This window comes from Capsicum annuum, chromosome 12 (genome assembly GCF_002878395.1).
Source record: "Capsicum annuum cultivar UCD-10X-F1 chromosome 12, UCD10Xv1.1, whole genome shotgun sequence".
NCBI classification, from domain to species: Eukaryota; Viridiplantae; Streptophyta; class Magnoliopsida; order Solanales; family Solanaceae; genus Capsicum; species Capsicum annuum.
In genome coordinates this window covers 208,220,852-208,292,940 of record NC_061122.1, presented here as the reverse complement: position 1 = coordinate 208,292,940, position 72,089 = coordinate 208,220,852, and the positions used below count along the sequence as shown (strand labels likewise).

Below are 72,089 nucleotides of genomic sequence, written 5' to 3'. Positions count from 1 at the left end.
GCGATTAATTATGCATTAAGTAAAGTATTTCTTAAGTAGAATATTTTATAATATTTCTCAAAAATTAATCATAAATTAGGCGGAATATTTTATAATTCCTTAATATTGGATTAAGTGAAACATGATGTAACTTTTTTTCCAACTCAAGTAGACTATTTCTTGTTTGAATAAACAAATGCCAATTTTAAACGTGTAAATAAATAATTTTAATATTTTAAAAATCAACATTTTCGTAAAGTTAGTCACCCTTATTTTAGTTAGTCAAAAAATGATCTATTGGTGAACCGTTTTAGAAAGACGCTCTTAAGTGCCTTAAAAACCTTCTTAGGGCGTTAATTGAATCCTTACTAAGTTTCTCTAATTTCAAAGATTTATTTCTGTTTTTGAATCTTTGAAATTTCTTTAAGTTTTTCTTCATATTTTCTATAAAAATCAAGTGGAGACTCTGTAATTTCTTTAAAATTATTTCGAAAGATTTTCTTGAATTTTTAAAATAGTTTTAAAAAAGGTCAAAATCATTTTCTTTTAAATGAATTCGAAAAGAGATAAAACAAAAATGAAGACTCTTCTGGGAATGTATCTAGGTTCTAACTAAAAGTAATTTTTCTAACTTGTGTGGCTAATTATTACTTGTTTATTTGTTTAAATTTCATACAAACTGTCATTTCATTCATTTTTCTTTCATTCGGAAAAATTGACACAGTCACACGTACACGTGAGGTGTGTTGTGCGCACACCGCAAACTTTTTTCAAATTCCAAATTCTAGGAGAGTTGGCATATGCACGGTGTGTCCGAATTTTTTTTTGTGTGACCGCGTAGCCTTCTCACTCGAGTTATCCACTCGAGAGCCGTGTGCATATCAAGCCAAATCTTAGAAGAACTTAAGATAGAGCTTCCTCGAATTAGGTCATGCATGGATAAGTCTTAGGTGGTTTGACCCGTGGTGTCATTCCACGAATTTAGGAAACGCCCTCATGTCAGAAGAGTTCACAACCCAATGATGATCCTCATATTATGTGCAGAGCTAATGATAAATTGATTCAAGTCGAAATTTGATAAAATGGAGTTTGAAAAATTCTAAACTCGAGTAATGTCATTAATTAAAGCTTGAATCCCTTTATCGGAATCTCATTCAATATTTGACGTTTAGGCTCACCCTTGGCTCAAAAAAGTCACCCAATTAGGACACGCTATTTACTCTTCTATTTGTTATGTGATGCAATTATCTTATGTGATATAATCGTTCCTGTGCTTATGTGCGTTGTTTGAATCAAATATAAGTTGATCTAATCTTCAGCAAAGTTTTAGAAACCTTCTAGGCAAAACTATACGCCTACTATCCAAAGTCCGTCCATAATATTTCAGGTCTCAAAGTCTCCCAAAAAGTCCTCGACCAATCTTCACTAGCTTTCCTTTCAAATGCATTTCTATTCGACCGGAAAAATCGATTAAAGACTCAAGAATTCTCGCTTATTTGAACAACATATGACCTGATTTCTCCTTTGTGAGATACTTAGGCAGCCTTTCGGCCCGGCCTTTATCCTTTAAAATCGTTTTATCTTGTTTTGTCAAAGAACGTCATATGAGTCCAAAATCAGAAAACTTGGCAAAAATCCTGTTAAGACCCATTTATCCAAAAATCGACCGACAAAGTCCTGGCCGTTAATTTGATAAGTTGATTAAATCGTTACCCATTTATGATAAGTTGATTAAATTGTTCTTGCCTCAAAATAAATTAATATTCATTATTTGGTGTTTTTGTTGATGATTCTCTCCAAAATCATTTACTAATCTTTCACCTTTATTTTCGCATGTGACACCCCAATGAATCCAAACGGACTTCCCTCTTGCATATCCATTGAGTCAAAACTCCCATTTTAAGGTCCAGAAAATGGACTAAAACCCGAGAAACCCGGCTGTATGCATCGATATACAGTGGTATATAGGGAGTACATAGTGGAGATGAGGAGATGAAATTGGTGTACAGGTGGAAGGCTAGAATATATGCATATATGACTGATATACTGTCGAATATACATCAGATATACAAGAACACTGGGGAAAAATATTTGCAGTATACAGATGATATACACTGAAATAATGGACTGAAATCCATGGGATTTAGGCCCAAAAGCTGGCCAGCCCATTCACGGGCCTAAAGGGCCATTTTAACCCTTTCTTTATTTCCTATTCTTATTTATTTGTATTTATTTGAACACTCTAACTAATTAATCTCGATAAATCCCCTAAGGCATTACCATTTTATTTTATCACGACTTTTAGTCAATTCACAATTTTCTCACTTAATTTATCTCTTCTAAATATATTAAGGCGATTCTCTCGATTGTTCTTCCTAAAACTAGTTTTAAAAGAAAATCGTTATGTCTTCTATTTTAAAATGACACTTGTCTTGTTCAGATGACTAATAGTTTATTTGGGTTAAAATAATTTTCTTCAAATTAAAAAAACTAATTTTTCTCGTAAATTTTAATTTTTTTTATAATTAATAAATTATTTTTAACATGACATTCCCCTAACATTTTTTAAAAAGGTGTCATCTATAACGAAATTGACCTTTTCTTATACGTATACAAAAAAGTAAAATAATTACGTAATTTTCCTTTTCCAAACTTATTTCCTTATTGAATTCAAGTGTGCAACCTAGTTTAAATGTATTTCTCCTTAATTAAAATATTTCGTAACTTTTCTTAAAATAATTATGAGTTAAGTAGTATTTCCTCAATTATAATATTCCTTGATTTTTTTTCTCAAATTCTAATTTGTGACGTTTAATTATTGTAGACACGTAATTTTGTCCCTTCACAACTTAGTTTTATCCTTTACCCATCTATCAACGTATCCTATCCACGTGGTAATTTTTCCACAAGAAAAACAAATAAATAACCACCTCATCATTTTATTTATTTATTTATTTATTTATTTTTGTCTTTATCCAAATAACAAATCCTAACAAATTTCGTCTTATTTTAAACATCCCAACAACCTCACCAATAAAATTAGGACACCTCACCCCTCACCTAGCTACTATACCCCAACCCCACCTCAACCCTACCCTACAGGACACCCCATCACGTTTCTTTTCCATTTCTTGAATAATATATACACACAAAGGAAATACAGAGAGAGTAAGAGAGAGCTACGAGAGAGTGAGCGAGATCTGCGAGAGAGATATCTTCAAGAGGGAAGAAGGAACGAGAGAGAAAAAAAATAAAAAGCATAGCCTCCATTGTTATTTTTGGGCTTTGTTTCTTCTGCTTCTTGGGAAAAATCGCACACACCCACACAATAAAGAGAAGATTGAGAGCGAGAATAAGGGAAAATGAATGAAACTCGATAGCGAATCCAGTGGGTTTGAGGTTTTCGGCAAAACCGTCGCCAGAACTATCCATTTTTGATCATTTTTAGGCGATTCCGACTCAGAAACATTCAAATTCATCGGAATCTGATCCTCCTTTTGTCAGTTTTTGCTTTTCGTAGATCACCGAAGCTTAGATTCATACTATTTTCTAGTTTGCATTTAGATTTTAGGATTTCATTTATTCGTGACTCGTTTCTAGTATCGTGATTCTAGGGGGTTTTTGATACCAGGATGGGTTCGTCTATTCTGAGATTTTCCATTGGTTCTTAATCTGTTCGGGTTGGATCTCTCTATACTGATTTTGGGTTCGTCCGTCTTCAGGATTCATTTTCGATATTGTGCTTTAGGGTTTTCGTGATTAAACTATTTCAGTATTCGGAGTTGGGATTTCATATTGAGGTTTTCTATTGATTCTCAAATTTGGTCGGGTTTGGAGTGCTCGTTGTTGGGGTTCTCGTTCGAGGATTTTAGTTTCGGACTTCTTTATTATCGACGAAATCTTTCTATCGAGGTCTATTTCTTTAAACCATTTTCTTTTCTCTATTGGTTGAATTTGGCCATGATTATATGTTGGTTGATTATGATGGTTTGATTTCGTTGATATTGTTTTGCTATTTAAATTCGTTACTAAAAATAAGTATGGATTGTTGAAATGGTGATTGCTAATTGTGGTGATTGATAAAAAAGATTTGGGGTGACAATTGAAAATTGACAAAAAGGATAGATTCGGTTTAATTTTGATTTATTGTTGATATAAATCGTGATAAATTTATGATATATTGAAACAGATAGGCAATATAGGTTTGGGTAGACAAATTTTAGAACTTGTTGTTTTGGTTGAATGTTGGAATGTGAGTGTGAATTGTTTTTTCTAGTTTATCGCATTTAATTCAAATGTATTCATTTAGCAGGGGAATGCCCTGAGACATATTATATTTATTCACCGGGAAATATTCCGACGTACTATGTTGACGGAAGACGTTCGTGATGAAGGCCTGAGGTATCGGGTAAAGTACGGGAGCTTAGTTAGGATTAGTATAGGTTAGATATGATTTATTTTTGCATTTTTTATTTATTTTGGACTGAATACTATATTTTGGATTTATTTTGTTTCGTGTGTTTGGATGCTTGTTTATGTGTTTTATGTGGTTTATACGTCTTAGTGCCAAAATTAGCCGATATGCTTCACCAAGCGACCATGGTCAAACCATGGAACCGAGGGGTGCCTAACACCTTCCCTTCGGTCAACAGAATTTCTTAGTCGGAATCTCTGTTTGCGGATCAATTTTACAGAGTCAAAATCGTTTTGAAAGGGATTTCCAAAGGTGACTTGACACACCAGATTATATCAAGTGGGGACTCTGAGTTTTGAATATAAAAGGTCCTTTTCGAAACAAATCTTCATTTTGTCACTTAATAAATAAAACCCTTTCAAACTTAAACATACTCTTTTTTTTTTTGGTTGAAAAAGTGGTGTGACAGCTCTGGCGACTCAGCTAGGGAATATTTTAGAATTCGAGCTTATTTTTTAGATGTATCGGCTTAGTTTGGAACCATGGGTGTATAGACATTTTGTTTGTATTATTTTGTGTTATATTTTACCATTGTTTAGTGCCTACATGCTCTGTGTTTACAATTCTTACCTTACGTGTTACTGCTTTATATCTGGCATCATGTGCATAACCCGAGTCATTCTTTCTGCAACAAGTCCGTAGTACACATGTGTACATGACCTATAGTTGAGTCACCCTTATTTTAGGAGGGGGAGTCGTTGGGTTGTATGGAGTAGGTGGAAAGTTGTCACAGTCACTATCGACCATACGCTCCCCCAAACAACCTTGTAAGTGAACCCTAACGTAGGTCAGCCTTTAGATCATGCTTATGTGCATCATATTGAGACCTAGCGAGGTCCACTTGGTCCTTCGTAGGAGACTCACCTCTAAAGAATTCCTACGTGTTAAATGTTGCATCTTTGAGGGTAACGTGGTCATTTGATGAACTGATTTGGGAAAAACATATGTTAGAAGTAAGGTGTGAAGGGAAAAAAATTGAAAAAAAAAAGCAGAAAAAAAATGATGAAAAGATTCAAAAAGTGTTTCGTAGTTTTTAGAGTTCTTTATGGCTTTTGATTGTTTTCACAATCTAAAATTCAAAAAGATTTTTACCTTTTACACTCATTTTCTCAAAAATGTCAAAAAGATTTTTATTTTGTTCTCTTTGGTAAGCATTCATAATTCGAAAATTTCAAAAAATAAAAAATGCATTCATAGGAGTTTTTATTAAAGGATAATTCAAAAAAAAAATGGTTGAAGTTTTGTACAACGAAAATACCAAAAAGATTTTCTTTTCATGGTTGTTGGTGTCGGTTTTATATGAAGTGTCAGATTAAAAACCCCAAAAAGATCTTTTTGACATTTTCCGTCTTTGTTTTTGGTCGTGTCTCTTCAGTTAGGGTCAATCTGCTAGTTAATCCTTATTTATCCAATCTGGACGAACTACGCACCCCTGATTCTCCTCTCTCAGGAGTGAGATACGTAGGCAGCCTATTGTTGGTTCGGAAATCTTATTTTGAAAAAAAAATTCTTCACTCTTCATTTAGAGTAGTGTTCCACATATATCTTTAAAAGAAACTACAAAAAGGTTTTCCTTTAATAGTTTCAAGTTTTATTTTTCGTATGAATTTCAAAATTGAAAATCCAAAAAAAGAATTTTTTTTCGGTAATCATAGATTTCATTTTGTATAGGAATCTGAAAATTCAAAAAGATTTTCTTCACTCTTCATTTAGATTCGGCGTCAGATACATCTTAAAAGAAAACCACAAAAAAGATTTTCCTTTAATAGGTTTGAGTTTCATTTTCGCATGAAATTTAAAACTGAAAACCCAAAAAGATTTTCTTTGGTAATCATACATTTCACTTTGTATAAGGATGTTAAAGCTGAAAAATTCAAAAAAATATTTTCGTCAATTCTTTTGACAAATTGTTATTTTCTTTTCTTCTTAAAGTTTCGAGAAAAAAAAAAAAGAAAACAAAGAGTTCAATTGGCCATTTTGACAAGACTTCACGAACTACGCACACCTGATACTCCTCTCTCGAGAGTGAGATACATAGGTGCGCTTCTTGGGTTCGGTGATCTTTTAAAAAAAAAAAAAGGAAAAAGAGGTTTTGAAAAAGTGTTGAACTCTAACACATTTGTTTTTTTTTTTGTTGAGTCAGATTGATATTTTGGCTGGTCCTCCACATCACACCAAATTCAAAGGGTTAGTTGTGTCCAACAAGGATATAGAGAGTGACATCATGGATCAAACAAAGAGTCGGGAAAATGAAAGTTTAAAGCAAGATATTAGGAGACTAAGACAACAAATGAATGAAATGCATCGAGCTTGGGGCAGTGGGTTGCCTCCTCCTCCATTTCTCGCTTTGATCCTAAAAATACCTCTAGTTTTTCACCAAAATCTCAAATTCATTGTCCTACTGTTGTTGATGCACCACAACATGACTCAGAATTCATTCCAAGCCAAAAGCATCACAATACTTCCATCACTTTTCCTCTAGCTCCTCAGTATAAGCCTGCTATATTCACAACACCACATATCGTCAGTGATCTTGTTGCTCAATCCCCTACTGAGGCTTCTACGTTGGCCAACCGCCCAACAGTTGTGCTTCCTCATACCGCTAATGGACCCTTGTTCAATACTTTTTGTGATCATCGCTATACTCCTGATCCTACTTTTAAGCTAACTGGACCACCAAAATTTCTTAACAAGAATCCTAGAGTGCCAGAAGAGCCAGAGAAAATAGTTGGAAAAATGAAGAGTGCAGGAAATGCTGTGAAAAGTTCCTTAAGACTTGCGAGTAAAGAAGATGTTTCATACCAAAACTGGGGCATGTCTTCAAGTGTTAAGCCTCCTCTAAGCCTTGAGATGTTGAAATTTGAGGAGCAGGATGGACAAGAGGAATCTGTGAAATATTTGGGATAATATTGCAATCAATTAAAGAAAACTGGAGGGAAGAAGAATGAAAAAGATATAGTTGCTATTGTAGTTGGAGAACGGGCACATCCAAGAAGACGACGTCGTCGTTGCCATCAATATCAGGCCCAAGTTCATATCCAAGCTCTCTATAATCCCTCCAACAGTCCATTATACTATATTTCCCCACCTTCATATCAGTATACTACGCACAACCATATGTTCAACTTCCTTCTTACTCATAATGGCGCGCACCAACTCCTCAGAGTTATCCTACGACTCCACAAATCTATCAAAGCCTTTCTAGGACCGGTTTTAGATCTAATCCAAATAATGAAATGAGGTAGAAATTGAGGGATACCTTCACACCAATTGGAGAGTCGTATGCCAGCTTATTTCAAAAATTAGTACAGCCCGACATGATCACTCCTCTCCTTGGGTATACTCTTGAACCGCATTTAAGAAGTTTTGACCCTAGTGTGCGATGTGTATATCATTCTGATGTTTAGGGTCACAGTATTAAAGATTATCTGGCTTTGAAAAGAGAAATTGAAAAGATGATTCAAGATAAATCAATTATGGTGCAGAACATTGACAGTGAGAAAAGCTCTAGTCATGCTGATATACAAACCAGTGGCTAAGATGTCAGGCTGAGCAATTAAGAAGTCACCCCTCTCTCTGTTAGGAAGAGGTCTGGTAGTTTGTTTTGTTTTATTTTCTGTTATTCGAATTATTTCAGGATTGTAGTTTGAGATCTATCTTGTTTTGTCCATTTGTCGTTATGTTCAAACCCTTCTATCTTTCATTTTAATTAAATAGAGTGTCCCTTTTTCTTTTGTGTTTTAAATGTGTTTTTTTGTTTTTTTTCCACAGTATATTTTATATTGACTCTAGTGATACGACATACTAACGGAATTTTCAGCTAGATTTTAAAATTCAGTTTAAGCATGAATATTGAATCAGAGAGTTAAAATTAGAAAAAGAGAGCATTTGAGAAAATAGGTAGAGTGATGAGGCATTTGGTGATCAAGTTAAAGCCTTCATTGAAACTTAAGACATTTATTTTGAGAATCACAAGGATAACTTGGTCATCAATCGAAAGGCATATCCTAATTAGGTCAAACAAGAAATGTGTGATCCTATATCAAAAGAAACGGGAAGAAAATCATCTCCACAAAATCATGAGTCATTCAATGTGAGGGATGTACAACAACGGTGGAGTTGTATGTTTGACAAGTGTAGAAGAAAGAAGTGGTACACATGCTCAGTTAAAGTTTGTGTTGTTAAAGTATCACACATGATCTTCATCTCTCACTTTCATATTGCATGATATGTACTTGCATTTTCAAGGATTGATATGATGAAGGTATTTCGTTCTGCTATCCAAACATTGTGTCATCCTTTGTTTACCTCATCTGAGCCTTAGTTCAATTTTTTTTCATACCCCTCTTTTGGAATCAAGATAGAGTCATCAAAGTAAAAAAAAAATTATCAAGTAAAAGATTAGAGTCAGAAAAGTTTTCAAAAAAACAAAAGAAGAAGAGAGAAAGAAGATGTGTCCAAAAAAAAAGAAGAGTGTCAAGATAAATAGAGTCAGAAAATTCCCAAAGACAAAAAGTCAATAAAAAAGATATAGAAGAAAAGAAGTTAGAATTGAGCAAAAGAACAAGCTGTCGGAACTACGTGTGACCTGATTCTCCTCTCTCGGGGGTGAGATACGTAGGCTGCCCTACTCTGAGCTTGGTCCAACCAAATAAATAATTTAGAATTGCCCAGTCAAAAGAAACTGGGGCATGAGTTAATCCTCATTGTTTGAGTCGATTCCAAAAGTTGTAAGTCCCACCCCACTTCAAGTGTCGTTTGGGCCCTATGCCATTCTTTATTTCTAACCCTATTCAAAAGCTAAGTTACAACCAAAGAAAGACCTTCAGACCAATCTTTGAGAATTTTAAGGCTAAGTATACAATGGATGTGATGACGCATTTTGGGAACTACTTGTCTTCCTCAGCGTAAGGAATTAGGAGAGAAATGAAAATGAGAGAGTCTTATCGGTGAAAACCCTCATGGGCACTGTAAGACGATGGTGAGTTGAGATAAATAAAAATGAGAGAGTTTTATCAGTGAAAATCCTCACGGGCACTATAAGACGAATGTGAGTTGAGAGAAATGAAAATTAGAGAATCTCATTGGTGAAAAAACCTCATGGATGCCATAAGGAAATGGTGAGCCGAGAGAAAGAAAATGAGAGAGGCTTGTTGGTGAAAACCCTTCAAGGTGTCACTAGCCAAATGAGGTCTCTGGTTGCAATTAACCCAAGGAAGTAACTCAATTTCAGGGTCATTAGCTCAACAACGATTGGTGAAAGTTTGGATGAAAAGATCAGGCAGCTTAATCCAAATGCATGGCATAATCATTAGAGTTGATTGTTATTTTAGATAAATTTTTCGTTTCTTTGTTTCAAATGGGGACATTCATTGTCTTTTCTTTCTTCTCTTTATTTTTATTTTTATTTTTATTTTTATTTTTATTTTCTTGAGTCAGTTATCCAAATAAAAAAAATCATTGTCATTTTTCTCGTGTCTTTGAGTCAAGTCCATGACAAAATAAGTGAGAAAATATTTCAAAACTGGCTACCAGCTTCTTCAATTACACAAAGCAAAACCAAGTCAGCATATGAAAGAGACATGATTGTGAGCCGAATAAGGCATGCAGAAAGTTTTGTCAACAGACAAGCTTGGGAACTCATGAAAATACCAAGGATTAAAGGGTTTATCTGAGAAGCATGACAAAGAAGAAATATTGTGTTTATTTTAGAGTCACACTTAATAATTTGAGTTTGGATCAATGACACGGCAAAGCAGGGGCAAGTTCCAGCAATCTGAAACAAAATAAAGGGAATAAACACTAGAGCAGGTGTCGGGACAGCCAAGTGCCGCAAGCCACCACTAAGTTTTTAACTGATAAATTTTCTTTATTAAAATAATGGCAAATTTGCTTCACTTAATTCAGCTACCATTGGAAATGCACATCCGTGAGAATTTTCTTTCTGCTCAGGACCCTCCTAGAAAATGGGAATTTACTTTATGTTCAGGACACTTCTGGAATATGGGATTCTACTTTCTGTTCAGGAACCTCCTGAAAAATGAGATTTTACTTTATGTTCAGGAACCTCCTGAAAAAAGGGAATTTACTTTCTGTTCAGGACCCTCCTGAAAAATGAGTATTTACTTTCTGTTCAGGACCCTCATGAAAAATGGGAATTTACTTTCTGTTCAGGACAATCCTCAAAAATAGAATTTTACTTTATATTTAGGACCCTCCTGGAAAATGGGAATTTACTTTCTGTTCAGGACCCTCTTGAAAAATAGAAATTTACTTTCTATTTAGGACCCTCCTGGAAAATGGGAATTTACTTTCTGTTCGGGACCCTCCTGGAAAATGATAATTTACATTATGTTCAGGAACCTCCTGGAAAATGCGATTTTACTTTCTTTTTTGAAAAATGGGATTTTACTTTCTATTTAGGACCCTCCTGAAAAATGAGATTTTACTTTTTGTTTAGGACCCTCCTGGAAAATAGGAATTTACTTTCTGTTCAGGACCCTCTTGGAAAATGGGAATTTACTTTCTGTTCAGGACCCTCCTAGAAAATGAGAATTTACTTTCTGTTCCGGACCCTCCTGGAAAATGGGATTTTACTTTCTGTTAAGGATCCTTTTGGAAAATGGAAATTTACTTTATGTTCAGGACCCTCCTGGAAAATGGGATTTTACTTTATGTTCAGGACCCTCCTGAAAAATGAGATTTTACTTTCTGTTCAGGATCCTCCTAAAAAATAGAAATTTACTTTCTGTTCAAGACCCTCCTGAAAAATGGAATTTTACTTTATGTTCAGGACTATCCTGGAAAATGGAATTTACTTTCTGTTCAGGACCATCCTGAAAAATGAGATTTTACTTTCTGATCAGGACCCTTCTGAAAAATGGAATTTTTACTTTATGTTCGGGTCCATCCTGAAAAATGGGATTTTACTTTATGTCCAGGGCCCTCCTGAAAAATGGGAATTTACTTTTTGTCTAGGACTCTCCTGAAAAATGGAATTTTACTTTATGTCCAGGGCCCTCCTGAAAAATGAGAATTTACTTTTTGTCTAGGACTCTCCTGAAAAATGGGATTTTACTTTCTGTTCAGGATCCTTCTGAAAAATGGGACATTACTTTCAAAAAAGAAATCTTTCTTTATCATAATCTTTGTTTGGGACAATTCTCATTCTAGTTTTTATTTTGATTTCAGGTGCCCGCCTGAAGAACAGGGTGACGAAGCTATAAGTCAGGTGCCCACCTAAAGAACAAGGTGATAAAGCTATAAGTCAGGTGCCCACCTGAAGAACAGGGTGATGAAATTGAAAGTTGGGAGGTCGCCCGGAGAACTGAATGAGGAAATTGCAAGTCAGGAGCCTACCTGAAGAATAGGGTGAAGAAGTCGAAGTCAAGCAACAAGATGGAGCAATTGAAATCTAAGCAACAAATTGAGAAATTGCAAGTCAGGAGCCCGCCTGAAGAATAGGGTGATGAAATAGCAAGTCAAGATTCAAGGAAAGAAGTTGCATAAATAGGTTTTTTGTAATTTCACTTATGTTTTAACTTGTAATTTTTATTTTTGATGTAATGACAGAGCCGCTGACCGGAATCTCGATGGAAGCTCACTCGACTCTCCAACTCGGTATAATCGTTCTTCTTCCTTTAGAGGTATCTGTGGCGGATTTCCTTTATAACTTGGGTAGGTAGGATATCCTAAGTCAAGATTTGGTTGCCCTTTTTCCTTCTATTTCCTCCTTCAAATAATGTTCGGGATAAAATTCTGTCTCGTTGTCTACCTCTTTGTCTGAAAACACCTTGTGTTTACACCCAAAGGGGGCATAATATAGACACATAATTTTGTCCCTTCACAACTTAGTTTTATCGTTTACCCCATCTTACCACGTATCCTATCCACGTGGTAATTTTTTCACAAGAAAAACAAATAAATAATCCCATTTTACTTATTTATTTATTTTTATCTTTATCCAAATAATAAATCCTAACAAATTTTGTTTTATTTTAAACATCCCAACAATCTCTCCAATAAAATTAGGACACCTCACCCCTTACCTAGCTACTATACCCCAACCCCACCTCACCCCTACCTCACATGACCCCTCATCATATTTATTTTCCATTTCTCGGATAATATATACACACAAAGGGAATACAAAGAGAGTAAGAGAGAGCTGTGAAAGAGTAAGAGAGATCTGCGAGAGACATATCTTCGAGAGGGAATAAGGAACGAGAGAGAAAAAAACAAAAAGCATAGCCTCCATTGTTATTTTTGGGTTTTGTTTCTTTTGCTTCTTGGGAAAAATTGCACACACCCACACAATAAAGAGAAGATTGAGAGCGAGAACAAAGGGAAAATGAATGAAACTCGATAGCGAATCTAGTGGGTTTGAGGTTTACGATGAACCCGTCACTGGAACTATCCATTTTTGATCGTTTTCAGGCGACTCCGGCTCAGAAACATTCAAATTCGCCAAAATCTGATCCTCCTTTTGTCAGTTTTTGCTCTTCGTAGCTCACTGAAGCTTAGATTTGTACTATTGTCTAGTTCGCATTTAGATTTTGGGATTTCGTTTGTTCGTGATTCGTTTCTAGTATCGTGCTTCTGGGAGGTTTTTGATATCGGGATGGGTTCGTCTATTCTGAGATTTTCCATTGGTTCTTAATCTGTTCAGGTTGGATCTCTCTATACTGATTTTAGGTTCGTCCATCTTCAGGATTCATTTTCGATATCGTGCTTTGGGATTTTCGTGATTAAACTATTTCAGTATTCGGAGTTGGGATTTCATATTGAGGTTTTCTATTAATTCTCAAATTTGGTCGGGTTTGGAGTGCTTGTTGTTGGGGTTCTCGTTCAAGGATTTTAGTTTCGAACTTCTTTATTATCGACGAAAACTTTCTATCGAGGTCTATTTCTTTAACCCGTTTCCTTTTCTCTATTTTGATTGGTTGAATTTGGCCATGATTATGTGTTGGTTGATTATGATGGTTTGATTTCATTGATATTGTTTTGTTGTTTAAATTCGTTACTAAAAATAAGTATGGATTGTTGAAATGATGATTCCTAATTGTGGTGATTGATAAAAGGGATTTGGGGGTGAGAATTGAAAATTGACAAAAAGGATAGATTCGGTTTAATTTTGATTTATTGTAGATATGAATCGTGATAAATTTATGATATGTTGAAACGGATAGGCAATATAGGTTCGGGTAGGCAAATTTTAGAACTTGTTGTTTTGGTTGAATGTTGGAATGTGTGTGTGAATGTTTCTTTCTAGTTTATCGCATTTAATTCAAATGTCTTCATTTAGCCAGGGAATGCCCCGAGACACATTGTATTTATTCACTGGGGAATGCCCCGACGTACTATATTGGCTGAAGACCTTCGTGATGAAGGCCCGAGGCATCGGGTAAAGCACGGGAGCGTAGTTAGTATTAGTGTAGGTTAGATAGGATTTATTTTTGCATTTTTATTTATTTTGGACTGTATAATTGGACTGAACACTATATTTTAGATTTATTTTGTTTCGTGTGTTTGGATGCTTGTTTATGTGTTTTATGTGGTTTATATGTTCTTAGTGCCAAAATTAGCCGATACGCTTCACCAAGCAACCGTGGTCAAACCACGGGACCAAGGGGTGGCTAACACCTTCTCCTCGGTTAACAGAATTCTTAGTCAGAATCTCTGTTTGCGGATCAGTTTTACAGAGTCAAAATCATTTTGAAAGGGATTTCCAAAGGTGACTTAGCACACCGGATTATGCCTAGTGGCGACTCTGAGTTTTGAATATAAAAGGTCCTTTTCGAAACAAATCTTCATTTTATCACTTAATAAATAAAATCCTTTCAAACTTAAACATAATCTTTTTTTGGGTTGAAAAAGGGGTGTGACAATTATGAATTAAGTAAAGTATTTCTCGAGTAGAATATTTTGTAATATTTCTGAAAAATTAACCATAAATTACGCGGAATATTTCATAATTCTATAATATTTGATTAAGTGAAACATAATTAACTTTTTTTCCAACTCAAGTAGACTATTTCTCATTTGAATAAACAAATGCCAATTTTAAACGTTAATTTTAATATTTTAAAAATCAACCTTTTCGTAAAGTTAGTCACCCTTATTTTAGTTAGTCAAAAAATGATCTTTTGGTGAACAGTTTTAGAAGGACGCTCTTAAGTGACCTTCTTAGGGCGTTAATTGAACCCTTACTTAGTTTCTCTAATTTTAAAGATTTATTTCTGTTTTTGAATCTTTGAAATTTCTTTAAGTTTTTCTTGATATTTTCTATAAAAATCAAGTGGCGACTCTGTAATTTTTTTAAAATTATTTCGAAAGATTTTTTTGAACTTTTAAAATAGTTTTTAAAAAAAGGTCAAAATCATTTTCTTTTAAATGAATCCGAAAAGGGATAAAACAGTAAGTAACAATAATTGATAAGTTACAATATGTAAAAAACATGAAAAGATCATGCTTGAAGAAAAAATCTTTTGATTCTTAAAGTTTGCAAAATGTCACGTAAATTGAGATTGAGAGAATAATAAGTTAAATTCTAAGAACCTTAAATTATTTAAACCACGGAGTTTAAAACTTTAAATCCTTAGTTCCATTGCAAATGAGGGTAAAAACTTGCAAATGAGGCTAAAACCTTGACTTTTGCACCGTACTTAACGTCAATTATCGCACAGTTACCAGTTGGAAAAAAAAGAACTTTATACATTTAGGGGTCGTTTGGTAGAGTGTATTGGAATGTTAATGCATGTATTAGTTTAATGTGTATTAATAGTACCTTATTTGGTATACCTTTTTACCCTATGTATAATTAATGCATACTCTATTGTGTATTGAGTTGTGTATTAATAATATCTCAAAATTCATAACATTAGTAATGCAATGGATTTAATGCATGCATTAACATACCCTATTACCCCCTCAAAAAATTTTCCGCATCCTTTCCAACATATATATTGAGGGTATTATGTAAAAAAAAATTATGTAATTCATATTTTTTTTAATGCATCGAACCAAATACTGCATAAAAAAAATACAAGCATAACTAATGTAAACATTACTAATACATCATATTTTACATTATTCTTATACACTCTACGAAACGACCCCTTAAAATGTTATCAGTCCACCTCAAAAAGAAAAAGAGAAAAAATAACGGTCTTATCACCTCACTAAGTGACTGCACATGTCTCTTATAGGTAGAATCAAATACTAGATGAGATGGATATTTACTTGTTCTTTTAGCATGTACTAGCTAAATAATATTTGTCGTTGAATTCTTATTTTGTTAGTCAACGGATGGAAAGGGCAAAAAGAAAAAGAAAGAGTAACAAAATCCATAGCTTATTGTAACACATGGAAATAATCAAGATCTCAAACAAATTAAAAATATTCTCAACAATGTCATCCCGTATATCTCGATTAAAGTCGAAAACCAAACCAAAAGATGAATATTCATCAACGTATCAACAATTAACACAAGAAGAAGAAACATTACCAAACACTAGAAACACCAACGATGAATATTCATCAACATATCAACAATTACGACAAGAAGAAGAAGAAACATTATCAAACACTAGAAAATCCAACGATGAAATCAACGGCAACGACGACGATTACGATATCGATGAACCTGTTTGGACATTTCGTGTGTTGTTACTTGGTTTGTTATCGTTCATTTTCTTGATTATTGTCACAAAATATTATCTTCGTGAGACATCAGAATGTGTTATGTCAATGGTATGGGTAACGATGTTTATGTACCCTATAGGTTTTATTATGGCCAAGAAATTACCAAAAAGGAAGATCTATTTACGTCCAATTGGATTGGAATTTGCTTTAAATCCAGGAGCTTTTAATAAGAAAGAATATGCAATGATCTCTATTATTGGTAATATTGGTGCTGTTTATGGTGGATTAACTTCTGATTTCATCTTCAATGCTTCATTCTAGGTGCATGTTTAAAGATATCTTTTCTTTTTTAGTTTTCCTTGGTGTTTGGTATCTGCATTGGAGTTTTGACTAATTTGAATCGCATATTGTAGTGCCAATTTTGGGGGTGGCGCTCTCAACGAGATTTTCTCCATATTCAGGACTAAACCTGAGACATCTAATTAAAGTTGGAGCAGTCCCGTTACTTCATCAAAATCCATCTTGGTCATTATTTCAGAGATCTAAGACATCAGTTAACGTTGTTTACATTATATTGTGAAGCTTAGTATTTTCTTTCTTTCTTTTTTTCTTTTATGGGAGGCGAAATTGGTTATGAAATTCACTATAAAAATACGAATCTATGGAATTTGTTAGCAATTGGCTTGTGGGTAATGTTTCTGATGGACTTTTTGTCAAAAATTATCTCATATTTTCGATAGAGTTCCGATGGGAGCGTTGTGGAAAATTTATGCTTTTTGTTAATCATAATTCGGGCAGAGATAATCATTGTTGAGTGTGATATGGCAAATTGCCTATCAATGATTATCAAGAGATTGAGTTGTTCTCTTATTATATCTATGATTTTTCTGGTTCTCTAAAACAAAAATATCTCCACCCTTTTTCATTTGCAACAATTCGGTTAATTTATTGTGTTTAGTTATCATTGTTGAATTTAAAATGTTGAACAGACTGTCAATGATAAACAAGTGAAAAGTGAGGATGATATCAAGTTATCACAACCCGTATGCCCTACGCAACACATGTGCTACAGTGGCATGAGACAAAGGGCGGCCGCGATCCCATGAGGCTAAGATAACCCCAAAAATGTGTCCCATGTTTGAGTTTTAGGCTACAACTTGCTTGCATTAGTAGGTATCGCAAGTAATTGTCGTTCAGTTATACGGTAGTGAAATTTGTTCCTAGGCCTCGTATGCACTACTCATCACACTGTGGGTACTGGAGATTTGGCCTGAAAATGAAACCAAAGAGAGACCTTCTAAATACCCTAGTCCCTAGTAGACTGCAACGAATTATATTATCAGTTTAGTTATGAAAATTATTCACTGTTTTTTATTCTTTTATTATCATAGTTGGAGTTGTTTGGAATTTGAAAAACACCAAGAACCCTATTTCACTTTTTTCACTTTCAGTTAAGGTTGGCAACGGAACTGGAATTTTCTGTTCCGGTCCGTTTACTTCATTTCCGGTGACGTTCCGGTATCGGTAACACAACGGTACCGATTGGTACCGTGGTCCGAAATACGGTATCGGTGCGAACCATCCAAAAATTCCAGTAATTCCGATTTCGATTGACTGGTTCTGATCCGGTGACGTGAAGACCGTTACAATTTTTTTTTTTTTAATTTTTGTCATTTGGAAAATTGGAATTGGACTGGTTGGCAGCACTTGGCAGCAACAGCTCTTTTGGCCGTTGCAATTGAGCCGTTGCACCCCCCCCACCCCACTCCCAATTACCCTACACCATCCCCTTAAATTTTTCACTATAAATATCCTTTATTTCTATTCTTTTTCCACACAAATATTCTCAATTCTCACTCTCTCTTAATATTCACACACTCTCTCTAAATATTTATAACTATTGTATTAGTTGGAGTTGAAGATTTTTTGAAGATATTACAAGCTTCAATTATCATTTTTTAATTCCGACATTTGGTATACGTCTGCATTTACGCAGACGTTCAGTATATTCGTTCCAACTTTAATCTCTTTTTATTTACTTTAATATCTATAATTTTTTTAGTATCCACATTTGTTTACTTACATTAATTTTTTAATTTATAATATTTGTATTCCTTGTTTTAATATTTTAATTTTATTTAATTTTAATTATGGATTCGAAAAAAATAGTAGTGGCAAAAAATCAATCTTTAGTAAGTTTTTTCGTAGAAATAAAAAAAGTAAGGCTACTACTAGTTCATTACCGCCTAGACTTAGTGAAACTTCTTTATCACTGGCCTAATGGTTTTGATGTTGGTATCAGTATGAAATTAGATCATGAGACCCTAAGTAGGCGTTATGATGATTTTGAGGAAGACTTACCGGAAGAAGATGATATAGAAGAACAAGAGTTAGGTGATACCCCTACCCCTACTAGTTCGATTACGGAATTACCGGAACATGGTGAAGAACTTCTCCCTTTACCGGAATTTACTAGGGCCAAAGATACTAAACGTACTAAAAGGTCTTTAGTTTGGAAATTTATGGAGCATGATAGGGTAAAAAGTACTGCTACTTGCAATAAATGCAAGAATATTTTTAAACATTTGACCGGGAGAAAAAATGGTGGGATAGGGTTGCTAACTTCGTATTTGCTAAAATGTAATAAAGAATTTATTCGTCTAAAAAATGATGCTAAGGCTAAAAAAGATGGTACACCATTTTGCGCAAGATTCTGTAGGAGGTAATATAGTTCAACCACGTTTAGACATGTTTAACCCGGTTGGCCCAAGTTCATCATCGACATATAGTGAAGATGTAGATAGAGAAGAACTAGCGAAATTGATTGTTATTATGGGTTTGTATTTTAGTTTTCCTTTGCATCCCGATTTTATTCATTATATTCAACGAGTATATAATCCTTCTTTTAAAGGTTTTTCACGAAATACAATTAAAAATAATGTTTTTAAATTTTAAGCTGAACATTGCCATTTTCTTCGTTGTTTATTTGATAAATTTGATGGTAGAATATCTATTACTTCTGATATGGGTCATAGTGTTGTCGGTAATGATTATTTTACTCTCACGGTTCATTGAATTGATCACGATTGAAACATGCAAAAAAGAATTATTGCTTTATAAATATGTTGACGAGTCTAAAACCGGTATCTATATAGCTAATACAATAACAGAGAGTATGAAATATTTTAGATTTGTTGGTAAACCTATGTCATGCACATTAGATAATGCTTCTAATAATTTGAAAGCTATTGAAGATTTAAAAACTAGATTATGTCCTATGAAGAAAGATCATTTTCATGTTAGATGTACTACACATATTTTAAATTTGATAGTACATTATGGTGTTCATTTGTTTGGAAATGGTTGTTGTAAAGTTCGAATTGCTTGTAGTTATATTTTTTTAAAAAAAGAAAGAATATAATGGATGATTTTAAATATAAATGTAGACAATGTGACCTTCCATATAGAAAAGTTCCAAAAGAAGTTCCTACTAGATGGAATTCTTTGTTTCAAATGCTTGAAGTTGCTTTTATATATCGTAAAACCTATACAATTAGTTTATAATGCTTATAATTCAGATGTTAATTTAATTCTAGATGAGGATGATTGGATTGAAGTAGAAGAACTTTGTAAATTTTTTAAAACTTTTTATCAAGCTACGAATACAGTATCTGCTCAATAAACTCTAACTATTTCTTCTGTTTTAGTAACTATTACTGCTATTTCTAAAGTACTTGCTGAATATAAAAAAATATGCCCTTACAAAGAGGCAATTGAAGTTATGGTTGATAAATTTAAAAAATATTATTTTTCTATTCCACAAATTTATTTGACAGCTACTTTATTCAACCCATTTTATAAAAAATATGGTGCAGTGATGTTGGTTCAAAAATTATACAACAATTTAGAAACTAGACCTTATGAAAAGCCATCAGTTGACACTTGTTGTGCTAGCATAACACCTAAAGCTAGGAGTTTATATAACTTGTATCAAGTTATGGAACAAAATATTGGGCCGGTCGTACCTCCTACTTCTAGACGTAGATATGATGATTTAGATGACGAGATGGGTGAAGAACTTGGTCTTTAATGTTGTACAAGTAATGATTTCGATTCGTATCTTTCGCAGGATCGAAAAAATCTTAGAGATGAAACTAGAAAACAACAACTTTTATCATGGTGGAAGACCCATATCAGATAATTTCCAAAACTTTCAAGGATGGTTCGAGATGTGCTATCAACTCAAGCTTCTTCAGTTGCTTCGGAGTAAGCTTTTAACGCAGGAAGATTTGTAATTGGAGATCATCGATATTCGTTAGCAAGGGATAGTTTGGAGATTTCGGTATTATTTAGAGATTGAATCAATGCCGAACAAAGAAATTTTGGGCTCCCAAAATTACCGCCCCATGTTGAAGACGAAATAGATGAATTTTTTGAGAAAAATAGTGATGACGAAAAATTTATCCGCCGAAGGAATAGAAAAGTTACTCCAAGAATATTATAGATAATTTAGATATTAATAAGATTCTACAATAGAGATTTAATTCAAATAGAACCCTTCCTAGAAGGTAGGGGTGTGCATCGGTCGGTTCGGTTTAGTTTTATATATTATCGGTTTGGTTTATCAGGTTTCGGTTTTTAAATATGCTAAACCAATAACCAAACCAATAAGATATTTTTTTATCAATTTTCGATTTATCGATTTTTAGTCCTTAATAGTTTGATTTTCGATTTAACCAATAAGAAAATACTCGTAAAATAGAAATAGTAGTAACTAACATAAAAAAAATTGAATCTTAGTTGCCACCAAAAATCCTACATGATGTGTTTTAATTTACAAGAACCTTGTTGTTAGGAGAAATTAAGAGTTTGTATAATTGAAATAATAGGTTTGTTAATTTGTAGAAATTAAACAGAAATATATAATAAGTCATATATATATATATATGTACATATATATATATATATGTATGTATATATATATATGTATGTATGTATATATATATATGTATGTATGTATATATATATATGTATGTATGTATTCTTATTGGGTTATCGGTTTACCCAATAACCCAATAAGAAAAAATTAAACCGAATCAATAACCCAATAATTTATTTTATAAGCCCACTTAAAAATCATTAACCCAATAACAATAAACCAATAATATTTTTATCGGTTCGGTTCTTGCACACCCCTACTAGAAGGTGATTGCGTAGATTAGATTTTCTTTTAATATCTTTGTAATAAATGTACAACGTATGAAATTTGAATAAATATAATGGCTATTCGCCTAATTTTATTTTAAAATTTGTCTTTTGTTTGATGCAATTATCTTAGCTGAAATTACAAACTTTATATTTATAACTTTAAAGTTATGGAAAAAAAAGTTTAATACTTTCAACTTTATAAAGTTAGGGAAATTTTTAACTTTACAACTTAAAATTATATAAATATAATTTAACTTCTTAAACTTATTAAAAATATTATATTAACTTAAACTTAAGGATATATTTTTAAGTTTAAGATATATTAAAACATGTTATATTTATTAACTTAAACTTAAAATATATTTATTAACTTAAAATTTTAACTTTTTAAGATATATTAAACTTAAACTTATTAAAAAAAGTTAATAAAAATGTTATATTAATATATTATATTAATAAAATATAGGTTATATAAATTATATAAGTTAATATATATATAATTTAAATTAAAAAAAAATATGTCAAGAACTGTACATAACGTTTGTACGTTACCAACTCCGGCTTCTCTTTCGGTATAGCTCCGATGTCGTTCCGGTCTGACCCGGTTCCACACCAGTAGCCAACGGACCGGTGTGTACCAGGCAAAAATTTCGGTATTTCAGTTTCGGTAATATCGATTCCGGCAATAAATTTGGTAAGGCAGTTTCGGTTCTGATTCTGATCAAATCGGCCCGGCGGTATCGGTTTCGGTCCATTTCCAGCCTTACTTTTAGTATTTTTTTTTCCTTCAAATTCTACCCTACTTTTTTATTTTTATATAAGTGGTCCCATTTTTTATTTTACCAAAATATTACTATTTACAAAAACTCTAGTCAAACGCATGCAATTCCATCTTCAACTCCAATTTCATAATTCTAAATGAAAAAATATTCGTAATAGTATATAGAAGCTCATATATGAAATCTAAAAACCATGGGATGATAGAGTAAGGTGGGCAGTAAGCCATTTCAATGGGACACGGGTAAGCCTGTCAAGTGGGCCGGATCACCCAGCCACTTAAAGGACCCAGCCCGGTAAGCCCTAAGGCTTTAGGGTTTTGGGTCCCGGGCCGATTATTTTTTTAATTTGGGCCTAGTTAACCCGGCCTGGACCAAGCCCGGTTCAGGCCCGCCGATTAATCGGCCCAGCCCGACTCGAAATCTATTTTTTTTTTTTAATTTTTGGGTTTTGGTCCAAACTAGCTGTTGTTCCAACAACTATATAGTCGTTTTTAGGTCCAAATGGCTAGTTTGAGCCCATTTCTTAAAAAAAAAAAATCTACTTTAAAAATTATTTTTTATTTTTTAATCCCAAAAAAAATCTATAAATACCCTACACCTTCAAATCATTTTTCACACAATTTTTCACTCTCTCAAATCTCATTCTCTCTCAAATATCAATTCTCAATTCTCAAATATTCAATATATTTAATTTCTTAAAGTGTTCACTTTAATTTTTTAATTTGTGTTTACAAAGTACAAGCAGAAGTTCCTAAAGTCGCAGCCTTCGGATACTTTCAAAATTTGGTATTGTCGTTACATCTCTTAAGTTTAATTTTTATTTATTGTATTAATTGTTTAATATTTAATTTTATTATATTTTTGTATTTTGAATTTTTTTAGTTTAATTTAATTTATACTATGGATAAATTAAGAAACCTCGCTACTAAAGGTGTTAAAATTTTTATCCCAGAAGCGGTAGTGGTAGTAGAAAATGAATTACTAGCGGTAGAGGTAGTTCAAGTAGTAGATATATCCATGTGCCTTCGCCGCCTGTACCTCTTGGTACACCTTTTGAGGAAGAAATAGGTGTAGGTGCTCACGATATGGATTATGTAGAAGCTCAGGAAAATTACGGTATAGAAGAAGAAAATGAAGTTGATGCGGTTAATTTGGACGAAAATAATGAAAATATTGGTGAGACACCCGTAGTAGAAAATGCTAACATTAGATCTGAATCGGTTAATCTCCCTCCCCGTCCTCCCCATGCCGCAAGACCTCGTAAAACAACTAGTGTTGCATGATAATTTTTTGAACGTATATCAGATACTGAGGTGCAATGCAATATTTATCAACAAATATATAAGCATAGAAGCGGAGGCAAGCAAGGGAGTACGGGTACGTTAATGAGACATATAGGTGAAGCTCATGAAAGAGAGTTAAATATTGCACGAGGTGGTGGGGATATTGGTGGGCCAACGCAAACTAGAATGGACCCAGCAACTGGTCAGGTAACGAAGAAGTATAATAAATTAAGGGACCGAAAAGAATAGCTAAAATGGTAGCTGTGTGTTGTTTGCCTTTTAGTTTTCCTTCTTATGATGCCTTTATTCATTATATACAAGAAATTTATACTCCTATGTTTAATGGTATTCCTAGAAGTACTTATCGGTCTGATATTTTTTGACTTCATTCACAATATTGTTTTTATTTATTAATATTGTTAAAAAAACATTCAATGTAGATTGTCCTTAACTTCGGATCTTGGCCGTGCTGTAAATAAAAATGATTATTTAATCGTTACTTGCCACTGGATGGATAGTAATTTTGTGATGCAAAAATGTATTCTTGCATTTTTATATGATGAAGATCGTAAACATACTGGAGATTTTATTGCTGATTCTATTGTTAAAGTTGCCGGATATAATGGTATCAAAAATAAAATTTTATGTGTTGCTTTTGATAATGCTTCTAACAATAATACTGCTATAGAAAAATTAAAATCTACCCTATCTCCGTCATTGCCTAAAATTTTTCATATTAAGTGTGCATGTCATATATATAATTTAATTGTAAAAAATGGTCTTGAATTTTTTGAGCTTTATATTGAAAAAATTCATCTTGTTGTTGGTTTTATTCAAGAAAATAATCGTAGATCAAGAATTAGAGAATTTAAAGTTAAATTTCAAGAAAATGGACTTGCACCAATATTGATGCCTGAGGAAATTGATATTAGATGGAGTTCTACGTATGATTTCTTAAAAACTTGATATTAATATAGAATTCCTATTACACTAACTTTTAACCAACATTCCGGTTTATTTGTTGATTCTGCTGATTGCATGCTACATGATTCTGATTGGGTTGTGATTAAGGATCTTGTTAAGTTTTTAGAAAAAATTTATGTTGCTACGGTTGAATTTTTCAGTGCTTATTATCCTACTGTTTGTAATATTTTGGCATATATAGCCGATATTTCTGGTTTGCTCAAAAAAATATAAAAATAAAGAAGGTTATAAAGAAGTTATTGGTGCCATGTTTACTAAATTTAAAAAATATTTTTTTTCGATTTCCCCTATTTACTTGGTTGGTGCTATGTTAAATCCGTGCATGAAATATAATAATATGTGCCAATTTAGTACTATTATTTATACTAACTTAGAAATAAATATTAACCATGATTCTGAACAAGTACAACCTGATTTGTGGACGGCTATGAATAATGCAAAGGATTACATAGAAAAATTATATAGTCACTATGCTGATTTATTTGATTTAGCCGTACCTACAAATATCACTCCAACTGTCGCTCCTAATCCTCTCGAGGAGCCATCATCTTCTAAAAGGCCAGTACATAGTGGTTTTCCTGATTCCTTTTATGATTTAACTTGTTGGAACAGTGTTGATAAGAGAGCTTACACATCAACTTATCGGGAAGAGCTGAAATATTATCTTCGGTCGGCGCCAGCGGATCGCAGATGACGGATCAAAACGTTGGATTGGTGGAGGAGTAATGAAACATAATATCCTGTGCTTTCAAGATTAGCTAGAGATATCTTAAATATCCCAATGTCAACCGTTGCATCAGAGAGCGCCTTTAGTCAGGGACGACAGCAGCTTGGAGACAACCGACACTCATTGGGAAGCAATGAAATGAATGTTCTAGTTTGCCTCAAAGATTGGATTAGAGCGGAAAGAAGAAATCAAGGAATGGAACCGGAGCCGAGCGATGAGCTGAAACTTGAAGAAATTATGTCTTCACGGGATAACTCAGCAGAATCAAGTCCAATGCATGGTTTTTCCCCCGTTGACTTCGACTATCCTATGCAAGTTCCCCTTAATATTAAAATGCATGAGTTGGAAAAAATGATGCATAATTTGTAGATTTTTCATTCATGTAAATTATAAATTTTGGATCATTTTGCAATCAATAAAATTCACCAAATTCATTCATTCCTTAGTCCTTACTTTTTATATTTTTTCATTTAATGATTTAAAATTTTAAATTGAATTTCCAGTTTTCTACTTTAAATTTAAAAATTACTTCTAATATATTATTAATTTACTACCAAGTATTATTAATTTATTATATTAAGTAGCATATGTTTTGTATATTTATGTATATATCTTCTATAGATGTGTATATTTAACATATACATGTGTATATGTTTTATAAATTAGTGTATATATATATATATATTGTAATGTATATATATTGTAGTATATTTTATTAGTAGCAGTATTGAATGGTGCATATACATGTGTATATATCTTCTATAGACGTGTATATTTAATGTATACATGTGTATATGTTTTATAAATTAGTATACAACTATATCTATATATATTGTAATATATATAAATTGTAGTATATTTAATTTAAAGTATTACATAAACATAGAATAGAGTATATATATGTGAATATATCTTCTATAGACGTGTATATTTAACGTATACATGTGTATATATTTTATAAATTAGTATATAACTATATCTATATATATTGTAATGTATATATATTGTAGTATATTTTATTAGTAGTAGTATATATACATTGAATGGTGCGTATACATGTGTATATGTTTTATAAATATAACTATATATATATATATATATATATATATTGTAATGTATAGATATTGTGGTATATTTAATTTAAAGTATTACATATACATAGAATAGAGTGTATATATGTGAATATATCTTCTATAGACGTGTATATTTAACGTATACATATGTATATGTTTTATAAATTAGTATATAACTATTTCTATACATATTGTAATGTATATATATTTTAGTGTATCTTATTAGTAGTAGTATATATACATTGAATGGTGCGTATACATGTGTATATATCTTCTATAGATGTGTATATTTAACCTATACATGTGTATATATTTTATAAATTTTTATATATTAGTATATAACTATATATATATATATATATTGTAATGTTTATATATTGTAGTATATTTTTATTTAAACTTTAAAGTAGTACATATATATTGGATGGTGCGTATATATGTGTAATTGTGTATGTGTATATATTTTTTAAATTCTAATGTAGTATATACTATATATATAGTGTATATATATTGTTTAACGTATTTATAATGTGTATAGGTGGGTATATATAATTTATATTGAATTTTTTTTTTACCAGGTTTGATCGGGTTTAGGTGGGTTTGACCGGGTTCGGTTAATTGACCGGGTTCGGTTAAGTGAGCCGGGTTAGGATTGTTTTTAATTTTTTTACTGTTGAGCCCGGACCGGCCCGACCCACTTAGATCCCAACCCGGACCCGGTCCGACCCACAAACCGGTTAAATGACACGGGCCGGTTCCGGGTTGGCCCGGCCCACATGACAACCCTAGACACAGGTCTCCAAGCCAAGATCCTTAGAATGGCACTAGCTGCAGCGGTTTACCATGTTTGGCACAATACGCCAAAAAAATTGTTAGCTACAATTAGTAAATGACAGTAGCTTAATTCTCTTAAATTATGATTTTGAGAAGCAATTATTAGTGACATAATTAACATTTAGCATTCCTTGTAAATGATCCTAAAGCCTATCGCGATATTAAATCCAATGACAATTAACTGTTACCGATCGATAAGCTTTAACACACTTTTTATTAAAGTACATATTTATTACCGTTATAAGCCTTTTCATGCAGTACTAGGAGAGAACTAACCAGAGTTTTCCGGAAGGAGAAGTCAAAACCAATAGCATCGTCGGTGAAGTTGTTCAAGAACTCTATCTCAGAGAAGCCAAGCAACCTCCGCTAGCAAAACATTTGCTACCCCTTAACTTTGTTTGGATGGTTGTGGCCATGGTATTGTATTGTATCATCACTATTAGTATCATATTTGTTTTGATTGTTATTTTAAAACATATTGTATGATATTGTTTAATTTCATGGTTAGGTAATCATGAAAAGCTTCATTTTATGTAACCATCGATTTGGTGGGATCGCCTAGTTACCTTACTTTTTTCCTTCTCATCTATCTTTACTTATTAGTATTTAGTCTGTAATCTTATTTTTTCCTTTATCCTACCTCTTTTATAGTAGCCCTACCTTGTATCTTGTTTTTTTCAAGTAGGTTATTCTTCAAATATTGATGCGTGAGATTATGTAACGACGAAAAATGAATAATTTATTTAAATATTGTATTTATTAAAATAATACAATATAATATAGTACAATATAATATAATATAATATAATATAATACAATACAATACTATATAATACGACACGCTAGGAAACAACCATCCAATTAGAGTATTAATTTCTACCCTGTTGATCCTAATTCTCCAAGACTCTAGTGGAAATCCCATCACCGATCAGGAGCAAATTTGTGATCACATCCTTGACCTTTACTCCAACCTTTACACAACTGGCCATACCTCTTCTAAAATGTTTTCTATTCAGGGCACCATTGCAGGCCTGTCCCAAGAAGAGACTGACCTCCTCAACGCTCCTCTTAGTTATGGTGAAATCCATAGAGCCATCAAGACTTTCAACCCCACCAAAGCCTCGGGTTCTAATGGGATCCACCTCATTTTATACCAAAAATACTGGAACATAGTGAATAGTGATACAAGTATGATCATGATCATGACATTTTTGAGTATTTTTGAAGACTAGTCACTAAAAGGCTCTTTTATCATTTCTCTATTATTTGTACTGTTGTATAAATAGAAACTTGTAGGGTTTATTTTCTTAGTTTATGCTTGATATTGAAGACACTACTCTTGTGAGAGAGAGTTCTCAAAACTAAAATTATGGCATAGCATAAGGGTGGATTCTCTTGTGTGTTGCAAAGCTTGAAACTTTGGTGCTTTGAGAGGTGAATGCCCCTCTTGTGTCATTGTAAGAGTTAGGTGTTTATTGTATGAAGTTTTAAAGGTCCAAGAGTAATATTCTCTTGGGTATTTAAGACTACATCAATACTTGTCTAACTATCTATCTTCGTTTCTTGTCCTAATCTTGTAGTTTGTGTTGTTGTTGTTCAAGCCATTTGGTTATTGTGGTTGTAACATTGTTGTTCTTCATTTTTATTTTCATAATATATTTTAGTTTTCTGCTGAAAATTAGGTGTTAAACACCTCATTACATGGTGTTCTTGTTGTGTTCTTGAATCCGAGAGGGATCACCAAAAGAGGTCCATAGTTCCTTGAACTAGTGGACTGTTTTGGTGTTTGTTTTCTTGTGTTCTTGGGCTGTCTTGTATCATTTGGTATCAGAGCAAGGTTTGATTTTGTTCCAACAAAATCAATCTTAGGATTGTTATCTTGAAAATTAAAAAAAAAAAAGTGAAAAGAAAGAAAAAGAAAAAAAGTTATTGTTCACGTTTTTAGGGTTTTTCAAAAAAACTTGATTTTTGTGTGTTTTTGTGTGTTTCTAGTGTTAGATCCTTGTTTCCTAACACTATTAGAGTCTAGAAATTGAAAATTCCAACAAAAAAGAAGTATCAAAATCGAAAATCCCCCCAAAGAAAAACTAAACCCGTTTTTTACCCTAGGTCAAATTTTGAGTTTTTGATTTTGTATTTTTCTTGTATTTTTAGTGTTAGATTTGTGTTCTTAACACTATAGGAGTATAGGGTTAGAATTTGAGCTATATTGGAGGTTATTTGAGCCATCCACCATTGTTAAGCTTGAGTTTGAAGAAACTTGAAGGTGGGATCTCATTGTGGGAGGTTGTTTTGAACTCACGTGTGTTTTGTTTTGTAGAATTTGTATTGTATTGTTGTGTGTGGCATTGTGGACTGATTGGGTGTCTTGTTGTACCATAACTTGAAGGGTTATTTTTGTTATAACCACAATGGAACCCGAGGCTTCAAATGCTCAAACAATGGATAATAATGCCATCAATCTCATTTTGGCTCGCCTTAAAACTATGTCCCGAGATGTGGCTAGGTTGAATATGGGTCTTGAGAAATTAGATACGGATGTGGCATCAATAAGTGAGAGATTAGAACGTGTGGAAAGCCAAAGGAGTCGACCTTCCACACCTTAAAACAATTCCTCAACTAATACTCCTGGCAAATGCTATATCCACCATTTGCCACAAATTCAACCAATCTCTACTCCGAAGCCAAGAACAAGATAGAAAAAACCATCCTCCACTTTACCAAATCCAACAAGAAGGGCTTATAACCCAAATACCACCACCAAATCCGAACCCTTTCATCCAAACTCCACTTGACCAAAGACCTCAATATCCAAATCTAATCCCGCCACTACAAGCTCCACTTAGCCCAAATAGACCCATCCATGTTGAAGGCTATGGTAGGGGAGAACAACATGGTGGTTATGGGCCGTATGATGATGTTTACTTGAGGAAAGAAAGAATGAAGGGTAGACATGGGGAGTTAGACCGAGAGGTGAGATATGACCATCCAAACTAAGATGTAGGTCTCAATTCCATTAAAGTGAGCCTTCTTGTTTTCAAAGGTAAGAGTGATCCTGAAGCCTACCTTGCATGGGAGTCTTCTTGTGACAAGATCTTCCAACTTAATAATCTCACTGAAGAAAAGAAAAGTTGCTATGTTATAGCTCACTTCGAAGGGTATGCTAATACATGGTGGGAGTATGTTAAACGGTTTGGGAATGAGATTATTGAGGGACAACCTCCACCTTGGTTTCGGTTGAAGAACCTTATACGATAATGGTACTTTCCCGAGACTTATAGGCATGATCTTCTTGCCAAATTGTATAATTTGAGGCAAGGGAGCAAGAGTGTCATGGCTTACTACGATGAATTTCAACAATTGATGTTGAAACTTGACCACCGAGGGGAGCAAGTAAGTCATGACCCTGTGCGCTTCAAGGTTGGGTTAAACAAGGACATCTTCACTCGCATGATGCTTCACAAATTCGACACCGTAGATGGCATCTTCCATGTGGCTTTAGAGGTTGAGAGGAAGCTCAAAGAGAACTCATTCATGGCTACCCAACCCGAGGCCACTAAGGGTTTCCAAAAACATCATCCAAGGTATGAAGGTAAATTGAATTCTACTTCCATTCCCAAGGGGTTTCAATGCTTGAAGTGTCAAGGGTGGGGGAACAAGGCTAGTGAGTTACTAAACCGGTGGAATATGATCCTAAAGGGGGGAGGGGGTAGATTGTACTATCTTGGAGAAGAGGTGGACATTGAATCGATTAAGAATGATGACAAACTGTAAGATGGAGAGCAAAAAGAAGCCGAAGTGCAAAATGAAGAGTATGGAGAAGATGTGTGGCCGGAAGAAGGAGATTGTGAAGTGCCTTTGTAAAAGAGCTGAGCCCGTGAATTTGTGGTCAAATTCCTCCCAAGATGGAGAGGATGATATAAGTATGATCATGATCATGACACTTTTGAGTATTTTTTAAGACTAGTCACTAAAGGATTTTTTTATCATTTCTCTATTATTTGTACTGTTGTATAAATAGAAACTTGTAGGATTTATTTTCTTAGTTTATGATTGATATTGAAGACGCTACTCTTGTGATAGGGAGTTCTCAAAACTGAAATTAGGGCATAACATAAGGGTGGATTCTCTTGTGAGTTGCAAAGCTTGAGACTTTGGTGCTTTGAGAGGTGGATGCCCCTCTTGTGTCATTGTAAGAGTTAGGTGTTTATTATATGAAGTGTTAAAGGTCCAAGAGTAATATGCTCTTGGGTATTTAAGACTACATCAACACTTGTCTAACTATCTATCTTTGTTTCTTGTCCTAATCTTGTAGTTTATGTTGTTGTTGTTCAAGCCGTTTGGTTATTGTGGTTGTAACATTGTTGTTCTTCATTTTTATTGTCATAATATAGTTTGGTTTGCTGCAAGAAATCAGGTGTTAAACACCTCATTACATGGTGTTCTTGTTATGTTCTTGAATCCGAGAGGGGTCACCAAAAGAGGTCCATAGTTCCTTGAACTAGTGGACTGTTTTAGTGTTTGTTTTCTTATGTTCTTGGGCTGTCTTGTATCAAATGGGAAAGTCATTTACTTTTGTTCCAACTGCTTCAATACTGGTACCATAGACCCTAACATAAATGAGACTCTGATTTGTCTCATTCCACAATCCCAAAATGCAACCTCTATAAAAAATTTCAGACCCATTGGGTTGTGCAATACCTCCTATAAGTTGGTAGCCAAGCTCATTGTCAATAGAATCAAGCCTGTCTTACCCTCTATCATTGTTCCTTGTTAGGTAAGTTTTCTTTCCAATAGAAGGGCCTCAGAAAATGCTATCATAGTTCAGGAGTTTCGTACTCATTTCAGGAAAATGAAAGGAAGAAAAGCTAACATGATTCTGAAAATTGATTTAGAAAAAACCTTTGATAGATTAGAATGGTATTTCATTAGAGATACTCTTGTCTACTTTGGTTTCCCTGCCAATCTTGTCAAGATTATTATGTCTTGTCTCTACCTCCTCCATTTTCATTCCGATTAACGGAAAAAAAAACCACTGCCTTTAACCCCACTAGAGGCATTAGGCAGGGGGACCCATCTCCCCTTACCTTTTTATCCTTTGTATGGAAAGGTTGTCCAGAACCATTGAAACTATGGTCTAGGAAAAGAAGTGGAACCGCATCTCTGTGACCTTTCGAGTTCCAGCCTTCTCCCACTTATTTTTTGCTAATGACCTGACCCTTTTCTCTAGAGTTACTCTTGAATATTGCACTACTATCACCAATGCTCTTAGAAATTTTTGTGAATGTTTTGGCTAAAAGCTCAACCTCCAGAAATCCAAAATCATCTTCTCTTATAGCTGCAACATTGATTTGGCTAGCCAGTGCTCTGCATCCCTCAACATTCCTTTTAACACCACTTTTGGCAAATACTTAGGTTTTTTCATGTTCCACTGTAAACCTACCCATAATGATTTTTAATACATTATGGATAGAATGCAAACCAAGCTTGCAGGATGGAAAACTAAAATGCTTAACATGGCTGGCAGGACCATCTTAGCAAAAACCACCTTAAGTAACATTTTATCCCACTCAATGCAATTCATCAGCCTCCCTTACAAAATCACTAAGGCTATCAACAGAATCCAAAGGAATTTTCTTTGGGGCACCACGGCTGAGAAAAAAAAACTTCATTTAGTGGGTTAGAAACCCTCACCCTCCCAAAGGAAAAATGTGGGCTAGGCATTCAAAGAAGTGAGCTCCAAAATAAAGCCCAACATGCTAGCTTTGCTAGGAGAATGTACCACAAAAATCAATCTCCCTGGGTTAAGCTGCTCTTCAACAAATACTGCAAACCCCACAACAACAACCAGATAAGGAGAATCTCCTTTAATATCTAGAAATGTATCAAGCAGGGTTGGGGTATCTATCAAAATAACATTAGATGGACCATCAATAAGGGGAACATATTTGATTTTTTAAGGATAACTGGATTCCTAACCTTAAAACCATCAGATCCAAAATCCATGGTCCCCTCAATAAAGATGAAGACCAATTTAGAGTCAGCTCTATCTTCTCCAGTGGTAAGTGTAACCTTGACCTCATCTCCTTCAAATTTCCTATTGACCTCTCTTGCATAAACCAAAACTGCTTCATCCCTAATCATACCAATAGGGAAGACATTCTCTTCTGGAACACTATTAAAAATGACACTTTCTCTATGAAGCCGGCCTACCACTCCATGAATAACTTTGCCAGTCATCATACCATCATACCCCTCTAAGGAAAGAGTTCAAATAGATTTGGTATCTCAACATCATCAACAAAGTGAAAACCTTTATATGGCTATTCCACCATAAAAGGTTTTCCACTAGAAGCTACCTCCATAACATTGGCTTAAATGTTAACAACCAATGCACTCAATGCTTTAATCAAGAAGAAGACATCAATCACATTTTCTTTAACTGTATTAGAGCCACTACTTTTTGGAATGAGATGGCCAAAATTAGTAACTCCATCCAAAGCTTCGATTCTAGCACCTTAAGTGATGCTAACTGGCTCCATACTTGGAAGGCTATTAAGAACAAATAATTTAATAGATGACTCACTTGGGACTACATAATTCCCTTTCGTCTGTGGAATATTTGGCTGAATAGGAATGACAACCTGTTTAACAATAAAATTTTCAGCCAGTCACACTATAGCCCTTGCCACTGAATTTCACCTCCTTGTGGACAATCCTGCTCTAAGTAGGAATTACACCACCATGAGCCATCACATAAAATGGGAACCCCCTAACCCTAGAATCTTTAAGCTAAACACTGATGGAGCTGTTAGGAAACAACCGAACAAGGGTGGAATAGGGGAGTGATTAGAAACTCAAGAGGAGACTGGGTAATAGGCTTCACTAGAGCCTTCAGTCACATCTCATCCCTTCAGGCCGAAGTCCTGACCATTCTTGAGGGACTAAAACTCGCTCTAGAAAAGAATCTAACCCCGCTTGTAGTTGATACTGACTCCATGCAATCCATAATGGGTATTACTCAGCTCCACATACCATATGCTATCATCATTTTGGAGTGCAGGTCACTGATGCAGGTGCTGGGGCTCTGGAGCTTAGACACACTTGCAGAGAACAAAATAGAATTGCAGATGTTCTAGCAAATGAGGGGGCCAAGAGTGTAATTTTTGACAGGCCACAAATTTTGTTAGTTCCTCCTGTATATGTAGACAGAGAATTGAATGCAGACATACTTGGAACTACTTTCCTTAGAAAAGTTGTGGCATGTAACTTTAATAGTGCAATTTCTGTAACTAACTCTTCGAACACAAGGGCCACCAGGACTCCTTCTATTTTTGTAAACTCTTAATTTATTTTAATGAATTCTTGCTTAACCAAAAAAAAAATAAAAAAATTCTACCCTGTTTGTTAGGATTGAAGGCATGTAAATGTGAGCAGTTGTCACATGGGACCTTGGTCAAGTGAACTTTGGCTATTCCTGTACTCAGTTTCCATTTTGGCAAATAAAATTTGTAGTTACCAAAAAAAGGTATAAATCTAAAAACTGTCAGAATAAAAATAAAATTTGAAGAAAACAATCACAAAATTATGAGTGAGAGAGAAATAAAAGAGCAAGTGCAATAAAATGCATTGATGAAAATAAATTTCTTAATTGATGAAATGAGTTACAATTGTTAAAGGGAGTTTATTATTGCATTTCATTTTTTCTTAAAATTTTATATATGTTATAAAATGTGCTATATTGGTTACTTTCAAAATGATATGTTATGTTGTGTATATAACTGATTTAGCATATCTCTCTTAGCTTTTTTTCATTGTTTTTTAGATTTTCTTTTTTATAATTTGAAGGAAAAATTTGAAAAGACCATGACATTATTATTCAACTAAATGGAAAATTAACGTGTTAATGTCTATTGACAATATGTCCTTAAATTAACTAACATTATTATTTCATATCAGTTACATAACTTTTACCTCCTACTTGTTTTCATACTAGTTTAACTACACGTGCCTCGCACGTGTAATGTTTAATTATTTAAAATTAAATTATTTTTTACCTATGCAAATACTCTGATTTGTAGAAAGCTCGCACGTGTAATGTTTAATTATTTAAAATTAAATTATTTTTTACCTATACAAATACTCTGATTTGTAGAAAGCTCGCACGTATAATGTTTAATTATTTAAAATTAAATTATTTTTTACCTATACAAATACTCTGATTTGTAGAAAGCTGCGACGATGTATTTTCGGAAGATCAATGGTAACAAAGAACATAACCTGCATGTGAACCAACCAACCATATATGAAGTTATCTAAATATAAATAACTAAATTAACATTTGTCAACCTTAAAGAACTTGAAATGCACGTAAACCCAAGATTAGTGTAAATACTCTTATCAGAAAATAATTTTGTGAAAGACGAAAATTGTGACCATGTATTTTCGGAAGATCAATGGCGAAAAAGAACATAACCTGCTTGGGAACCAATATCTTCCTTTCTATTTGCTATGTGAAAACTCCTTATCTATAGCATGAACAAAAATTAGAAACTCAATTGTCTGCCAGATTATAAAAAAAAAGGCAGCCGATTCACTAAACTAAGATACAAATTTAAAAAGGAAAAAAGAGTGAAGGAAACAAACCTCTAACCAAAATCAAAGTTGTTGATTTGAGCCACTAACACAAACAAAAGCAAAAATCTGAAGAAAGTATTGATATTTGCATTATTGTTGACAAGAACATACTCAAAGTGAAACCCGTATGTCTCTTGATCATAAGAGATAATAATTAAAAAGGGAGTTTACGAAATAAAAAATCTTTGCAATATCAAACTTCAATAAACATGAAGAATCAGAAACATCCAGCAGTTGTACTGGATTTGGTGGCGATGATTTTTCTTGATTATTTTCTGAGGCGAAACTAAAACCTTACTATTAATAAAACCTTGCATGTAAATTCTTTTATAGTGTGATTTTCTAATTAAAAAAGGAAAGGTGCCGTAGATCTTTTTTTGGGGGGCTGTTGGTCGAGTAAAAATCACCAAAAAAATAATATTTTTTTAAATATATTTATTATTAATAATAGAAAAATAGTGAAAAGACTATTAGAAAAATATTTTACCTTAAAAAAGACTCCTATATGTAACCAAATTAAGGAATCCTGCCATAATTTTTGACTTTTACAAAAATAAGGACTCGAACCACAATCTTTCGAATTTTTTCCCCAAAACTTGTTAGGAGATTCATAAACAAAAAAGGATTCAAAAAAATAAAAATAAAAATTAAATGACAATAATTTAGAAAAATAGTAAAAAGACCATTTTATCTAAAACAGAAACTTTTAATGAAAGGTAAAAAGTGTGAAGGACCTTATAAATATTATTTGAACTTTTTGTCCTTCATTAAAAGACTTCACAATAGACAAAATCGTCTTTTCACCTTTTTTCCTTTAATTATTATATCATTATATTTATAATATCTAATTAATGTCCTTTTTTAATTTTGCTTTTCCCCAAAAAAATATTTATTAGTGACCTATTTTAACATGAATTCTAATTTTATGGTAAAGTTAATTCTTTAAATTTGTTTTAAAAAAACGTTGGCTTTGACTCCCCCCCCCCCCCCCCCCCCAAAAAAAAAAAATTATTTATTTTGTGAAGGTCCTTAGACACAATTTAAAATTTTCGTTATATAAATTAGTTAATTTAATTATGGTTCACGTTTTCTTAAATATATAATTCAACGTTTTAAGTTAACTAAACTAATGATTTGACTTTAACTTAACTAGTATACGTACCCGCGCGATGCATGGATAATATTAAAATATTATTTATAATTATTTTATATTAAAATATCTTGTTCGATCATGTGAAATCATATTACTTATATTACTTTAAAAAAAAGTTCAAAAAACTTCATTCAAATTTGAATTTTATTTAAATTTAAATCATATTGACTGGAATAAATATAAATTTTAAAAAATAGAGAAGCAAAAGTCTTATAGTTGCTATATAAAAGGAGAATTCACAACCAACAACTGATTTTAACTTAAATTTAATAATAATATTTATAAGTGGGATAATTGGAGGAATTTTTATTTATTTTTAATTGTAAATTATTAAATTATAATATTATTTATAAGACTTTTCTCCTCTATTTTTTTAAAATTTATATTTATCCCAATCAATACCCTACTACTACTACAATTATTACTATTTATTTAATTAATTATTATTATTATTACACATACTACGCACCACACACTACTACTTTTACTGTTTATTATTTATAATTTGAATTATTAATATATTTTTATCTTTTTTTATATTTAAATAAATTTTATTTAGATAGTTTTATATATATATATATATATATATATATATATATATTATATATATATATATATATATATATATATTATTTACTATAACGAAATATGTCATATGTGATTTGATTTTAAATTATTCTTTCAATTTAAATATAATATTTTAAGATAAATATGAATTGTGTTTGAAAAAAATAATGATAATGAAGAACTTATCTTCTTTCAATAAATTGATATGTTATTTGAGTTTGAATGATAGTTGAAATCGAATGAAATTCTACCTTTTTAATCTCTCTTATATATATTATTATAAAAATAAAAAAATAATTTAATATTAAAAATACTGAAGGAACGCAAAATATTACTCATTGATACAATATAAATGACGCGCAAAACCAATAAAGAAAAATTACACATAAATATAAATTTGCAAATAAAATCATGAAAATTATAAATCAATTGAAATACGTAAATGCGTACAAATGTAATCCTCTTAGAAGTGTGTAAATATGTAAATGTGTTGTAATACTATTCTAGAATCATCTTCAATGCTTAAGAGAAATTTATAAAGATAAAAAAATAATATATAATAACACTGTACACATACACTCATATTCATATTCATATTTGCATTAGAAAGCATAACTTGACTAAAATTTGTAATGAAATATCATCACCTATTGGTTCAAGAGATGACCTGGAGTATAGTGAGTCTCAAGAGGGGTCTAAAGCCCTCATATCACCTTTATCTCCAACTTAATAAGAATAGATGAAATGTAGAGCAAAAATAAACAAAGTTGACCAGTAATTTCTTAGTGCCCAGATGAAGGATCTTTACATGACAGACATGCTAATGCGTAATGAAAAGCCTAACAACATTTTTACTAAGGAGAAAAGGGTCATCCAACCATCGTAGCCATGTCACAGACCCCATATGTTTGTCCCTCGCCACACCTCCAAAATCCTACTATCCAACAATGGTTTGGGTATTCATGCTTCATATGGGTTTGCACAAGAGCCCCATTAAAAGCAAACGTATTTATTTTTATTAAAGCAAACGAATAATATCAAAATGAAAATATTACTTCCTTGAATTCATGTATGAACATATTAGGAAGAATAGCTTATAATAAGATCATCTCTTATCTACATACAAAAAACAAAAATGTTAAAACACAATTTTTTTTTTAAAAATGAAGAACATAAAAAAATGAGTAAATAAAACTAATGAAAGATATCTTGCATTACATGTTATTTTTAGGAGTATATATAAGAGAGGTCAAGAAGCTAGAACTTCACTTCAATTCAAATTTCAAATTTCTTTTAAATTGAAATTTGAATTCAAAATCATATCAATTTGTTACAACAAGATTAAGTTGTTACTCTTTCTTATCCTATTTACTCTTTATCTTATTTTTCATATTTGAATTGAGAAAAATATTTAAATCTGCAATTTTTCAAAAATAAAGAATAATATATTTTAATGTTCAAATAATTCAAAATATTTGAATTATTTAGATATAGATAACTTTGTAGAGGTATTATAGGATTTTCAATATTAATTAATTTGAATTTAAAAATATTTTAATTTTAAAATTTATTTATTTATCTATTATATACAAATAACTGCAGATAGATTTAAATATTATTATCACTACTACTACTACATGTTACTCTATACGTATGTACACCTAATGTTATTTTTTAAATTATTATTATTATTATTATTATTATTATTATTATTATTATTATTTTATTTAACAATTAAATATATCTTAAAGGATAAATTTATGAAATTGTTAGAGTTTATATAAGACTCTTCAATTATGATTCCTAGATTTAAGCTAATCATTTTTTTTCTTTTAAAAGCTTAATTTTAAATTTCAAGTATATCCAATCCTTTATTTAAAATATATTATTACAATACTATCATTAATAATAATATTACTATTACAATTATATTTTTATCTTTCATTTAATATTTAATACATGAAATTCGTATATGTTTTTTTTGTAACATTTAAATTTTAAAAGAAATAAGTTTAGGAAAGAATAAAAATCTATGTAGAAATCACGGGTTTATATTTTTAAGTTAATAAAAGTCTTTTTGTTTTATAATAAAGATAACATTTTTTTCAATAATCTATATATAAATAATACCACCACTCCTACGTTTTTTTAATAACACAAAATAATTAACACTGCTACTACTACTTGAATTTCAATGTAAATTCAAATGGAGTATTATATATAGAGATTCTTCTTCTTCTTATTTCATATTTAAATATATTTTACAATATAAAAGAGATAAGTTATGAATAGTTAGAGTTCACGTAGGACTCTTTCAAGTTAGTGATAATATTTTTATAAAATTTAATACTTTTAAATTAAATACTTCTAATTTTTTAAAAGGATGATGTATTTTAAAAATTAAAATATTATATATAGAGATTATTTTTATTCCTCTTCTTATCATTTAATATTTAAATATATTTTATAATATTGAAAGGGATAAGTTATGAATAGTTAGAGTTCATCTAGAACTCTTTCAATTAAGTCATAAATTTTTTTCTAAAACCTAATATTTTTAAATTTAAATATCTCTAATTTCTTAATTAAAATTTTTTATTACAATAATTTTAATCTTTGTCCTAAAAACTGCCACGTGGCTTCTTATCTTGTCTTTAATTTTGCTTTTATATATATTGTTGTTGTTGTTGTTGTTGTTGTTACATACTATACAATTGCCAACACTACTACAACTAATTATTATTATAGATATAAATTTCCTAATATGTAAATAAATTATATTTAAATATATTTTATAATATTTAAATTTTATATGAGATAAGTTTGAAATAGTATATATCTATTAGAACTCTTTAATTATTAGTTTCTATTTTTAAGATAATTAAAATCTTTTTTTGTGAAAGGTTAATTTATTCAAATTCAAATACTTAATTTTTTAATTTAAAATTGTTATTACAGTATTTTTAACTATGTATTAAAATATATTTTAATATTGTCTTAAAAATTGCCACATGGCTATTTTAATAACTTGACACATGGCATCTTGTCTAGCTTATCTTTTGCTTATATATATATATATATATATGTATATATATATATATATATATATATATATATATATATATATATACATAAATATAGGCTTTTCCTTGTATAAGTTATTTACTTTGATAATATTTAACATATAGTAATAAAAATCTATCGTTATTTATCAGTTTAAGTCGCACATATTTTATACTATTTGGCAAAGTCGTACTACACAAGAGCCTAATATTAATCCTTGAAAATTCTACGTTATGTATAATTTTATCATTTAATTAAAACTTTCATTTGTTTGGTTGATAAATTCTTAGTTAGGCATATATTATTATATTTAGATTAATGAAATTTGTATAAAAATATTTTAAGTTGTTAAATGACACCCATATAATTTCAAGAGGTAATTAATTTTTTTATATATATATTTTTAAAATATTTACAGTTGTTAATTATTGTGATTTATATTATTTTTCAAATAGTACTTATCAAATATATAATAAATATTTTAAGTTAGTTAAATTTTGTAATTTAGAATACCTTTTATGTAATTTTCAAATAATACATGTTACTGTCCTTGTCCAAAATTTTGAGGCGTTGATAGTCAATTATATTTTAAAAATATTCAAATTTTTAATTATTGAGATTTATAATTTCTTTTTTATTCTAATTTAAGAGACACTGATTTAATTTCGAGAGTCAATCAAGTATTCTATATCTTTTAAATTTTTTAAGTTGATTATTATTGTGATTAATATATTTTAAAAAATATATAACAAATTAATTATTTTTTAGTTATATTAAGTTGTTAACTATTACTATAGGTTACTCTCCTTGCCCAAACTTTTATGACATTGATAGTGTATGATATTTTTTTAAAATAATTTTAATTATTATGATTTATAATATTCTTTTACCTATTTTAATTTAAGTGACACAATGCTTAGATGGTTATAATAATTAATTAATGGTGATGTAATAAATTCATGATTGAAATAGCAAAGCAAACATGTCTTAAATGTCTTATAATAATTAATTAGAAGTTATATAGAAAAATTTTACTATATAAGTGCTTGTGTAAAAAAATTAAGTGAGCCTCATATAAGACGTCAAGTTAATTTAACATTAAATATTATTAATTTTTTTAATACTTAGATGACTTATAATAATTAATTAAGAGTGATCTAATAAAATTACGGTTGAAGTAGCTGAAGCAGACATGTCATAAATGTCTATTTTATTTTTTAATTAAATATTTTAAATTTTTTAATACATAAACGATATATAATAGTTAACTAGAGGTGATATAGTAAAATCACGAAACAAACAGATGAAATGACGGCAAGCAGACATGACGACGGAGTGGAGTCTGCTTGAGCAGCTCCACTCCCACTTATTATATAGGAGAATTATAATTTCTATATCTAAATTTAGTCCAATAAATTAAATATTACTAAATAAAGATATGTACACTAAGTAATTAAGTCATTACTTAATATCCGTATTATAATTTTGTCATTATAATCACGAGATAACTTGTTTTCGTGTCAAACCTATTGGAATATCATTGTATCCGTTTATTGAACTGAGTTGATTCACTTATTTCATCCAACTGTATATTCATTTGTTGCAGTACATAGCTTAGACCAATCTTGATTTCAGTCACCTCAACATGTTGTCTAAATTTAGAAAATTCTTATATTTATTTTATTCGTTTTGTGGTAAATCTTTAGTATATATCTCTAATATATCCTACCTTATTTAAGAGTGATCCTACCTTATTTAGGAGTGTATCTCTTCACTATTTTATTCCTTTATTATACTTCTACTTTGAAGTTGGTTTAGACTTTAGTGTTACCTTTAGTTTGAAGTTGGTTTAGACTTTAGTGTTACCTTTAGTTTAGGCTAATTTCATTCTTTTACTTATATAAATAGGGGATTGTACCTTACCTTTATTTTAAATTGAATACATTCAATACAATCAATTCAAGTTCAATTATTCAAGTATTCAATTCAATCATTCATTCAAATTCAATCATTCATTCAATTCTCGTTCAATTTTTCGTAATCTCTTTTCAAAACATCTTTTAAATTTTAATATGGTATTAGAGCAAGGTTAATTTCAATCTCGTATCAATTTTTTGTGTTTTCTTTAACATGAAGAAATACTATTCGACTTTCTGATTCACTATGTTTGGAACATGTCAACTAACATGGTCCATTCATGACAACTGCACTCTTCACTCTCTCTCATCATTATCATCAATCATCAACCATCATTAATACCTTTGTTGCTTTAATTTTTTTTAAATTTGGGGATTAATTCATTGTGGTTGTATTTTCTCTTTTTACCATCTTATCTTTCATAACTTTTGGGGGGGTTTTCTTTATTGGATTATACTTTGAATCATTGTGTTTTTTGCATCTAAAGTTTTGTTAAGGGTCCTGGTAAGTAGGGGCTTTGAGCTATAGGTGACAAAAAAGTTTGAAAATGAGGTGTAGGTGACATAAATCTTAATAATTGAGTGTAGATGACAATTACTTTACTAAGGATTAAGAAAGTTTGGTAGTTTGAGAATAGCCCACAAGTTTTTAAATTTATACTTTGATCCAAATATTTACCCAATATAACGAAAAATGGAGGGAAAAAAGACGCGTTTCTCTCTCTTCTCATCCATTGTTGTTTTCTCTCTCTTAGCAATTTTTTGTTGTTCATTATTGTTGCTGCTTTATTCATCATCTTTTGCTTCATTATAATCATCTTCTACTTCATTATCATCTTCATCTTTTTTCTTGTTGACCATTGTTGTTGTTGTTGTTGTTACCGCTACTGTTACTATTTGACCAATTTTTTAGGTCAAATTTTATTTCGTACATCACTTTCCACTTTGGCATTACTTCATAGGAGACTTTGATAAGTCAAATTATGATTTTTAATTGAATTTGTCATCTGGGTAACTTCTATTGTGCTATTTTTTTTAACAATAGATAGCACACAAACATGAATGCAACATAAGAGCCATCTGTTTCAACGAAAGACTCATATGTTGGATTCATATTTATGGTTCTATAGTGTTGTAATATGAATCGAACAGATGGTTCATCTGTTGCAACATATGACTCATCTGTTGCAACAAATTAGTTATCTGGTGCAACATGATGAATATCTATTGCAATAGATTAGTAACCTGTTGAAACAAAATCTGAACTCGATTCTAACAGATGTGTTGTCTGTTGCAACAGGATAAATATTTATTGCAACAGATTAGTAACCTATTATAACAGAACCTGAACTTGATTCCAATAGACGGTAAATATCTGTTGCAACATATTAGTAACCTGTTGTGATAGAACCTGGCCTCGATTCCAATAGACGCGTCATCTGTTGTAACAAGTAAGTTATCTGTCACAACGGATTAATTATCTGTTGCAACATGTCACTCATCTATTGGAATCAACTTCAAAGGTGTCTTAGTACTGTAACATCTATCCCAATAGGCGCTTCATCTGTTGCAACAGATATATAGTTTGTTGCAATAAATGATTCACCTGTTACAACAGATGACTCGTCTGTTGAAATTATCTTTAAGAGTGTTACATGAATCCCAAAAGGTAAGTAATCTGTTGTAACTGATCATTAACCTGTTTCAACAGATTACACATCTGTTGGGATTCATGTACGGCACTATGAAATCACTATTAACTTTTTTAAACAAATGACTTTATTTAAGTACCACTAATAAAGGGATCAATTACAATAGGGGTGAATTGTCGTGGTCAATGGATCGAGAAGAGCAATCAATATATATGGCATTGGAAGGAGGGTGAAATACTGGAGACGATAGCTATAAAAGTCTAAAGTGATATTTTCTATGATAATTTTGTAAACTTAATCATCAGCTATTGTGGACTAAATTATTAATCGGAAGAACTCGTCATCAGCTACATACACAACTCTTTTGAAAATCAGAGGGTACTACCTTTCAAGATAACCGATCAAGTTCGGTTGTATGCTTATCTCAGTGATTCATCTAGGCCGGTGTTAAGGGTGTACGTGGTTGAAAAGACGAGTCAGAATGAGAACCAGAACATAGAAGAAGAACAACAACAAAACATCTTTGATGATAGGTTGGGTGATCTAGACATGAATATTCTAGATGAAGATCAAACACCTACGTCCGTTGATGCGACCAATACAGTGGATAGTTCTTCTCGATCGACATAGTCTGGCAATCTTCAAGATGATGGGACTGTCTTTTTCAATGAAATATCATTCAAGGACAATAAAGAACTATCTACCACTTTGTTTATTTCTTGCTTGAAAAAAGATTTCATAATAAAAAAGATGATTAATTCGAGCAATGTCTTTTCCTACAAATGTGCTAATCCAAACTGCAAGTGGTGGTTGAGAGCGGTGAAGTACATAAGTTCTAATAGATTCATTATTCATAAACATGAAAAGTATCACACATGTGGTTCGAAGAATATCTCGGGCCAAAATCCTCATGCCATGGTAAAAGTCCTTGGTGAATATTTCAAGAATAGTTTCCCTGATGGCAAAGGCCCTTCTACAAGGGTTATGGCTAATCAACTCCTTACAAAATTGGGTGTCCTAGTCAGTTATTGGAAGATATATACTGCCATGTGAATTGCTAAGGACTTGGTTAGGGGGACATACGAGCATGGGTATGCAGTCCTAAATGCCTACCATTACATGATTGAGTCCACAAATTCCAAAAGTAATTCGACATTGCATGTTGATGAAAATGGAAGGTTCAAGTACTTTTTGTATCCTATAGTGCTTGGATTCAAGGTTTTCGACATTTGAGAAAAGGCATAGACGTCGCGGTACCTTCTTGAGGAGCAGGTATAATGGAGTTTTGCTAGCGGTGGTGGCACGGGACGCAGAGAATCACATCTTTTCTGTCGCTTTTTGTGTAGCGAACAAGAAATGTGATGCCTCTTATGGATTTTTTGAACAATTGTGAAGCTGCATTGAATATACCGAAGAGTTGTGTTTTAATTCGGATAGGCAACCAAGTATTCCAAAGATGAGTTCAATTTTCTTCACTTCAGCTTACTTTGGTTGTTGCATAAGGCATCTTAGAGAAAATATTCGAACCAACTATCACAACGAAATGGTCGTGACCCTTTTTTATAGAGCAACAAAAATATATAGTAGAGAGGAGTTTTTAGACCATTTCAATAAAATAACGGATGTGCATCCCAAGGTAGCAGAACATCTTGTACGTGTCAGTTTTGAGAGATGGAGACAGACATTCTGTCCAGCAGATAGGTACATTCTTATGAATTTAATGTCTTGTTTGAGTTACAAGTTTAGTATGATGTCGTACTAAGTGATTCTCTTGTATAGGTACAATATTATGACATTAAACATAGCTGAATTGGTAAATTCATTATTTGGCGATGAAAGAGAATTTCCCATCAAGGACCTGTTTGAAATAATAAATAAGAAGTAAGGCCAAATTTTTAACGAAAGGCGTGTCCAGTTCGAGGGCCCAAGAAAAACCCCATTTGTTCTAGAAATCGAAAAAATAATATCAATGAACATTAGTTTGGGGAACAATTTATTATTTCATCAAATAGTAGATTATAAATTCAGTATCACCGGTCATGGTGATGTTGCCACGATCGATCTTCAAAAAAGATCTTGTAAGTGCAGAGTTTTTAACTTGGACAAAATACCCTGTCTACATGCTATGGCAGTGCTTCGAGCTCAATACAGTGCAAAATATGGACCTAAAATTTCAGAACACTCCTCTCTATGTTATTTGGTGGAAAAATATAAAATGGCATATAGTGGGCCTATTACTCTGGTGCCTCCCAAAGAATCTTACGTTGTTCCAGCAGAGCTTTTGGGGAGATTAATATCTCCTCCATATATTGACCCAAGCACTATCAAACTGGAAAGAAAGCCATATAAGAGGAGCCGTGGAGTCAGAGAATCATTTTCATCAAGAAGAAATAAGTGCTCCGTATGTAAGCGCATTGGCCATAAAAAAACTACATGCCCGGATCGTAATCCACCATGATCGTTGTAATTGCAAAAACTTGTGTTGTTGTTTGTTGTGAACTTTTATATATTTAACTCAGTGTTGTGAACATAATGTGATCATTTATTATATATAAAATATCTTTTTTAATAACTTGGGCATTAATAAAAAGAGGCAAAATATGAACTAAATACAACAGACCATAATTATTTTCAACAGATTATCCATTTGTTGCAACAGATAGAAATTAGCTGGAAGAACACAATACAGTTCATCAAACTGGAATGTTTTTCTCCAACAGATGATAAATCTGTCGCAACAGATGGATAATCTGTTGACAGAAACCCAAACGATGTCCAATCTATTCCAACACATAGTCCATATGTTGAAAGAACTTTTTTTTTCAACCACCATTTGTTGAAAGAACTGAAAAGCCAAAATTGCTATTGTTACTGCATTCAAAATTGCTCCTTACCCCCAACCGTCAACATGTTAACATGTATATTTAGAAGAAATAGACAGAATGAAGATTGAATAAGAATTAAAAAGCTAAAGTCGACTAAAAATAAATTTTTCATTAAATGAAAAATAAAATACATTAGGTATAGATCCGATATAAAAAAATTAAAATACATACGTAAAAGAAAAACACATTCTAATTATTACTATCATTATCATTAATGCCAGCCGACCAATCAACTCACAGCAGCAGGGCCCTCATCAGCCTCTGCATCTTTCTGATCATCCTTGCTCTCACGACAACCAACTCCCCTACATGTCATTAACTTGCCTTTGAAGTTACTGCATTGTGTTGTGCAGAATAGAAATGTCTCAAATAGGATCAGACATATCTAGAACACACATGAATTGATAAAAAATGTAGAGTAAAGAAAAGAGTTCAAATGTAATACAACGTATACTATCAATTGGTAGATTTACACAAGAAAAAAACTTACCTCAACGAGAAAGGAATATGTTCTTTGAAGAAAAGTGGTTGAAGATGTCATACGAAAATAAAAAATGCAAGAAATAAATAAAGTGGAGTACAATGAAGATTAAAGAGGGACCTATTTATAGAGGATTGAATCTGAATGTGTTAGGTCAAAAGACACGACTGTTCAGATCCATTGTATTGATTACATTCAAACTGGTGACATTTTGTTTTATGTGAAAAGTCTTGAATTTTTCTTTTACATTAATACTTCTCACCTTTTCAAAATGGTTTGAGACTTGATAACAACCGTTATTATTGAGCTGTTGCAACAGATCGTCTATCTGTCACAATAGATTTACCATTTATTGCAATAGATGGTCTGTATATGCAACAAATGGTCTGTTAAAATAGATTTATCATCTGTTGCAACAGATGGTTTGTATGTGCAACAGATGAGACATATGTTGCAGTATATGTATTATCTGTTGCGATACATGAACCATCTATTGGAGGAGATGTTCTAATTTCTTCTAACAGCTGATTCATCAGTTGTAACAGATGGAGAATTTGATTCATCACCTATTTTGAATGTTTAGATAAAAAGTCATGACTCTTCACCTCTTTTTTAATAGTCATCACATACGTGCAGATGAATAAACACTGTCTAACATGTCTTGATGGGATAGGAAGAATAAGATGTGTGCAGATGAATGGATCCACTTTCATGCATGAGAGTTATGTATTATTGATCAGGCTACCGTGACAGACACACATAAAGTACAATGATTTTGTGAATATAATTTTTTACCGATTAGACATTGATCCTTAAAATAAGATCCTATATTGTAAAGTTTAGTTTGATAGGTGCGAACTAATAAGGCCGAAGGATTTCAAGATGGTGGTGTCGATACCCTATTGCAATTTAATGACAATTTATGCTCATGTTTTTGTGTTAAGTTTTGGGAAGAGTTCAAGTTTTTAACGGCAGTGTAAATATTCAATAGTGATTGGCTCGATTTTAATGGTGCAATGGACTTCTTGAAAGGCCTCCGAAGCCTCGCACTGCAGCAAACAATGATGGAACCAATAAAAATTCTCCTATTCCAAATTTATATAAATGGGTTGCTCGAGGAGAATATTATATATCAGAAGGTGCTTGGAGAATACCTGTGCGGGAAAGGGGAGGTGGAGAAGACCATATATCATCTCAGACCCTGTTTAAGAGAAAACACATGAAAGTAAGTAAGGAACTTCTAGCGAATATGACCAATGAAATTGACATGAGAAATGAATAAACTGAATGAGCTTCAAATGTGAAAGTGTATCCAAATATAAAAATCTGTCAGTCATTGAAGAAAAAGAAGAATGGTCAAGAGGACTGGAGCTGGTCACTTTACTAGAGACTGCAACTAGAGAGCGTTGCCTCAATGAAGACTCACAAAGTATAGGACCAGAACTTTAAGGAAGCAGCTTCACGAGTACAGGAGATTGGTAAGATTTTCAGTCAAGAATAAAACCTGAACCAACAACTCCAGAAGTAAAAATAAGGGAAGCCAAGACGTCAATTTCTAAAGTCTAACTTGCATGCCATGCCTTCTATTTATGGCTATGATTAGGTCAATGGCAATAGAAATAAAAAGGTCTGAAGTTGGGCAGAAATCCCATGCCTTGTTGTTTCCACTGCCTTTGACCTGACCAGAGCCATAAACAGGAGGCTTGGGATGCAAGTTTAACTTGAGAAATTGCCACCTTGGCTTGATCCCTTATTTTTAATTCAGGAGTAGTTGGTTCAGGTTTTAATTCTGACCAAAAATCTTACCACCTTCCGTGCTCGCGAAGCTGATTTCTTAGAGTTCTAGTACTGCATTTTGTGGGTCTTCATTCAGGCCATGCTAGCTAGTTGCAGTCCCCAAATAAAGTGCACAGCTTCAGTCCACTTGAACATTTTTCTTTTTCAAGAACGACTGATGGATTTTCATTTTTGGATACACTTTTAGATTCGCAACTCATTAAGTTTTTTTATTTTTCATGTCAATTTCATCAGCCAGTTTCGCTACACTTTCCTTCCTACCCTTTGTTTCTTCTTTAATAAGGTTTGAGTTGATATATGGTATTCTCCACCTCCCCCTTCCCGCACAGGTATTCTTATAATTACCTTCTGCTGTATAATAGTCTTCTCGAGCAACCCATCCATATAAATTTGGACCAGAGCAATAACTATATTCATTTTCATTCTTGTTTACAGTAGTGCGAGGCTTCGGAGGCCTTTCAAGAGTCCATTGAACCCTTAAAGTCAGTGCAATCACTATTTGAATGTTTACACTGCCACTAAAAACCTTAACCCTTCTCCAAACTTGACACATAAACATTAGCAAAATCTTCATTAAATCGTAATAGGGTATCGATGCCACCTACTTGGTCCCTCAGCCTTACCAGTTTAAACCTACCAATCTTAACTATAAAATGCCATATCTTGTTTGAAGGATTAACGCCTAATAGGTAAAGAACCAACATTCATAAAATCATTGTACTGGATGTGTGTTTTTATGATAGGTTGATCAGTTATACATACCTCCTACATATGAAGTGGTTCCATCTGTAAGCAGCTTATTCCTCCGAACCCATCTTTACTCTAGCCTTTAATGCTGGTTGAGCAAAAGTTGATCTAATTTCACTTCCTTTTATCTGCAAACAAGAGAAACACATTTGATGACAAACAAGAGAAGAACAAAAAGAACATTACAAAAGGATAACACAAAATTGAATGAATCAACAGATGACTAATCTGTTGCAACAGATTCCCCATCTGTTCAACTTAGAGAAATAAAGAGTATCTCAAAAAACAATATTTCTCATTGATTAGAAAAGTTTTATTTGCTTATTTATTTTGTAACAAATCACTGTTTATTGTGCTTATAAAAGCTAGTAAATAGAAAAAGACCCGCATGTGAGAAATGAACCTAAAAGCAAAAGAGATGATAGAATAATCAACCTGCAATGTATATAAGGTACTAGTTTAGAGTACGGGCTCTGCTCGTGTATCTCACTTCAATGAATTCAATTTTATAATATTATAAAAGAAAATATGTCTTGATTAAAAATAAATTGATGATTTTATTAAATATGAAAAATACTTAAATAGAAAATTAATATATTCATACAAAATTATTAAAAATATTTTAACCTAAATTAAGAAAAACTAAAATGACTATAGAACGACAAAAAATGCTTAAAAAAATTTCTCGATACGACATATGGAGCAATTCATATGTCTTTAGAAGTGTTAGAGGGCAACAAATTAATATCTTTACTATTATAAGAAAAACTAATATGCTATGGAAAGAATTTAAACAAAGAAACACCAAAGTCTATCAACAAAATATTTCAACATGAACTATATGATACAACAAACAAACAGTGCATAAAATACCTGTCGAAAAGGAGAAAAATAATAACTGAATCAATTGAAATTACTATAATAATAGTGCTATATGATATTACTTTAAAAAATTTAGCACTACACATTATCGAAATATATAACAAATATATTTATACACTATCAAATACATGTGAAAGGAATAAAATTTGCAGTAGTTGGAAAGAGAAATACAACTCCTGTAAAAAGTAGATGAAAAGGAAAAGAGAGAAACCTTCGATTTTTCCTGCTACTTCATTCGGTAGCAACATGCGTGTTTCATATATTATTCAACTGAAAGAGAAACATGAGAAATTATCAAAAGAAAAAATTCCTTGTCAATTATGTATAATACATATATAATATTTAAATTTTATTAACTAAATGGAATGAAGAAGAAAAAAAGATGATAATAAGAGATGCAAGAAGAAAACTTTAATAAATCATCAATCAAAATATCAAATATCAAAATAAGAAGAAAGATAGAAGCACAACAATTTATAGACATATCAAAATAAGAAGAAAACGTAAAAGCATAATAATTTATAGACATTCTTTATTTATATAAGGTAAAATTTTAATTAATTTCAAAATATTAAATTTTATAATTTCTTACCTACCTCATTTTAATTAATTTGAAAGTCCTAAATATTAGGATAATTATTATACTTTCTCATATTTGCTTCTTAATTTTTTTTTATTTCCATTTATAACTTTTTTCTTATTTTGGTTATTAAATTTATTCCTTTCCTTGTATAGCTTTTTACGTAAATAGCTGTTAGGACTCTTTTTTCCCACTAAAAATTTAGCAAATTTAATTCTCTTAGGTACATGACCCCCCCCCCCCCCCCCCAAACCTACGGATTCCTCTAATTTTGGCACTTTTAGTTTTTCTTTGTTCTATAAATATTATTTTAATAAAATAATAGGAATCCTTTATTATATAAGGTAAATTTTAACTGATTTAAAAATATTAAATAATGTGATTTCTTACCATGATAAAAAAGAACTCTAATTAACTTTAAAATACTAAATATTAGAATAACAATTTAATATTTTAATAATTTAAGAAAAAAGGTAAAAAGACGATTTTATCTAAAGTAAAGACATTTAATGAAGGGTAAAAAGTTCAAATCACTTTTTTTAAGGGTCTTCGTACTTTTAATATATTATATATATATATATATATATATATATAGATTATAAATTATAGATATAGATATAAATATTTAGTGCTTTGTTACAATACCAACTGAATTTTTGTGATGAGTACCAATTTTATATTTTTCACTTCATGTATTTGATCCCCATTTAGGCATCTTTTTGAGGATGTCTCAATTTTGGTGAGAATTCCTTTCACAATTTTCACACATTATTTTTGTTGTATTTACTGTTTTTTTTAAAGAATGTTTTGACATATTTTCTATAGTATCTTGTCATGATTCTTCACTTTATATTATTTTTTTCAATATGTTCGGAAGATCTATCGAAAATTCTCTAACTACCTCCAAAAATAGGAGTAAGGAACACCCTACCATCCCCACATTATTTCATGTCCATGAGCAAATCATTGTAATCTCCAAATAAAGTGAATAATTAGTGCATATCAATGTTCATTTTTTTTTTAACCTTCTATAGTAGTTGTATCTCCTTAAATTTTTTATTCATTTACCAATATAATGTGTCAGTACTCGTGCAGTTTTCATTTTATGCCCAAAAATCTCAGTTTTTTAACTTTTTGTTTTTTGGGTTTCAAATCTCATGTCTTTCTGTAATTCTTTTTCTAGAATTGGGTCCACCCATGATGATGAGGAAGTCTAGTGTCCCATCTTGCGCTTTAATTAAGTACTTTTTCCTTTTTGTTTCTTTGTTTGGTTTAATTCTTTCAAACTTCTCCATAGTCACACATTTAGATCGAAATTCCACTTTTGTCAACTTAAAATTTTGTTAAACCAAATAAAATGTCTATATTAAAACAGGTAGCAGTAGAGGACATAGCATATAATCAATAGAGTTAACTGTTCCCCTTCCCCATAATATCAACACAAAGTATAGATATGTTTCTAAAATTATTTTACAAAAATAATTAATTTGTACATTTATTTCAAATGTGTAATAGGTATGCCCTTAAAAATTCAAACAGAAGATAAATTTTAAATCCGTGTCTTCTTAATAATGGCCTATCCATTAGAAATTATAAATTGTTGTCCTTGTATCTAGCCAGTAATTTCAATAATCTACATATATATATTGTGCTTGTTTTCATTTGTCTCTGGCCATTAAATTCAATAATATACATAAATTGTGCATGTTTTCATTTGTCTCTAGCCACTAGTTTCAATGGTATACATAAATTGAGCCTGTTTTTATTTGTTTATATAGGTTGTATTTGACCATGAACTTTTTTAATCTCAAATTCCCAATAATTTTTTCCTATTTTTTCTCTCTTTCATGTACATGAACCATGATTTTCGTTTAAAATAATGGTTTGTCTTTCCGTTTATTCTACCTATATAACGGACAATCACAATTAAATTCACGTGAAAACTGATCAATGTTTCCCCCCCTCGCCTCCCTGGCCCCTCACGAAGGGAACACTTACAAAGAAAAAGAATAAAAACATTGCAACGAAAAAAGAAGAAGAACGTTGTAGAGGATTCAAAATCTTTGTAAAAAGTTGCTTTTGTGACGAAAAAATCACTCAGCTTTGATAAGGGGTTATACGTGAGGGTGTCACAAAAATAGAAAAGTTTTCCAAAAAAATTGTGTCAATAGAAAAAAGAAAATACTAGAAAATTTGTCAACATAGAAAATAGAACAATTAGAATCATTCAAATCCAGAAAAGCTTCCCAACACAAGGGAAATTTTCATCTCCTTTGTAATTAGAATTTCCTCTTTTCTTATGCTTTAGTTAACATCATTTGATTGTCACCGAGGGCATGGAAATCGAGAAAAATGTTGAGGAATCTGAAAAAAAATTTCCGGAAGAGGAAGAGTCTCCGATCGAACAAGTCAGGTTTGTATTGAAATGTCTAACTATCTCATTTAAAACGTTAATCTATTCCATTTCATGTGAAATAAATTACCTTTTTTATATTTGCTTGCAATTTATAGGCTTTGACATAATTATATAGTCATGCAAACATCACAACTTTCAATAGTTTTTTATCCCTACAAATATCATGACATGTTGAAAGTCGCAAATTTTAAAATTTTCATTTTTCATTTCTTATTTTCCACGCCAAATCAAATAGTTTCACATAGAAATGGAATAGGTAGAGAACTTATTTCTTGTTTGTCAAACTTTCAAAATTTGTATATTCCGAAAAACTTTTTTTGTTTTGTTAGAATTGCTTTTTAAGAAAATATTTTTGGAGAGTAATAATTTATGTTTAACTAATCAATTTGAAAAACAATTTTGTCAATATCAGAAAACTGCTAGGAAAAGATTATTTTAGCTTTTGAACACCGTTTTTAATTACTGCTACTTAAACACTTCCAGTTTTCTGAAATAAACACTTATGATCAAGACCTTGGCCAGAAAAACTTATGTTAATCAAATTACTTATATCTTTATAATTCTATTTACTTAATTATATTATGTCTCGACACAGGCTGACAGTGTCAAACGAAGATGATCCAACACTTCCAGTATGGACATTTCGAATGTGGTTCCTGGGATTCCTATCATGTGCAATTCTGGCATTTCTCAACACTTTCTTCAGTTATCGAACACAACCATTAAGCATAACTATGATAACTGTCCAAGTTGCTGCATTGCCAGTGGGGAAATTCATGGCTAAAGTGTTGCCAACGAGGAAATTTAAGATTGGAACATGGGAGTTTTCATTCAATCCAGGACCGTTTAATATGAAAGAGCATGTTCTGATTTCGATGTTTGCTAACTGCGGTGCTGGGACAGCTTATGCTGTTTCAATTGTGACTATTATTAAGGCTTTCTATATGAGGAACATCTCATTTGCTGCTGGTTGGATTCTTGTTATTACCACTCAGGTAAATTTTCATCCTTAGTTCCATCAAAATAATATGTTAAAGTAATTCTTGTGTCCTGTACATGCATTATACTTTTCTTAAAAATTTTTGCATGATTAATACGTTGTTGTATGTGGGGTCTCGAACTATGCATATATACATTCCATCATAATCATTTTGATATTGATGATTTGTTTATTCACAAATATAACAAAATTATCCTCCAAATAAATTAAATTATGCATCTAACACACTGTTGCTTTAAGTTTAGAGGTGGGAATTTTGAATTTATAGCCATATATCAAAGTGACTATTTGTTAATATGGTATCTTTTGAACATCAGGTTCTGGGATATGGATGGGCAGGAATAATGAAGAAGTATGTGGTATACCCTGCAGAAATGTGGTGGCCTGGTAATATGGTTCTAGTCTCTCTTTTCAGGTAATTTTTCCAATTTCCAATTTTATTTTATTTTTAATCCGGCGTTCGATATCACTTTGATATTTTATTTAATTGAATTTCTATCTTGAGTTATACCTTTTAAAAGTGGAACCACTCCCTATCAGAATATTTTTCATTCTTAAGGAACAAATCTAAGAATCACCTTCTCATTTTGTCAACATTTATAATTCATCTCACTGCACCAAAAAAGATACTGTATTTAGCAGCAGTTAAAATTAATGACAACAACTCAATTACAGCTAAACTATGTTTTCAGAGGCAATTATTATTAGTGGCAATTACATTTTAGCTCTCTTAGTAAAATCCCTTTAAAACTTATGACAACATTGGATCCAATGACTATTAACTAATGTTAGTAAAAATGCTTTATTAGCATTCTTTGTATAAGTGCATACTTATTGCAGCTAAAAGTCTTTATTGTTGTAGTGTCCGTCTCGATCGTATATATGCAACATAATTACCATGCAATTGTTTTAATTAATTGCTCATGAATTTTGAACAGGGCACTCCATGAAAAAAATTCAGAGGGCAAACGCAAAAGAGGAAAGTTCTTCGTAGTAGTACTAGCATGCAGTTTCATTTGGTACATTGTGCCTGGATTTCTTTTCTCAACTCTATCAAACCTCTCATTGCTTTGCTTATTCTACCCAAAATCAGTACTAGCTCAACAACTTGGTTCGGGAATGAAAGGCCTTGGAATTTTATCCTTCACATTTGATTGGTCAACTGTAGCATCATATCTTGGTAGCCCATTAGTGTGCCCATTATTTGCAATTATTAATGTTGTAGTGGGCTATATTGCTGTGGTTTATGTGGCGACTCCAATCTCCTATTGGGGATTTGATTTTTACAATGCAAAGAAATTTCCCATATTCTCTTCACATTTGTTTGATGATAAGGGGCAAAAATATGAGATTAACTCAATTGTTAATAGCAAGTTTGAGTTGGATGAAGTTGCTTATGCTAAACATGGAAAGATTAATATTACCACTTTTTTTGCTCTTACTTATGGATTGAATTTTGCTGCTGTTGTGGCTACTCTCACTCAAGTTGGCCTCTTCAATGGAAAGTAAGTCCTCTTTTTACATAGCATGTTCGATCAAGCTGTACGTTGAAAAGTCCAAAGTGTTTATTTTAAAAAGATTCAAGGTGTTTAACAAGTTTTTAGAGGTGAAAATAAGTGACTTTTGATAGTAAAAGAAGTTAGTTTTTCAAAGTAAGAAAAAAGTAACTCACACTTTTAAAAACTTGGCAAGCATTAACCAAAAAAATGAAATAAGCTATGAATTTCGTCGCTAACCAGTGACAGATTTTGTTGTTTAAATATAAAATTTGTCCGTTACTAATTCTTATTATTTTTAATAAACACAAATTGCTATTTCAATTGACAAAATATTTTTCGAATTGGGTAGTTAAACACAAATGGATTACTTTCAAATGTACTTAAAAAAAGCATTTTTGACAACAATACTTTTCAAAATAAGCGAATTTTAAAAGTTTGGTTAAACTTGCTATTAATTTCCTTAGGTTTCTTGCCTTTTTCCCTTTTAATCTCCAATTACTCAACCAATAAATCAGAACACCAAAAACACAAACAAACAAAAATCTTTACAAGGCGAAGCTAACAAATATAAATAAAATTTAAGTTCTATATACTAACGATATAAATAATGTTTACACAATCGAATGACTTCTATTTAATTAATTATGCAATTAGTAGATGTTAATTTGTATTATAGAAACTTTGTTGATGAGTTTGATTGAACAGGGAAATAATTGAGAGATTTCGATCTTCAAACAAATCAGGAAAGTCTGAAGATATCCACACGAAACTTATGAAGAAATATCCAGAAATTCCTGGCTGGTGGTTTCATGGCATGCTTGTACTTTCATTGGCTTTATCACTTGTACTTTGCATTGTGTGGGTGGATGAAATTCAACTTCCATGGTGGGGACTTCTTATGGCTGCTACCATGGCCTGGCTTTTCACCCTCCCTATCAGTATCATTACCGCCACAACTAACATGGTAAGTAATAATTACATTGTCATTATATATTATTGTGTTAACTGGCCAAAGGTCTACAGAAAACATATTCTCAATCTTCACTAGGTCGGGTAAGGCTAAATACACTCCACACTCCACACTCCTCAAATCCTACTTATAAAGACTATATCGAATATATTATTGTTGTTGTTGTTCTGTATTGTCTAAACAATGGGTGCGTCAATATAAACGAAAATATGTTGCATGGAAATTGTTTAATTTCCTAGAAAATACGTAGTTTTCTTATTTTCTAATATTTGATAAATATGTAGAAAATACTCAAAGGCGGCTCTACCTAGTAAAGAAAAAGGCAATCGCCTAAGGCCTCCAAATTTAAGGGGCCTCATTTTTTTTTTTAGCAATAATAAATTATATGTTTTTATTAAAAAATTATTAAATATTATTTATAGCAAAAATAAATTTCTTATATAAAAGTAAGGAATTATTAGAAGAATTTTGATGTATTTAAAGTATGTCTCAATAAAGATTAAATGCATTAGTTATATTAACGACAAAAATTATTAAAAGAATCGACTATAATATTTATAACTTTGCATCTCAAAATTTAAAATATAAACTTTATCAAAAAAAATATTTTTTATAAAAATTTAAGATCTACATTTGATTTTTGCCTTAGGCGATCAATGTGATTGAGCCGCCCTGAAAATACTATTCCAAATATATGTGTATATAATCTAGAGAAACAATGTTTGAGTTGGCATGGGATGGTGGGGGTGGGGTAAGTTGTGTCGAAGGATGAGGACCGCTTATGAAAACTTGTCCTCCGGCTCTATTTTTACTGGGAAGTCACTTTTTATATTTTTAAAGAACTTGCTTTCTAGAACAATTTTTTTTTTTAAAAATTTGACCGACCAGACACACTCTACATAATTTAAATTTTGTGCAGTAATAATGTATGTACATTTTCCACTATCAGGTTAGGTTTCCCTATAATTACATGTAACCTTTATAAAATAGTGACCTAAAAAATAGAAGTTAATATTTAACTTTTCATTACCGATTAAATTGAACTGATGGTGTGGAAGTTTATTCAGTACTGCTAGTAATAGAATGTAATTAAATACTAACTAAAATTAATTTGAATATTTTTGACTAAACAATTTTCTTTTTTTTTGCTTTTGATGGCAGTCACCAGGACTAAACGTGATCACAGAATATATTATTGGTCTGATAATTCCAGGGAAACCAATAGCCAATGTTTGTTTTAAAACATATGGGTATATAAGTATGTCACAGGCAGTTACCTTTCTTGCTGATTTCAAGCTTGGCCATTATATGAAGATTCCTCCAAGATCTATGTTCATTGTTCAGGTACTAATTTATAGTGCATTGTTCTCGTAGGTGCTTGTACTTCAATTTTTGTTACTCGTTACGTTATATTCTGTGCTTTACTTGGTTATTGTTCCTGCTCTTTGTCTTTTGAATGCTATGTTATGTTACGTCCTCTTTAATTTTGTATTTTTCTTTTTAACTGCTTTGATGTATGTTACTCAAGTTATGGATTTTTTGGAAACAATCTCTCTTCTTCCACGAGGTAGGATTAAGGTCTACGTACATGTAAACTCACATGTAAGATTATACTGCGCATGTTGTTGTTGTAGTAGTAGTAGCATGAAAATTTGTGTTATAATTCAAGCATAATGTATGTATAATCCCTGCATAACTTTGTCCACAAACTAATTATTTTCTTATAATCAGCAGCAACAAAGAAAATTCCTGCAACTCTTGTTGCTGCTCACAATAAGAAAACATGAATTAACAGTGAACAACTTTTGTCGTTAAACAACAAAAATCTATCGATAATCCTATTAACGATTGACTATTGAGCAACAAATTTCGTAGTTAAATATAACTTGAGCTGACAATTTTTTTGTTCTTTGAAACAGCTTCTTGGAACCCTCATTGCTGGAACAATAAACATGGGTGTAGCATGGTGGCTACTTACAAACATTACTAACGTATGCCAAGACCAATTACTACCAGAAAATAGTCCATGGACATGTCCCGGAACTCGTGTCTTCTTCGATGCATCGGTGATTTGGGGTTTAGTAGGACCTAAAAGAATGTTTGGTTCACTTGGAAATTATTCTGGACAAAATTGGTTCTTTCTTGGTGGTTTAATTGCACCACTTATAGTATGGTTGCTACACAAAGCATTCCCAAAACAAAGTTGGATTAAATTGATTAACATTCCAGTACTTCTAGGTGCAACAGCTGGTATGCCTCCAGCAACGACATTGAACTTCAATAGTTGGATCTGCTTTGGTTTAGTATTCAATTTATTCGTTTTCAGATACAAAAAGAATTGGTGGCAAAACTATAATTATGTTTTGTCAGCTGGATTGGATGCTGGCTTGGCATTTATGGGAGTGTTCATATATTTTGTCCTTGGTAAAGTTAAATTTGAGTGGTGGGGTACTGGTGGAGAACATTGTGCTTTGGCTTCTTGTCCTACTGCTAAGGGCATACAGTTTAAAGGATGCCCCGTACATTGATTTCACTACGACGATCGTGCTCGTGTTGGACTTGGTCATGCTTTTTCAGACGATCAAGCAATATATAGTTGTTGTTGATTGTAGGAGGTTAATAATTTGTGTTGATTTTACTTTAATGTTCGTGCTCGTCTTCATTGAAGATTTCGTTGTACAGGCTCATGGGCGCCAACATCATTGAAGATTTTGTTGTTGTTACTATTTGTATGTTTACATAATTATTTTGTTAGAAAGATTACCCTTAATTAACTCTTTTAATTTCGTTGTAGATTCTTAAGTGACCTTAACTTGTGTAAATACTAAGGTAAAGGGTCAACTTAATCCCCACACAATGTAATTCTTTTTTTTTTTTTTTTTTTTTTTTTAATTTTTTGATATATTTTAGTTTGATGTATGACTTGATCATTCAATTAATAATATATTGTTTACATCTTTTAGATGTATACAATATTGGTTCTTTTTTCTTTCTTTGTTGTTTTTGTATATTTTTCCTTTTCTTGTTGTACATTTCATGTTTATATTAATTTATGTGACATAATTTGCATATTGTGAATAAATATGAATAATCTTTAAAGTTGCAATGGATTAGCTCAATTCAGTATATTATAAATGGGCGACAATATAGGATCCACACAACTGATCCACCACTAAGGAATCATCTACAGGGTAGCAATATCAATAGACCCATCAAAACTCACGAATCATATCAAGACTCAATGTCGAATAAGTAAACATGTAGTAGAAAGTAGAACCACAGTCAAACACTACGAAGACAGATCAAAGGTGTACTGAATCATACCTGTGGCTATTGTACCCGAAGCTTTTGCCTCGTGTCCATTCTATGGAACCTTATAATGAGACATATCATATCCTAGAGCAACCGATGAATCATCCCTCAGTCTAAGTTGTGGGCAATTCCTTCTATAGTTTTCGAGACATCTACACAAGAAACAATCCAAAGAAGTAAGAGCCCGCTTAGACAGGCATGAAGGACCTAAACGACCACCATGATCTAACCCTCTCCAAGCATAATCAAGAGGATCTTAGCTTCTAACATACATATCGGTATCATCATCAAATCTACCGAGCCTTTGTCCCACAAGCCTCTCATGTCTTTACACAAACTCCTCTTGAAACTTTCAAGCAAACTGAACCCATGAAAGAGGTAGTGACCCAACTGGTCTACTCTTTACAAAAGTCATCTACCATTTTTTTGGCTGGTCCAAAGACTAAAAAGTAGTACAATCTACTCTATTAGAATATACCAAGCCCAATATGTGCAACCTCTCACAACAATCGAGCAAGAATATATAAGTATCAAGCCTAGGATCTCCCCTAGGGCTGTGCAAAAACCGAACCGATAAAAATACTATTGGGTTATCGGTATCGGGTTATTGGGTTATTGGTTTTATAAAAAATTTTATTAGTTAATCGGTTTGGTTCCGATTTTGATCTATTGGGTTATCGGTTTAACCGGTAACCCAATAAGAATACTGTAAAATTACTATGCTACCCCTGTTTAATATTTTTTTTTGGTTTAATTTGTCATTTTATTAATAATAAAACTTAATGGCCCAACCCATTATTCAATAAAATAAAAATCTGTTTAGCAATCCATTTACTCTACCCGGCCCAACCCAAAATAACATATATGATAAGTTGAAAGAGTAGGTTTCTAAATCCAGAAGTTTCCAAATCCACATCTCATCTCCACCGCCTCTTACTTTTCTACTCCCCTTTTTGTTGTTGTAGCTGGTCTATCTTACAGCTTCTCCCTCTTGTTGACCTGCTTCTTTCATCTTACTAAGGTACTGACTGAGATCCCCTTGATTATTTACTCTTTGATTCACTTTTTTGGCAAAATGTTGATGCTTTCCTCTCCATTGAGAGGATGCCGTCCCAGAACCGATCGTGAATTTCTTGTGCTGTTTTGATAAGAACTGTGATTACTATGAATGAACCCAATTTATGTATGTTTTTGAGAAAACGATCTATGATGGTTGGAGTCTTGTCAATTTGGCAGGTTCAAACTATTTCGTGGCCATGAATGATCCCTTTTTGATGGCCATGAGTTTGTATGATGGGACTGTGGTGTCCTCTTATTTGTGCCGTGGGGTTATAAATAACATCACAATGTCAATGGCAAAGTTCAAGCTAGTGGTTGTCTCTTTATCTGCTGTGCTTGGTCACCACAGATTCCTGTCAGATTAGTAAATGGTTTAAATATGTCCTTGATGAACCAGAGTATAGTTTTGGTCGACGGAATCAGTTGTTCAAATTGTTTGTATGGTTGAAGCACCCACTGTATCCTTGTTCCAAGGGTGATAAAGAATTTAAGTGTTGAAGCTATTAGACTCTTTAATCCTCGATAATGGTTCTTTGGTACATTTTGAATGAAATAATACTTATTTATAACACCACTTAGCAAGAAGAAGCCAACATTAAGAAAAAAATAATGTTTACTTTTGTAATGTTTTTCCACCAGCCTCTTTTCTTGAAGTATCTTTCTGTTATTAATTTTTTTTCTTGCATTTTGTTTATGCCTAAAATTCTTAGTAAAGAATTTGACATGGTTCAAAATAAGGAAAGAGATCTCTTCATTTTTGTTTACTTTGAAAGTATTTCATGATTTGTTGTCTAATTATTGTCTAAATTCTATTTTACAGTGACATATACTGATATACATGGATGAAAATACTACAACTGATGAGACAGTGATCCTAGGCGATGAAAGCACTAATTCAAATATTGCGCGTCAAACACATTCTGTTCAGACGACGGTAAAAAAAGAAAGAAAAGGTCTCGTGCATGGAATCATTTTGGATCATTTGTTGATGAAGAAGGAAATAAGAAATCAAGGTGTAAGCATTGTGGTCAAGATTATTTTGCTGATTCAAATAAAAATGGTACCACGACAATGCTTACTCATTTGTTAACATGTTCAAAGATGCCTCGAAATCAAACTGTTGACAAAAATCAAACCGAAATAGGCTTTCAATCTGTTCAGGGGGTGTTGCGGGTGATGTTGCTGTTGTTTCGTGGAAATTTGAGCAAGAACAATGTAGGGGAGCTTTATGTCGCATGGTTATTGTGGATGAACTCCCCTTCAGGTTTGTTGAGAAAGAAGGTTTTAGAAACTTTATGAAAGTAGCGCAACCTCATTTTAAGATTCCTTCTCGTAACACTGTGACACGTGACTGTTTTAAACTGTTTGATGAAGAGAAACAAAAGTTGAAGAGGTCTTTTAGAGACGCCCAACAAAGAGTCTGTCTTACCACTGATACTTGGATCTCTTTGCAGCGAATTAATTATAAATGCATCACTGCACATTGGATCGACAGTAAATGGATTATGCACAAGAGGATAATTAACTTTTGTCCAATTACTAGTCACAGAGGTGAAGACATGGCTAATGAGATTAGTAAGTGTTTACATGATTGGGGCATCAATAAAATTTTTACCATCACAGTTGATAATGCTAGTTCAAACGACGTGACTGTGAAAGAGTTAGCTAAGATATTCACTAAACGGGGAACCAATTTCATGAATAGAGAACACTTTCATGTAAGATGTATGGCTCACATTATTAATCTCATTGTCCAAGATAGTTTGAAAGTGATTGGAGTGTCCATTGAAAAGGTTAGAAAAGCAGTGAAATACATAAGGCAGTCCCCTGCAAGGTGTAAGAGGTTCCAAGAATGTTGTGAAGATGTTGATATCAATAGTAAAAAATCGTTATGTTTGGATGTTTCTATGAGGTGGAACTCCACATATTTGATATTGAATAGGGCAGTTGAGTGTGAAAATGGGTTGATGAGTTATGTTTATTGTGACATTGGCTTATCACATTACCTTCAGTTTGTTAAAGATGAAGAGAGAACTGTTGTCGGTGCATTTTCGAGTGATGACTGGGACTATGTGAAGAAAATTGCCAATTTTCTTCAAATTTTTTATGATCTAACGAAAGAAGTATCTAGATCACTTCACATCAAATTTACACTTTCTTAAAATTTGTGAGGTTTCTTATTATTTGAAGCAGTTGATATCGAGTGACGATGATGGTGATGATCTTTTGGGTAAAATTACATCGAATATGAAAGAAAAGTTTGATAAGTATTGGGGTAGTCCAAAGAAAATGAATAAGATGATTTTTATTTCATGTGTTCTGGATCCTCGGCACAAGTTTGTTTCAGTTGGTTTTGCTCTTCAAATGATGTTTGGGAAAGAAGAAGGACTAATTTTAGAGAGCGAGGTGAAAGACTACATGAATTTGATGTATGGTGAGTATGTAAAGGACTTTTCAAAAGATAAAGATAGTCAACATTATTCATCTTCATCTAGCTCTTTATTTGAAAATTCTAGTTCACTGCCTTCGATTTTAGGTAGTACTATTCAATCGATAGGGTTTTTAGGGTCATTCATGGATGATCTAATGAAACATAAAGCTAGAAATATAACAACGGTTAAAACAGAATTGCAAAAGTATCTTAATGAAGCAAATGAAGGTGAAACCAAGAACTTCAACGTCTTGTCTTGGTGGAAAATACATTCATCCAGATTTCCTATTCTTGCTGAGATGGCTCGGAATGTGTTATCTATTCCCATTTCAAGCGTGGCATCCAAGTGTGCATTTAGTACCGGTGGACGTATCTTTGATTCATTTAGGAGTTCATTAACTCCTAAATTGGTACAAATTCTAGTGTGCCTTCAAGATTGGATTCGGAGTGAATCACAACCTGTTAGTATTGAGGAAGATATAGATGTTCTCGAAAAGCTTGAACAAGGTAAAAATATTCTAATTGTATTAGTTTTATATTATTATTGTAAACGGTTGTTAACATTTTTTTGACTGATTAATATAAATTCTTTGTAGAATTGGCTAATACTAGCATTCTTGATGATTGACATGGAGTTGAAATTCTTCTTTTTTGCACTTGAATTTGGGCATCTGGTAAGCCACCTATCCTAGCTTTAATTTATTTTAAATCATGTATTTTCTTTGTATCTGCAAGAACTGTAACCTCTAGAATTGAGAATGAACTTGCATATGTGCTCTGTAAGAATCTTACACAACAAAAGAGATGAACACTAGATCAGCTCTGAAATCACAGAAACACTTTCACCATCGACGTGATGCAAGGGACTTGATGAGAGGCCCAAATGCCTGATCCATAGCTTTTTTCCGTAGGTGTGCAAACTCTATGCCAGACTCCTCTTTTGGAACATACACTGTTTTCTGAATTTTTTCAAATGGACGAATTCATTAGCAAATACACAACATTGATTTAATTTGATTTATCACAAACAAATAAGTCTTGCATTGAAACTTCAAATGTTCATAAACGGGGTAACATATGTATCACAATTGAGGTCATCATAAATCAGTGAAAAGGGCTATATAGATATATGCTCTAATTAAAATATTTTTATCAAGTAAAACATGTGTTTCTAACAATATATCTTGTCCATCATCGGCTTCACAATTAAGGGGAAAAACAACACTGAAAAATATTACTAAGAATTACTGTCATAATGAAAGTCAATATACCATCAAACATACAGCTATAGATTCCAATGAGATGAGGATAATAAACCAGTAGCTTCCAGGTTTTAATTTTATTTGGGTGGCTGGTTGGAGACACATGTTGAAGCTATTGCGTTGATTAGTAACATCACAAAGATAAAGCACCAATGTGCATCAATCCAGAGGCAAAGAACAAATATTATAGCTTTAATCTGTGCATCAATCTCAAGCTTTGATTGTTGCTATGTTTTTATCTTTTTGATTCCTCGTTAAGATATTTTACTTTGAATTGTTATGTGAATTGTTGTAGGTGTCTGAGTTTTGGTAAGATGTGAATATTTTCAAAAGCTTGAAGCGTTTGAAGAGTTTTGGACTTTTGGGAAGATCTGGATATATTGAAAAGATTGAAGAAATAGGATTCGTTTTTTTTTTTTCAACTAACATTAAGTTTGAAGATTTTTGTAAACTAAAACTCTTTATGTATTTTTTTTTGGTTGTTACTATTTCTATTTTATAAGTATTTTTCTTATTGGTTAAACCGAAAACCAAACCGTTAAGAATCAATAACCGATAAACCGATAACAAATATCTTATTGGTTGGTTATTGGGTTTGCATATTTAAAAATCGAAAATCGATAAACCAAACCGATAACACACAAAACCGAACCGAACCGATCGATGCCCACCCCTAATCTCCACCGAACCAATGAGGATCTGTCCTTATAAACTCTACATACCTAGTTTGTTCTTTCATGGACATAAGGGTAGGTCACTAAATGTGGAGCAATCCTTGGTAATATCTCATCAACTCTAGGAGAATTAATATTAGTTGTTGGTATTTATCGTGAATTTCTTACCATATTGGATTTTCTTTAGGTACCATAATTGAGTTTCCATTTAGGAAAAGGAAATCCTAAATTCTTCATATTTGTCTAATCCTTATTCTTGTAGGAAAAATGCTATCGATTTAATAAATAGAGGCTCCTTTCTTTTAGTTTAGCATCATCCACAATGTAGTCTTAGGGGTTTGAGAGTGTTGTTTGGGGGGGAGACTTTGTAAGACAGAAGTGTTGCAGTATCACTTGTGTGAACCTCTTTTTATTCTGAGTGAGTTGTGTGAGGTTGCCTCTCTTGACAGTTTGTATTCTCTTTTATATAGTGGATTGCTCATCTCCTTTTGTAGATGTAGGTCGATTGATCGAACCACATTAAGTTCTTTTATCTCTTTTGGTGTATTTCTCATTTATCTGCTTATTCATGGTCTTTTGAGATTTTCTTTGCTATCTTCCGTATGATACCTGATTATTTTGGTCCTACCAAGTGGTATCATATAGCAAGGTTAAAATTGGGTGTTCATCTTGGCAGATTCAGTTCTAACCGCAACTTATTAGATGATAATAAAGATTTTGGTTTGAGAAATTTTATCAGAACACTCTGTGTAGAGACAAAATTAAATGGATGAGATTTTTCAGATGGAGATTGAACTTGATGAAGACTACGTGAAGAAAGTGGAACAAATTTATTTTGTCAGAAATTCAGGCCAAAGGAGAGAATTGTTGGTATTTGTCCTGACTTTCTTACCATAATTGATTCCTTTAGGTACCATAATTGAGTTTTCCTTTCGAAAAAGAAAAACCTAAATTCTCCATATTTGGCTAATCTTTATTCTTGTAGGAAAAGATTATAGACTCTATAAATAGAGGCTCCTTTCTTCTAGTTTAGCAGTATCCACAATGTAGTTCTAGGGGTTTAAAAGTGTTATTTGGGGAGAACACTTTGTAAGACACAAGTGTTGCGGTATCACTTGTGTGAACCTCTTTTTATTCCGAGTGAATTATATGGGGTTGTCTCTCTTGACAGTTTGTACTCTCTTTTATTTAGTGGATTACTCATCTCCTTTTGTGGATGTAGGTTAATTGATCGAACCACGTTAAATTTTTGTGTCTCTTTTGGTGTATTTCTTGTTTATCTTTTTATTCATGGTCTTTCAAGGTTTGTTTTGCTAGCTTCTGCATGACACTTGATTATTTTGGTCATAAAAGTAGCCACATATGTATCTGCTGTCTGAAGCCCCGAAGTAGAATGCTAAATCAAAATAGAAGTCACCTTCTGAAGGAAGCCCAACACTCGAACCAAGTAATCATCAACCATAGGTATAGTCACAAATGGTGTTTACACTGACCTCAACCCCTCTAACTCAATAGAACCATCATTATCAACTCTAGAACCTAAGGAGGCAATCCAAACTAGACCTTCAGATGATCCGAATACTCCAATCCAATCTCTGCCTTGACCTCTGCCCCTGTCGTGCACCAAAGGTATGGGCTCTGAATTTCTAGCTAATAAAGAATGCATTCTCACCATGTTTGAGAGAGTGAATAAGAGATTTTGAGTTATACAAAGTTATGAGCACATGAAATAGAATGAAGAAATGGATTTCTCCTAAAGTCATATAGTTTCTCAAAGATAGATAATGGACGTCTCCGCACTGATCTACAAGACTCTACTAGACTCAACTTGTATTAATGAGACCAATGAAACTGATACTTATACCAATTTACCACGACCCAAAATAGATAAACGATGACACTTATCATACCCTCTGGACAAGTAAATCTATCCCAACCCAAACTCAATAATCAGATATAACGTAAGCAAAAGAAAATAAGAAAGATAAATCCATAATAATTAAGGATGAATTACCAACTCAATGCCACATCTTTTTTTAATAACCCCCATAGCTATGCAGTTGTGGAGGCAGTTTGCTACTTGTGCAGGTATACAAATAGAAGGAAGGCAACTTCAACAAATAATTCACGAGTGGTGGAATAAAGAAGTAAACTCTAAATTGCAACAGTGTACAGAGCTATACCAGCATTTGTGATTTGGGAGTTATGGAAAAGAAGAAATAAAAGAAAACATGGTGGCGATGTTACTCTAATCATGATGGTGCAACACATTCAAACCCACATACATCAGATGCTGAGGATCATATACCCATGGCTGAATATACAGTCTTTGGATTGGCAAGAATTATTTAACTTTTTGGGGACATATAAGGCAAGACTGCATCACAATATGGTAAGGTGAGGATTACCATCTTCTGGGAATATCAAGTATAACACAGACGGAGCAAGTAAAGGAAATCCTGGAGTAAGTGTATATGATTTTTGTTTGAGAGACCATAAAGGGGATCTGATTTTTGCTAAGGCTGAGAATAGTGGAATTTGTACAAACATTGTTGCAGAAGACAATGCAATTCTACAAGCTTTAAGGTACTGTTCTAGCAATTTTCTATCAGGAGTAATTATAGAATCAGATTCTTTGATATTGATAAAAGTAATAAAGGAAGTCTGGCAAGTACCCTGGGAAATAGTGGAAATTGTTGAATAAATAAAAAAAGGAAGGCTAGGGATTATTTTTCAACACATCTTTTGGGAAGGAAATTGTAATGAACCAATGTCCCACATTGGAAAAAAAGAGAAATGCTAAGGGTTTTATATGCTAAATGGGTTTTCCACCTATTAGATTAATTTTTTGGGTTGGGCTCTCCCGTTTGGTTTATAACAAAAATCAATTTGCAGATTACTTGGCTAATATAGCCATACATATAAAGGGGTTATTGGAGTTTAATGCTTTTACAAACATACCACCTGAAGGGAGAAGGATTTTAAACATAGATAAATTTCAGATACCAGAAATCAGAACAAGTACAAGAAAAATTAAACCACAAGCATGAGATTAATGAGCACATAGAGTTGGTGCAGTAAGTAATATAACAAGTCCATGTACTGATGCAACTAGAAAAAGTAATAAAAGATGGATTTCAAATATATCGCAAAAATGGAAAAGGAAAGGAGGAATATTGTTCTCACAGATGGGAGAATTGCTATTTCCGGAATGCTGCCTCCTCCATTTCACTGGAGATAGTTAATCCTCAAACATTTATCAAGATTAAGAGGATCAAAAACATGAAAATGCAGTGATTCTCTTTGTGTGAGAAGGATGACCACAACAATAATCAAATCAAGCTTGTTGATAACCCACAAGGAAAGAAAAAGAAATCTGTTTTACAGTTGGGATTAAACGGATTTGCTTTTGGAAAGTGTACTGCAGAAGCCAAATTCATTTTCTACAATTTGTACTTCTTTTCTTTTGTTGTTTTTTTCTTTTGTTTATTGGGCCTATGGCCAGAATAATTTTGTTTTTGCTTTATTAATTTTAATAAAAGGCTGAACAGCCACCAAAAAGTTATTATAAAAAAAAGATACATCCTGGGTCTTGTCTCTAGTACAAGTCTCTAATACAAAATGATATCATTAAGCCAAACTATCTTAAATGCGAGTAAGCATAAGATAAATAGAGAGAGATTGAGTAAGCTTTGAAGTCTGTCAGTCACTACCTCGACCTCTGCAACTCCAACGCAATTTATGATATGCTATTCAAACCGATACTTGCATGGGGTCCAAGAAAATATGAAAAAAAGAAAAAACAAGGGTGAGTACGAAACACGTGTACTCAACAAGCATCGTTAATAACTGTCCATAATTCAAAGTGATGGCTAGAACCACCACCCAAGGTTCCCCAACAATTTAAGCCAGTAAATACATTATGTTATCCTATCAGGGTAACCCAACACTACATTCATAGGATTATCAATATACAGGGTGGTTTTATTCATATATCTTTTGCAGGGCTGATCTTTCATCTGTGTCCCTGCTACAAGAATCCTTTCATAAATTCACATTTGCCTCAGGTTTGAAAGCCAACCAAGAGAAGAGCTCCATTTACATGGCCGGGATCACACCAAACATGAAAGAAGACAACTACAATTGCTGGGCTATGTGGAATTAAGGATGCCTTTCAAGTACTTGAGGGTAACCCTATCCACAAAGAAACTGACAGTCTCTCAATGCCTGTCTCTGGTAGAAAAGTTCACAGCTCGAATTACATCCTGGTCAGCAAAGTTATTATCTTACTCAAGGCAGCTACAACTGATAAAGGTTGTTCTGTTAGGCATGCAAAGTTACTGGGCTCAAATTTTTATGCTTCCTAAAAAGATAACCAAGATGCTGGAAGCAGTATGCCGATCGTTCCTTTGGACAGAACACAGTGAATTATCGAAGAAAACACTAGTCGTGTGGGAAAGACTTTGCTACCCAGAATTTGCAGGAGGTCTAGATATTATTGATCTCAAGTTATGGAATAAAGCAGCCATCATGAAGCACTTATGGGCTATCTCGATGAAAAAAGATGCACTATGGATTAGATGGGTACACTGCTACTACATAAAGAATACTAAGCTTGAGGACCTGACAAGCCCCAAGAACTCAGCTTGGGTGATGCAGAAGATCATAGGCAGTGGTAAATTCATCATGTTACAGAAATGCTATCAGGGGAGTATAGATCAAACCATGATAAGCCTGGTACAGGATAAAAAAATTCAAGATTACGAAATCTTATATAGCACTCCAGCCTCAACTTTCAAGGGTGGTATGGAAGAACATCTATAATATATTAAAAGTCCGAAAACTCTTAGAAAAGTGATTTGAACTTTTTGTCCTTCATTAAAAGACTCTCCTTTAAACAAATCTGTCTTTTCACTATTTTTAATTTATTATTTAATTATTTTTTATTATATTAACTAGACTTCCTAAAATATATGAGATTCCAAAAATATATGGTAAGAGAATTAATTAATATTTTCTTTCTACTAGACTTAAAATATATGAGACTCCTAAATATATGGTAGGAGAGTTAATTAATATTTTATTTTCTACTAATCAATTAGAAAAATACTCCTAAAATAGGACTCTATTAAGGAAATACTTCTACAAATATTGAGATATACGTTAAACTAAAGAACACACCGGTTTGCCTATTGGAAGAATATGATTGATGCCCATCTAACTTGATTCGATTGCATGTCTAGATTGGTGGATGCTTATTTTTTACCCCTAAACTTCATCAATTCAACATGTGTGTATATATATATCTCCTTTGTTTTTATTTAAAATTATTTTTAGGGTCAAAATTTTTGCTTAGACAAGAATTAGTTGGATCAAAATTGAAGCTTTGTGATCACTATTACATTTTTTTTTTATAGTTTACAGGTTGTTTGTTGACTTTGAAGAATTTCTTATGTAAAGGTTAGGTTTAATTGTATTGTTTTGATATATTTATTATCATATTGTTTTATTTTAATTTACATATGCTAGATGAATGCCGGTCGACTTTGAATTTTTTTTTAGGTAAAGGTTAGGTTTAATTGTATTGTCGTAATATCTCTATTAGTTTGTTATTTTGTGGTAGTTTATAGTTCGTAGATGAATTTCGATCGGCTTAGAGAAATTTTTGTGTCTAAAATTTAAGTTTAATGGTATTATTTTGATATCACTTTTATCGTATTATTTTATTGCGGTTTATAGGTGATAGATAAATGTTGGTCGGCTTTGAGGAATTTTTTTATGTAAGGGTTAGGTTTAGTTGTATTATTTTGATATCTCTATTATCGTATTATTTTGTTATTATTTATAGGTGGTAGATGAGTATCATACAACTTTAAAATTTTTTTTGTGTGTAAAGAGTTGATTTATATTGTATTATTTTGATGTCTCTATCATTGTATTATTTTGTTGCAATTTACAGATGGTAGATGAATGTCGATCGACGTCTAAAAATATTTTTGGTAAAGGTAAGGTTAAATAAATAAATTCTTCATGTTTACATACTAAAAAAATTAAATTTAATTATTATATTCATCTTTATTATTTAAATAAATATCCTATTTAGTGTAATATTTGAACTCATT

At 32.2% G+C, this 72,089-nt stretch overlaps 2 protein-coding genes and 1 long non-coding RNA gene across 3 annotated transcripts; 2 read left to right on the top strand and 1 right to left on the bottom strand.

Moving 5' to 3' along the window:
• Positions 1 to 53,152: 53,152 nt before the first annotated feature.
• On the top strand, positions 53,153 to 60,217 carry LOC107851576 (oligopeptide transporter 2). The gene is made up of 7 exons (XM_016696639.2): positions 53,153 to 53,757; positions 54,356 to 54,755; positions 55,078 to 55,175; positions 55,699 to 56,265; positions 56,965 to 57,223; positions 58,391 to 58,573; positions 59,149 to 60,217. Exons 1-7 carry the CDS (start codon positions 53,681 to 53,683, stop codon positions 59,755 to 59,757), a joined length of 2,193 nt encoding a protein of 730 aa, XP_016552125.1. The 5' UTR covers positions 53,153 to 53,680; the 3' UTR covers positions 59,758 to 60,217.
• A 3,290-nt stretch (positions 60,218 to 63,507) lies between these two features.
• On the top strand, positions 63,508 to 64,659 carry LOC124889724 (zinc finger BED domain-containing protein RICESLEEPER 2-like). Its single transcript, XM_047401702.1, has 3 exons — positions 63,508 to 63,723; positions 63,794 to 64,538; positions 64,628 to 64,659. Exons 1-3 carry the CDS (start codon positions 63,508 to 63,510, stop codon positions 64,657 to 64,659), a joined length of 993 nt encoding a protein of 330 aa, XP_047257658.1.
• Positions 64,660 to 64,760: 101 nt separating this feature from the next.
• LOC124889365 lies at positions 64,761 to 69,765 on the bottom strand. Its single transcript, XR_007048312.1, has 2 exons — positions 69,154 to 69,765; positions 64,761 to 64,990 (listed from the first exon to the last, which is right to left on the bottom strand). It is a non-coding gene; the product is annotated as an uncharacterized LOC124889365 (long non-coding RNA).
• Positions 69,766 to 72,089: the final 2,324 nt, after the last annotated feature.

What these genes read in the sequence shown, in the direction of transcription:
- LOC107851576 (XM_016696639.2), top strand. Translation starts at nt 53,681, where the DNA reads ATGGAAATCGAGAAAAATGTTGAGGAATCTGAAAAAAAATTTCCGGAA. An exon ending in TCTCCGATCGAACAAGTCAG is followed by an intron (nt 53,758 to 54,355) that starts GTTTGTATTGAA and finishes GTCTCGACACAG; the next exon opens with GCTGACAGTGTCAAACGAAG. An exon ending in TTCTTGTTATTACCACTCAG is followed by an intron (nt 54,756 to 55,077) that starts GTAAATTTTCAT and finishes TTTGAACATCAG; the next exon opens with GTTCTGGGATATGGATGGGC.
- LOC124889724 (XM_047401702.1), top strand. Translation starts at nt 63,508, where the DNA reads ATGAGGTGGAACTCCACATATTTGATATTGAATAGGGCAGTTGAGTGT. An exon ending in TTTATGATCTAACGAAAGAA is followed by an intron (nt 63,724 to 63,793) that starts GTATCTAGATCA and finishes TATTTGAAGCAG; the next exon opens with TTGATATCGAGTGACGATGA. An exon ending in TCTCGAAAAGCTTGAACAAG is followed by an intron (nt 64,539 to 64,627) that starts GTAAAAATATTC and finishes AATTCTTTGTAG; the next exon opens with AATTGGCTAATACTAGCATT.